General features: G+C 46.9%; 1 long non-coding RNA gene across 1 annotated transcript; it reads left to right on the top strand.

Annotated features, from left to right (window-relative positions):
- Window positions 1-28,912: 28,912 nt before the first annotated feature.
- On the top strand, window positions 28,913-37,710 carry LOC113884996. Its single transcript, XR_003509092.1, has 2 exons — window positions 28,913-29,131; window positions 37,465-37,710. It is a non-coding gene; the product is annotated as an uncharacterized LOC113884996 (long non-coding RNA).
- Window positions 37,711-64,985: the final 27,275 nt, after the last annotated feature.

The raw sequence follows: 64,985 nt of genomic DNA on the forward strand, positions 1-64,985 counted from the left end.
TGATTCCTGGTCCTGGAAGATCCCACATGCCTTGGTACCTAACCCCATGTGCCAAATGGCTGAGCCTGCGATGTAGAGTCCAGGACCCGCAACAGGGGAAGCCACTGCAATGAGAAGCCTGAGGAGCACAACTAGAGAGGAGCCCCCAGTCACCGCAGCTAGAGAAAGCTCAGGTTCAGCAGCAAAGACCCAGCAGCAAAGACCCAGTAAATTAAAAAAAAAAAAAAAAGGTTGCTTTTCCTGCCTCTTAGGAGGTGGGGGAGATAAGCAAGTGCCCCCCAAGGACCCTCTAAGTCCAGTGTGTCCACTCTGGGTCATTAGTAGAGGTCACCAGCTTTGGAGCCCAGGTTGAGTGGTCAGAGGGCTGGCTCTCATTGACTTTGGCCTGGGGGGTCAACGCCCTGTGGGGTCAATGCCAGGGCTGGCGGCACGGTCACACTCCCCACTCTGCTCACTCATGGACATCAACCTTGTTTCCACTTTCTTGAACTGCTCATTCTACCCACAGGCTGGAGGGAACGTGCTAGCACTTGGCTTCCAGCAGAGAGCTTGCTCATCACAGGTCCTCACACCTGCAGCTCTGTTCCACATCCTGGAGGCTGTCCTGATGCCCAACCACGCCACGCTTGGCTTCATCATGGCAGCTGTGACCCAGGAGCTCTGACCTCTGGACTGCCCATTGCTGGGACCCATCGATGTCCTAGCGCTGTGCCGAAAATCTCACATGAGGAGTTCTGCGGCTCTGTCTTCATTCTTACCCAGGACATCCCCTCAGAGCCCAGTGGAGGAAGGGAATATACACCCTCTTCTCTCTGATTGAAAGTTAGCCCAGTGGGGAAACTGACTTGGGGTCACTCATCTGTGAGGCCACAGAATCGCTGACTGTGTCCAGTGAGCCCACAGCAGAGATCAGCTTGTTGACCAGAGGCAGACAAAGGACAGGGTCTGGGGGTGGGCATCGGGGGAGCTACTGCATCCATCCAGCCCCTGCTCGCTTAGCTCATTATCTGTCAGGTTTTGTGAGCTAACACCCTGGGAAGCACGAGGAGCCCTGGGCAGTGAGACTTAGGAAAGGAATGATTGGTCAGATGAGTGTATTTACATTAGGTGGCTCAGGTGGTCCAGAATCTGCCTGCAATGTGGGAGATCTGGGATAGATCCCTGCGTCAGGAAGATCCCATGGAGGAGGGCATGGCTACCCGCTCCATTATTCTTGCCTGGAGAACCCCATGACAGCGGAGCCTGGCCAAACCATGGGGTCACCAAGAGTCGGACACGACTGAGCGACCACGTGGTGTGATGTGATGATTTTAGGAAGTGAGTGAGGGGAGACAGAGGACGAATGGTGCTGGGCACCAAGCTCAACATGGCGGAAAAAGACAAGACTCCCTGCAGGAGGTGAGGCGATGGCTCTCAGGGACCCTCCAGCGCCTCTCAGCCATACCAGCCACTCTCCTCCCACACATCAAAGTGATCTTACTGCCCTCTGAGCTGTCCCATGACATTCAGCACTTCTGTGATGCGGGGAGCAATCACACAGGGGCTCAGACCCCCACCTCCCCTTCTTTTCTCATCCCTGCCACCGCTTGCTCAAGATATGGAGCAGAATATACATCTGTGTTTTTTCCCAAAATGCCGTGGTTCTACCTATATGAATTATCTCCTAAAGAATACCTCTAAGCTTCCTCTTTTTTCATGCTCTGCAGCCAGGAACAAAATGCCTCTAGAATGAGGCAAATGGTAAACTTTAGGTACCGCTCTCAGCTCAGACACACGTCAGTAGGTGGAAGGTTTAAAAAAGGAGACTATGTATGTTATGACTATGTCATCATATTAGACTTTAAGGAAAGCAGATGATGGTTTGTTTTCATTCTTTCCCATTGATTTCAGGGTTTCTTCTCTATGCCTCCAGGCCAGATAGCCTTCTGCAAACCCGGCTGGGAAACTTCCCTTTTCTACTCTTCCCAGATTAGCATCCCTGAGGTGCTTTGGGGACACCAGGGTATCTCTCTGAAAGTGGAGCAGGTTGGAGAAACGAAATTGAACTCAGATATGACAGGGAAATGCCAGAGACCATTTTCCCGGGATCACATGAGAAAAGAAGACAACAAAGATGAGGAGGTAAGACAGCTTCAAGGCTGGTTCAGAAGAGACTCCTCACAAGTTCCTGGAAAGGAGAAAACAAACAGCACTTCAGCGGGTTGAATAAAAAGCAACCCAAACCTTCTTTTATAGGTCCAATCAGGGCGACTGCATGTGGAAGATAGTGTTCAATTCTGATCTGAGTGCTAACTAAAATATTCGCTGGACTTCGAAACCACGTGACATGAACAGGAGCAACGATTAACAATGTTCCGGGCAAAGCTGGAGGGGTTTCTTTTGTTAGCTCTTAATGGGTGCAGGACCAGAAGAGAACAACAATGATGATGATAGTAAAAATAAGAATGAATAGATGGGATGTCCCTTGCAGTCCAGTGGTTAAGACTTGCCCTTCCAGTGCAGGTGATGTGAGTTCCAACCTTGATTGGGGAGCCAAGATCCCACATGCCTTGTGGTCAGAAAGACAAAACTTAAAGCAGAAGCAATAGGTTAACAAATTCAATAAAGATTTTAAAACGGTCCACATCAAAAAAAATAAAAATCTAAAAGAATGATTAAAATTGATGGAGCACTTACTCTATGGGAACCTGTGAATAGTTCAGATGACGTTTTCCCATTTGCTTTCACGGAGTTAGTACCATCTGCTACTTCAACTCAGGCACAAGTACAGTCAAGATACAATCTTTTATTTTTCCGATAGTCACTCTTGCACTTAACCCAATGGGACTTCGAGAAGGAAAACTATCACAGGGTTTAGGACTCACTTCTCTTCAGATGCCGAGAGGTGTCTGAGATCTATTGTAGCATGTCACTTGGCTCAGTTTGTACAGAAGATGGTCCCCTGCATCTGACAACGGGCTTTATCTGTGCTCTAGGAACGACCCTGCTGATTCAGGGCCCTGTCCAGGCCATGGTCATGTCTAATGACCGATAAAGCCTCATGTTCTTGACTCTTGTGCTATAAAACACAGCATAGTTCCAGGGTAAGTGAAAGTCGAAGGGCTTTGCTCCTTAGCCAAAGCCTGAATCAAAGATGGCATCTTGAGATCAAAAAATGAGGAGGCTGCTGGGTATAATCAATAAGTCCGTTTTTTTACCAAGGTTGGGGGAGCACCTTACTTACTCACAGAGCAGGACTCCAAGGCTCCCTCTGAGGAGCCACTGGGGCTATTTTGTTGCTAACCTGGTGTATGTGGGTGGGGGCTTGGAAATAGGAATCTATTTTCCTAAGATTTGTGAAAGGGTAACTAGTCACATGGGAATACATCAGGGAAGGTATTCCTCATTGTTTGGGGACTAACAGAGCATAGAGGCTGCCTGGTCCTAATGGTTATTAAACAATATCTATTAACTACAAGACCCTGCCGACAGAGACGTGATTCATCACACAGGCCATTTCTGGGCAGGGTCAACAGAAGGACAGCAGGAGCTGCACGAGCCCAAGATGGCGTCAGTGATGCTAACAGACATCCAGGCACCCTCCTCCTGGTTTTCCTTAACCTGCTGTTTCTCTCCTCCGTCTCCGGGCTTTGGCAGAGCCTTCCCTAACGTAAGTCTCAGCAGCTGGGGGTGAGATTTCAGTTTTTTCTCACCCAGAAAATCTTGGGCTTCTCATAAGAAATGATCCCCCTTATTCTGAATGAAGCATTTTTCTGTAACAAATGTCTTCAGAGTGACTGACTCAAGAATTCTTTTATTTTCCTCTCATCTCAAGATGATGGCTGATTACTCATCCTACATTTATACAGTTAATCAGAACCCACCAAGTGAAGCGTATTGAAGGTGATTATGATGGCCTTCCTACAACCAGAAGTAAACTAGTCTTACATTATACCAATACTAATATCATCCCTAATGGTATCCATGGGGAAAAAATAAGACTAGAGATATTCAGTGTGGTGTTCGAGTTTGTCTGTGGTGAAATTAAAGTTGGAATCAGGAATCTGACTCTAGATACTGAATTCTTTATTACTGCAGGATGTTCTACTGGTCTCCTTCCTCAAGGATTAAGTATTAGAATCAAGTGAAAATTATTATACATTTTAAAAGAATGATAAATTGGCTCACGACTTTCCATACACTAGTGATAATCTAGAAATTAGGATTTAAAAATATTTTTATATTGACTAAGTTGATTTTAAAATACCCTGTAAAGGGAAAACTTGCAAGAATAAGCAGGATAATTTTTATAAAGAACAACGCAGTGACTTTCATTACCAGTTATTATAATTTATGATGATGCTGAGGCTTGAAATATGTTACTTTGGCTGAGGAATTAAAATAAAATAAAACCTGAGGCAAAACAAAGAAGCCAGAAACAGTACACTGGTTGTTTATCTGCTAACCTGTTCTGAATTTTCTTTAATTATTCATGATTGAAAGTCAAGTGAAAGTGTTAGTTGCTCAGTGGTGTCTGACTCTTCCTGACCCCATGAACTGTAGCCCACCAGGCTCCTCTGTCCATGGGATTTCCTAGGCAAGAATACTAGAGTGGATTGCTGTCTCCTCCTCCAGGGGTTCTGTCCAACCCAGAAATCTGCATAGCAGGCCGATTCTTTACCATCTGAGCCACCAGGGAAGCCCACTCATCACTGATTGGGACCCAGTTATAGAACTGGTCCTGGTCACACCACCGCAATGCCAGTCACACTCTTTGTTTCCTGTGAGATTGTTCAGGTTTTGGAAGAATGCTCGTGTCTCTTGTCCTTCCTCTTTGTCCCCCGCTTCCTGGGCACCTTGCGTCCTGTCTCCATCCTCCTGGCCTAAACCTGCTCTGTAAACTGCAGATAGCTGTGGTCCTGTCAAGGCCTGCTCCCTCCCCAGAGGGAGGAGAGTGACACCTGTATGGAGAGGCGGCCTACTCAGCAAACTACAGACGGGGCCACACCTTGGACAAGACACGTGAACAAGGAAGACACCGAATGATCGCACCTCTCTCAGGACTCCAGCCTGGGGCCAAAGTGGCTTAAGGGTCACATTTGCTCTGTGAATGAAAACACTGTTGCAACATTTGTGTTCAGTTGCTCAGTCCTGCCGAACTATTTGCAACCCCATGGACTGTAGCCTGTCAGGTTCCTCTGTCCATGGAATTTTCCAGGCAAGAATTTAAAGCATAATAACTGTCTCCCTCCCACTGCCTACCCTGCCATGGAAAACAACATCAGTCCTAATGATATAACATTCGATTGTGTAGATGTGAGAACTGTCTGCTTTTATTTGCACAAGAGGAGACCTGCTCAGGGTCTCTCTCTGGGTTCCTCAGCTGGGCTACCTCCATCAGCTCGGCTTTATTTTGCAGCAAACGGTGAATGCCCGGCAGGGTCCTCTGAAGGGCTCACAGCTCGGCGTCCCTTGCTTCAGGCAGATTCTACCCCGAAGATGGCAGGGTCTTTCAAAATTGAGCACCCTAATGCTGTTGGAAAAGGAAAAGACATTTATATGAAGCCTCGTGGAAGTCCCATGAGGAAATATGGGAGTCTCACCATCTGACTGGGATCCTCTTCTTTCCCAGCTAAACACCAATAGTAAACGTCCCCCTCATATCTCTCACTCTCTGTTCTGATGTAAGATGTCAGTGTTGTTGATGAACCTGGTTCGAGAAGATCCCACGTGTGGGAGCAACTAAGCCCCTTAGACACCACCGTGAACCTGTGCTCTGGAGCCTGGGCTCCACAATGAGAAGCCCCTGCAAGGAGAAACATGTGCCCTGCAACTGGAGAGTAGCCTGCGCTCTCCAAAACTAGAGAAAAGCCCGCGCAGCAACAAAGACCCAGCACAGCCAAAAGAAAAAAAAAATATATATATATATGTATATATATATATATATATATATATATATATACCCTTCTTGACACAGGAACACCTGGGTGTTAACCGCAGGGTCTGTAACCACTGCCCCGTGTGCCTCACCAGTCACCCCACCTCCCCATCATGCAAAACCCACCCAGCTCTCACAGGCTCGTTAGATGGAAGCCTTGTCCAGCAGAACTCAAGGTCACACCATGTCATGTGGAAAGAGGTCTCCGGTCCAGGCCTCATAAAGGAAGTTTGTCTCATACTGGGTTATACCAGTCAAGTGATTCAACTGATTTAGTTCACAAATCATCCAGCTCATTCCAGGGAAAGGAGAGGATGGAGAAAGTTACCACGAATAAGACATTTAAGGTCATGAAGACGCAACAATATGCTTTGGAAAGAATTCTCTAATCACTCAATGCCTACTTTTGGGTGTGGAAGTGACCTACTAGTAGCTCTGTCATGCTTTACTTTCTGATCATGGTTAACTTAGGGAAGGAAAAACCAAGTAATGATAAGAAAGGGCATCCTGGTTGGTATTTACTGGGCAGTACCTGGAAGAGGATCAAGAGAGCGGTGAGGAAGACACGGAGGAGCCTCATTGTCCTGGAACGGAGGTCCCGGAAGGTCTGGTGGGAAGGATCAAGGACACAGTCAGAAGTCCGAGGAGCTCAGGGCCTCTAGGACCAGAGCAGACACGACCTCCTGCCCCAGGGCCCTGCACCTGCCTCGGCAGGAGGATTGTGACTGCTCCATCCTTTCTGGCTCCCTGAGCCCCAGCTGTCGCTTGCCTTGGGTTCCCTCACACCTGGGGTTCAGATCTGGGGTTGAGGCCCTCCTGTGCCCACATCTATGGAGGTGGCGTCCCCATGAGGCAGAGGCTGGAGCATCCAAAGCCAGTGGTAGGGCGGGAGTCCGGCTGTCACAAAAGGAGGGTAAGGCCAGACCCTTGGGGGTGAAGAGGTTCATTAGAAAAGATTTAGAGCCCAGTTGATTGGATCTTCAGGGCTACTTGAAAGGAAGATCCAGAATGGTGGTGGGTTATAATCTTCCTGGAGAATCCACGTTAAAGGAAGAAAAAGTTTGTATTGGTTAAAAATTAGTGGAGAAATACACCCAATTATTTCTAGGATTTTAATTTTAATGTTTACTTTCATTTAAATCTATCACAGTTTTTCTCATTATAAAACATAATACACATCAGAAAGTTTCAACTAAAAACACCCAAAATTTTAAGTCATAAGTAAATGCAAAAATTAAATATTTTTTGAAAACCCATAGGCCCACCCTTCAGTTATAACTACTACCTACAATTCAGAATATTTCAGCTCTTTTCCTTTGCAAATGAAATTGTGTAAATATTTATTTTTAATTTAAAACATAGAATCTTACTTCACATTCAATGCCAATGTGTTTTTACCACTTAAATATTATCTTGGAAAAATTTTATATCTGTTCAAATGAATTTGCCTCATAAATTTGTAGGACTATATATATATATATATATATAGAGAGAGAGAGAGAGAGAGAGAGAGAGAGAAATTTATATAACACTTACTTTTGTATAAATTCCTACAAGTGGAATCTCTCTCTCTCTCTCTCTATATATATATATATGCATTTTTCAAGTTTTTTTTTGGGGGGGGTAAATTCTTAAACTATTTTATCCATTAATTGTGTATTTTATTAATCACAAATCAAAAGGTCTCATGCTGCAAAATTTTTGCAAAAATGACTAGTTTTTAAAAGCTTTATAAATAAAATCTCTCCCTACCAAAAAACTGAGTTAAATTCAATCATCTTTTTTTTTTCCAGTATGTTTTTAAATTTTTATTCCTTTATTTATATTTATATATAAATAAAGGAATTTTTCAAGTTTTAATGGGTTTTTCCCAGTTGCCCATGCTAGAAACTGTTGTACCACTTTATCCTCTTGCTGACAATATTAAAAAGTGTATTTGACAGTTAATATTCTCATTACTAGTGGTTTTAAGAATTTTTTCAATTTTTCCAAATTGAATGAGGGAATAATATTTTCTTTTTTGTTTTAATATATTAAAAAAATTGTTTCTGAGGTTGAACATTTTGAAAAATGTTTTTGGTTATTTTTATGTCTTACACTTTATCCACTGTTCTATTCATCTTTCCTTGCTGACTTCTCAGAATCCCATGTATATTTAAGGTCACTAATCCTATATTATATGTGTTGCAAAAATTGTTTCTGGCTTGCTTTTAGCTGTGTGCTTGCTCATCTAATAGATGAAATTTATAGCTACCCTTAGAGATTACATTTGGTTTTCTTCAAAGATATTTATTAGTATGTTTATCTACTTCTGTCTGTATTCCTGGTTAGTTTCATCCTTAATTCATTCAGTCCTTGAATGAAGGCTCTTCTGAAAACCTATGACAGACAAGTCCCCAGCAGTGACCTGAAAACTGTTGCTTGCACCATCCAGCACTATGAATTTCCTGAGCCCACAGACATGCCCTCACTCCCACATGTCTCATATGGAAGGCTGATGTCTGAGTTCCCATCTCTGTCCTCTTAGGAAATCTAATCTTGCATGGAAGAGAAACAAGCTCATACATGATTGGAAGGAATTGAAAATGATCAGGGCCACCCGGGTGAGCCAAGTACAGCAGGCCATCCGGGGGAGGACGGGGAAACACATTTTGTACACCCACCAGAGCACCTAAACCACACAGCCTGCCTGGCACCTACCTAGTCCTGGTCAGAGACAGTTCTGTTCCTTTTGCTCTTCTGTTTGTCTCTGCTGGAGGCAGCACTAAGTGATCTGAGCTATTAATAACACAGCTCCTCGAGTACAAGATAATCAAATCTCCCTCTTTAGTCTCTTTCAGAGGGCATGGCTACGCTCACTGATTCTCTATTACCAAATAACATTTAAATTATTCCATCAAGTTAAACACAATGTTATTGCTTCATTGAAATTACAGGATTTACTAAAGAAAAAAAAAATGATATGTGGGTGATTGAGTCTAAGAACTAGATTTCCCTTTAGATGTTTTTGCCTCCTCTTAGTACAACCTTTTGTACTAAGAAACTTACCTTCAGTAAGTTTCTTTCTGGGTACTTCAGATTGATTTTGTAACTGATTCCTAGATATTTCATGGTTTTTCTTTTTGAGCCACATTCTTCTTTCATTACATTTTATAACTGCTACTGTCTGCATAAGAAACGCTGTGGATCTGGAATAATAATGCATCACTAGCCCACAAGTTGAACTCTTATTCATTTAGATTTTTTGTGGTTACTTCTCAGTGGTTTTGCAGTTCTAAAATTATAGGTCTGTAAGAATTATCATTAACCTCCTGGGTTCTGAACTGTAGGATTCTTCCTTTCTGCTCTCAATGAAAGACATTGACTCACAATGCCTGGAACTGGCAGAGATCCTCAAAGCCAACTTCCTTACTTCACAGAAGAGGAAATTGTGGCCAAACAAGGTCAAAATCATGTCTAGGGTTTATCCTCTGGTAAATGTCTTTTATGCTGTAAAATCTTTCTCAGTTATGACAATGCAAACATTAACTTGTTTCTATCCATTTCCCCTGTTTTCCTGTTTCTTTTATCCCTTCTTTCTCCTGTCAAAGATCAACTTCCTCAATCTCCAAAAATGAAACAAGGTTTTTCAAAAACAGTTTTTAAAGACACTTGGTGTTTTTTAAATAGATGCTTCCACCTCTTTTTCTTTATGTGTAATTTCTTCTGTAAAAACCTTTGATTTTTCTTCCAGGGCTTGATGAAGAATTTCAACTCATGCATGAAGCACAAGTTGTAGTTTCAGCCAAGATGTCCTTGGGTGGTCAGAAATGACTGTGTCCAGTGAAGAAATGGAGGGAATTCTGATGACAACACCAACACTCAGTGCTTCTGGGACCCTGGGATTAAGTCTACCACTCTTGCAGGGTCAAAATGGAGATGACTGAGTTCATGTCAAGATTTGTTTGAAAAGTTAGAGTGAGATAAAAATCCATGTTGGGTCTAGTAATGTGAGCTAATTCTGATCATGGGCCCTGAGTGAAATCTCTGGAGGATGTATGAGCTGTGAGAGAAACTGTTCAAGGCAAGGACGGTTGCTACTTCAAAAGAGAGAAAATAGAAATGGAGGGAAGAAGGGAGGGAGAGAGAGCAGTCACAAGAATCTCATAAAATTCTTCTTCAGTTTTGGGGCCATAAAAGGCCCCAATCTGCTTCCCACGTGCTCCTCCAGCAGAACAGGCCAGGGAGCATGTGGCCCTGGGTTAGCATGTCTCTTCTTTGTCAGGTGCTGGCAGCTCTGTTCCCACCCGGCTCTGCTCTGAGGAGCTTACTGACTGCACTCTGACAGGACAGGCCTCACTCTGAGCCCTCGTTCTCTCCCTAGAGAAACAGAATGACGTCCTTGAGTCATGAATGAGTTGGGAGTCCTGTTACCTGTTGACCTTGTTTCACCTACAAGACTCCGAGGTCTTGAAAACCCAAGACTGAGTCTCCTCAGCATTGAGCCCTTAGGTGTGAACCAGACGGAGAATAACTCGAGCCTGGAAACAGGAAGCACCTTTGACAGAACCATAGGAATGTGGGATTCTTCTCCTTCTTCGCCTGTGCCCAGACTTCTCCCATCGGAGCCCGGGCTCCCACACCTTCGGCGCTGGACCCCGAGGGGCCTCACTCATTGCTCCTGAATCAGGGGCTCAGGACCCCTGACCCCAGCCTGCTCGCCTCTGCACACACTCCAGTCTCGGGGTCGTGCTTCCAGTGAGAACAAGAAGGGGCCCTTCAAGCCCCCAACACTCTGCCTCAGGTCGGTCTGGGGGAGGCACCATCCCACGTGCGCAGGGGCGGCTTTGGGTCTTGGGCCGGGGTCGGCCGCCATGAGCGTAGGTTGTGCCTGGAAGTGTGTCGGGCGTCGGGCGGCACCATGCCGGCTTCGTGTGGAGCGCCCCGACCCTCTCCGTAAGGAGTGAGATAGGACCCTCCCTGCAGCCCCTGGAGAGCGACCTCGAGTGGCCGTTCCCTCCGCGGGAGCAGGACCACACGGAGGTCAGGAGGACTGAGTCCCCGGAGGACACAGAGCCGGGCCCCACCACCGCGCGTGACTCGTCCTGCAGCCCCCTCGCTCCCTCAGAAGCTGCCTCAGACACCTCTGGGATGTCGTGTGGAAAGATGACACTGGACCTAGGCTTCGGACCCAGGCTCTGGTCCCGGCTCCGCCTCTGATTACAGGTCACATCCCTTCGTGGTGCCTCCAGTGCCCTCGTCACCGAGATGCCAGAGCTGGGTGAGCTGAGGCGTGGTTCTGAGGCCCGTGGCTCCAGGCGCTTCCAAGAGGCATGGGGGCCCGACACAGAGTGGGGACCGCGGGAGGATGGCCGCTCGCCTGGTCCTCGGGCTCCCGCCTGGGGTCCCCTGAGCTGAGACCCCGTCCGCCTGGGCCCTCAGCTTCGCTCACCCACCTTCTCTCCCTCCTGTGGGGCCTGAGGAGCCTCTCCTTCATCCTTCAGGGCCTGTTCCTGGAGGCGCCCTGACGGCCCGCAGTGTTCCCATCACCGGGCCCTAGTGAACCAGAGAAATCACTGAGTGGGCACCGGCAGAGGGGCGGTGCCTCCTGGCAGGGACCCAAGGGCTAGTGCCTGGCGCCCGGGGACTCTGTGCCCGGGACTGGCTCATCGTTAGAGACTGGAAGGGATGCGAGGCTGCAAAATGCGGGGGGCTAGTCACTGCCCCTGCCTCAGCAAGCTCAGGGCGCCAGTCACCAATGACCCCCGAGAGCTGAGCTGCTGGGCGAGTGGAGGGTGTTGGAGGGTTCGAGCGCTACTGCAGCGCCAGGAACACTGAGGACGGGAGGAGATAGAAGGAGGAGAACAGCTTTCTGTGACACCGTGGCACGGCCTTAGGGCTCAGATTTTCAGATCCCCCTGCAGAAGGGAGGAAATCAAGAGGAAATAGGGCGGCATGCCAGCAAGAAAAAGAAAACCTGTCTGGGGAGACAATGAGTAAATCATACCTAGATGTGCACTTTAACCATCGCATCAGCGGGGAAGTAGGGGGCAGGGGCAGGGAAGCAAGGAACTCAGCTGAAAGAGGCAGGAGTCTTGGGGTCTTCAGTACCTTGGTCTGTGGAGGGTGCTTCATCAGGTGCATTTGAAAAAGGGAGACAAAAAAATGGTTTAGGTTGAAAATGACAAAAATACTTTGACAATAATATTAAAAAGTGTCCATAAAAGGAAATAGCGCAACATTGCTTAATTTCACCTTTTTAATCTTCTTTAATTTTCTGATTTCTCTTCTGATTATTATTCAGAACTCTAGACATTTCCTTCATGAAAGAGTGTCATTACTGAGTCTTAGGATTAACTGACAAAACACCAATTTTAGAGTCAGGAAACCGGGGCTGTGACTCCAGAGATGCCACTTGCCTCTGGACCCCTGAGAAGTACCCACTCTCTTCTGGACCTTAGTTTTCTCATCTGGAAAATACGATGATCACTTAGGTCCCTCCAACTCTGAGATGCTATAGCATCAGAGCCCAGGGCTCGCACCTGTTGACACTAGGCTCTGATGGATGGTTTCTTAGCAAAAAGATACTTCCTGCACTAAGGAAAAGCCAAATTATCTGCCTCTGGGAAAAATATGTTTGTCCCTCCTGCTAAATAAAAGGAAGTAAGTTACTCAGAATGTAGACTTATCTTCCTGCTTAATGTTACACGAGTATAGTAATCTAACATCCTTGAAGTTTCTGGGCAAAGCGCTCAAGTGAGAGGAATTACACAAAGATAGGAAACAGTCAGATGGGTCCCTTTGGGCATCACCTGGTTCTTAGTTTCTAGCACTCTCCTGGCCCCCTTTCCAGGCACAGGGCAGCTTGGCTCAGCACCATTCTTCCTGAGACCCATTTCCTCTGCTCCCACGATTTCCAGATCCTAGGCAGAATCGGGTACAAAATGAACAAAGTGTGCTCCCAGAATGCCAGGGGATTTCAGCTGGATCAAACAGATCCACACTGTAACAGTTCATCACTATTCACTGCAGTGAGGAGGAGGGGTCTTAAAGGAAGGAAGGGCTGTTCCTGTTCCTATGGTGTGGGGGTGGGAGTAGGGGGAGAGGTTGAGAAAACTTTGCTGTGAGGTCAGTTTTTGATTTATGGTCTAAGGGATGAGTCAGTATTTATGAGGCAGACACACACACAGTGGTGAAGCCAGTCCTGGAAAAAGGAAGATCATAGGCAAAGATAGAAAGGTGTAGATTTCAATGTGAATTTGGGAAGTCATGTGTCCTTTGGCTAAAGAAAAAGGAAACACTGTAGGATATGTAGACTCAGGTTTGGATATTTGAATTTGTCTTGTAAGCAAAGAGAAGAAACTGAAGGACTTTAAATGAGAAAATAACACTGTCAAGTTTGTAATCTGGAAATAACTCGGTAGCTATATATAGACTGGATTCAGGAAGTGAAGGTAAAGGACTGTTATAAACCCACCATATATAAAACAGCTAGCTAGTGGGAAGCTGCTTTATAACACAGGAAGCTCAGCTTCAGGAAGGAGAAGAGATGTGCTAACTTAACCATCACATGAGGGACCACACTGGTAGGAAGCAGTCTGCTTAGGAGGCAGCAGTTGTGAATCCAGTTATGAGAATAGGGATGTTATTCTCATTGGTTACCCATTGAAAGAAGGTATTCATAGTAACAGACATGCATCATAGGGAGAAATCTCTGTAGCCTGGAACCCAATTCTGTCTACCCCCCTACAAATCCTCTTTAAAATAGATTGTACAGGGACAGCCCTGGTGGTCCAGTGGTTAAGACTCTGAGCTCCCAATGCTTCAGCACATGTTCGATCCCTGGTCAGGGAACTAGATCCCACATGCCTCAACTAAGAGTTCACGTGTCACAACTAAAGATTCTGCATGCAACAGCTAAGAGCCGGCACAAATTAAAAAACAAACAAAAAAGAATCAGTATAAAGCAAGCACTTAAATACAATAAATTAAGAAAAATAGGACAGGAATATTTCACCTGGACAAAGATGAGTCATCATCAAACAGAAACCACTCCGAATCTCTCAAAGATGCTGAAAGAAAAAGGAGATGGTGGGGACCGGGGAAGGGGGGGCAGGGAGAAGAGACAGGAAGGTGTGCAGGGAGCTTGGATAGAATCCCACGCCACATGTGGGCACAGACGTGGACACACCTGGGGGCCGCAACTGGGGAAATTCATTTCTGGTTGCTTTGGTTTTCTTTGAAAACCTGGGATGACGTCTCTCAGCTGAGAGTGGGCTTGGTGAGCTGACAGGAGCTTTGGAGGAGAAGATGCCACCTGAAGCAGTCGTGGGGAGTGAAGGCAAGCGGAGGGGAAGGAGGCGTCCAAGCAGGGCCAGTGGGGAGACAGGACCCGCTGTGCATGAGGCATCCTGAAAACAGGCTGAACCCGGGGGCATGCGAAGGGGATTAGCAGCATCAGGTCAAGGATTCTAGGTTCTTCATCTACAAAGGGTTGAGCCAGAAAGACAGGAGGTGGAAGTCGAGAGCAGTTGCTTAGCACTGAGATTACAGATGGTTTGCAGGTCCTGGCTGAGAGGGTTTTGTTTGTGTGTTTTCCCTTCTTGACACCAACTGTGTGTCCAGGGCTTCAGCTCAGTTCTGACACTAACCACCCCAGAAGGAGGGGCAGCCTCACAGGTAGGATCCCAGTTCCACAAGACTGTCCCCACCTCAGATGCCAACTCTTGGGTCCCCAGCTCCCCCACACTTCTGCCCGACTTGGGTGCAAACTCAGAGATCCCAGTACCTCCCCCTTCAGGTTGTATGATTTGCTAGACTGACTCACAGAACTCCAGAAAATGCCAGAGGAAGGGCCAGGCCACGGCTGCCTCCCCAGGCTCCTTTGTTTTACAAACCTTGGTTGATTTCTGTAACTGACCATTTGGGTCACTTGTTTGTTGGTTTCTCTTCCTACACTTTAAATTCTCCCTTGTATGTTTTCAATTCACCAATAGTGCATCCTTGAATGGAGAAGGCACTGGCAACCTACTCTAGTATTCTTTCCTGGAAAATCCCAGGGATGGGGGAGCCTGGTGGGCTGCCTTCTATGGGGTTGCACAGAGTCGGACATGGTTGATGTGACTTAGCAGCAGCAGCAGCAGCAGCATCCTTGAAAACACAGACCCCAACCCTATACCTGAACAAAAGCAAAAGCCTAGGCACCCCATGCATTCTCTCCCTACCTGACACCATGGTAGGGAGAGTATGCTGTTAAGTTTTAGGTCTCCTAAACAAAAAGCCTCTATTTTTTTTTTTCTGTTTTCAGAGCTTCCGGAGTGCATCAGACCCACAGGGGGCGGTGATTCACAGGCTGAGAATAGCAGAAAATAGTGCAGGACACCCTGGGCTCCCTTTGCCACCCCGGTGGTGCCTCCAGCTCCCTGCTGCATAGGCCACATGCATAATCTGAGCCCAGTAAACGACCAAGCCCTCCTCGGTTCTCAGTGTTGGCTCCACACTCACTGAGGCAACAGACTTCATGGAGTACCTGTCAGGAGCCAAACACAGACAAGTTCGTGGTCCCTTCCCCCTCCCAGAGGTCACTGTTGTTCTTGTTATTGTTCAGTTGCTTTCCCAGTCATGTCTAACTCTGTGACCCCACGGGATTGTAGCACTCCAGGTTCCTCTGTCCTTCACGATCTCCTGGAGTTTGCTCAAATTCATGTCCATGAGACTGTGATGCCATCCAACCATCTCATCCTCTGCCACCTTCTTCTCGTGCCCTCAGTCTTTCCAAGCATCACGGTCTTTTCCAATGTCTTGGCTCTTTGCATCAGGTGGCCAAAGCATCAGAGCTTCAGTATTAAGCTTCCAATGAATATTCTGGGTTGATTTCCCTTAGGATTGACTGGTTGGATCTCCTTGTAGTCCAAGGGACTAATGCCCACCATTCAGTGAAGATGAGGGTAAATGTTATTTAAAGGTAAACTACAATGAAAAACCATGTGAGTTGAGAACTACTGGCATTAAACTATGGGAACTTATCAGAACTACTGGAATACAAAGCCGGAGGTCCTTGCACTGCTGAGAATGTGTCCTGACCCCACCACCCAGATTCTACAGAGTTCTGCAGATGAGATGAGCAGGAGAGGGTCAGAGAGGAGGAGGGGAGGGGGTCAAGGTCACTTGGGGCTGGATGGGGCCGTCCTATAGTTTGACAGGGATGCGGGTTCCAGCTGGACACTCAGGATCTGTGCTCCTCACTCTATGCAAGCTCTGCATCAATTGAAAATTAGCAAAGACAAAATGCAGGGTTTGTAATAAAGAGCTCTTTAGGTATCATTTTAAAATGGGTAAATGGGCCGGACAGGAGGGACGGAGGACCACTCCCATGTGTCCTCTCACCTCTAAGGGACCACACATGCTGTCCATCTCAAAGCTCCTCACGGCTGGAAACCCACACTGTGAGGGAAAGGGAGACAAGACAGAGAAGAGCGAACCTGAGAACCTCCCTGTGATGTCTCATCTTACGTACAGACGCGGCTGGGCCTTGCTGCCTGGATATTTGGCCAAACGTCATTCTGGGTGTTCCTGTGAGGATGTTTGGAAATGAGACGTACATTTAAATCAGTGGACTTTGGTAAAGCAGGTTATTATTACCCCTGTGTGACATGGGTGGGCCTCATCCAATCAGTTGAAGGCCTGAACAAAGACTGACTTCCCCCCAAAGGGAAGGAATTCTGCAAGCAGCCAGGTTCAGATTTGAACTCCATCATCAGCTCCTCCCTGAGTCCTGCTGGTCTACCGAACTGGCACTGGATCTGTTTGTTTGTTTGTTTGGGGACTTGCCAAAACGTTTGTTTGTTTTGGGGCTTACTTTCATAATGGTGTGAGATGATTCCTTAAAGAAATGGGTTGTTTCTGTGGAGAACCCTGACTGACTCACAACCAAATGTGCACAAGTGAAGAGGAAAAAATGGGAGGCACTCCCAGAAAGCCCCTCAGGGATGGGCTGTGGGTGTCTACACTCTGAAGTAACTTTTCCTGGGTTGCAGAACCTTTGAGAACACACTTCCCCCCCTCAAACACCCCTGCCCCCAGGAAACAGACACAAGACAGTCTTGGAAAATTTCAGTTTCTTCACCAAAACTTGGCCACAGCATGCAGCTGAAGTTGCCTTAGCATGATGTGGACAACGTGTTTTTGCAACCCTGCAATAACTGACACAGAGACACAGCTGGTGGGAGAAATGAACAGAAGCTAAGAAACACAGAGCAAGAAGGGTGGCCTCAAATGCCAGAGCCGGGAAGCCGGGAGTGGGGGTTGGGAGTGGGCAGAGGACTGGGGAGCCGGGGAGGCTCAGGAGGCAGCCACTCCCGGGAGCACAGGGCTCAGGGAAGAGCTTCTGCAGAGACCCTGGGTGATGATGGCGGGTCTCTGGGAAGCCCTGCCAACCGGCGGCCACTTGGTTTCCATTGCTTCCTTCCTCCCATGGTCCATCAGAAGAAACCTCCACCCCCGATCCCCTCTGAGCAGAGTGGACAGAGCTCCCGTTTCTAAGGTCTTACCTCCCACCTGAAGCTGCTGGGTAAAATAAATGAGGTGGTACAGGTAGCTCACTGGAACCACCGTCTACACAAGCTTGGAGCTGGGTTACCTCTCCTTTAGCAGTTTTCCCTCCACAAAATGAGACAGGCTGAGGATATAGAAAGAGGGTGAGAAAGAGGAGGGGAGGGAAAGGGAGGGAAGCAAAAGGAGCCAGAGTGATGGAAACCTGCTCATAGAACCTGCATCACTGCCCCTGAAACATGCAGGAAAATTACAGGAAAGCTCAAAGGGGCTGGGATCTTCAGCAGCAACTAAAGCAAGGAGCATCATTCAGGAACATGCAGCTCCAGGAGAGAACAGGAATCTTGCCGAGGTGAGGGGAGTTGTTTACCTGAGTATATTCAGGGTTACAATATTATCTACATTTGACATATGGGGGGACAACTTTTATTTTTGTATTACAAGCTTCAAGAAAGATTGGACCAACTCCTAGCTGATGAACATATGTAGCAAGTTGAATGAATTCTTGGCAAGCATCCCCAGGAATCTTTGGGTGGAAAAGGGGAGGACTGTAAGTGTGGGGCTTTCTTGTTTATCGAAAGGAATGGAATCTAAGAAAGAGTACAAATGAACTAATTTACAAAACGGAAAGAGTCACAGATGTGGAAGATAGCCTTATGGTTACCAGGCTGTCGTGGGGGTGAGGGAGGGAAGGTCTAGGAGATTGGGACTAACATATACACACTACACACTACATATACAAACTACACACTACATGTACAAGCTACCCACTACGTATACATACTACATATACACACTGCACACTACATATACAAACTGCATACTACATATACAAGCTACACAGTACATATACATACTACACACTACATATACAAGCTACATATACACACTGCACACTACGTATACACACTACTTTATGGAAAATAGATAACGAATAAGAACCTGCTGCGCTGCACAGGGAACTCTATAGGCCAACTCTCCTCAATACTCTATGATGGCCTATAGAGGAAGGAATCTAAAAGAGAGTGGATATATGTATATGTATAACCGATTCACTTTGCTATCCTCCTGAGGCTAACACAACATTATAAATCAAGTATACTCCAAAAATAATTTAAAAACTAAAAACGTTAAAAAAAAAAAAAAAAAAAAAAAACGTTGTAAAATGAAGGGGGGCAGGCAGGAGTTTTCTTAGGAGAAAGGCTAACTCCGGGAGGTGAAGTGTTTCTGTCCGACCACTAGAGGGCGGCAGCTCGCCCCATCCTGCGCCTGGACTCCAGGCCCGGCAGCTCCTCGGCTTGTGCAAGTGGTCCTTCTAGGCACCCTGCCAGGGATCCCAGGTTGTTTTTGCTTTTGTTTTCTTAACCACTACACTCTTTTAAAAGAGAAAGTCGTTTCAGAGAAAACAAATAAATCTAAACCCCAGAAAGAAACCCAAGTTGGTCAAAATATGCACACGGAGCTGGCAACTCTCACCCCATCTCCCTTGTGGTCAGAACTGGGGTTCTGCCCATCACTCCTCCCCTCCCCTCCCCCCCCCCCCCCAACCACATCCTTCAGAGCAACGCTTCCCAAATGTTTCCTGGTGAAAACTTTTATTATGTTTGTGTATGCCAGCCTGTGCATTTTTAAAAGATGTACAAATTATTAGTCCTATGTTTTGTTATTAGATTCAACAAACATAACATTTCATTTCAATAAACATAGTCGGAACAAACCACACAGAATAAAAAGGGAAATGAACCGCATGCATTGTCCACTGGAGGTGCGCTTACAGGCACTGAACACAGACAATCGCTGTTCTGTTTGGTCTTTCTGTCCTTCCTTAATAACAGAAATTACATGCGTAACATGATTACCCCATTGGAGAGGCCTGTGACCATGCTGAGAGGACATGTCTCCTCAAGTTAGTTTGCCATTCGCTTGTTACCACCAAACCAGGGTGGTGACGCTGCCACCTGCAGGCAGTACTGTGTATAACATGTAAGCTATTTCTGTGCTTTGCTTCAGTGACTCTTAATGAGGCAAAACAGTCTCACCTGGATAGCCACAGAAAGGAAAGAAGAGTTTGTTAAAAGAAAAAACAACTCTTCAACTAACTCAGAATCTGTTCTTATCTTTTATTTAAAATGAAGGAAATGAGTCTATGTTTTTAGATTTTGTCTTCATCCCTTCCTCAGTTCCAACAAGCAATGGTTGCATGCAGATTATTCTTCCATGAAAGAAACAGACTCTGGGTCTGCACTTCCTACATGTGGACTTTCTTTGAAGGAATTTAGGATGTGAGCATTCTACCTCTATCAGAAGCTGTTCAGTGATCCCTGTTTGCTGCTGGGCAGGTAACTTGTGGCACATGCCGTCAGGGTCTGCAGAACTCTGTCCTGCAAGTGTGTAACTTTCCTCTCTGCCCTTTGGTCTCATGACTTTATCACCTGAAAGTGTTAAGGTCGTTGAGAACATTGCCTGAACCAGGAATAAGCAGCTCTGGCTGGTCAATGGGCAGTTGTAAAATACTGTGACTAAAATTGCTTTTTAACTCAGAGAAAAGTGAAGTGTCACTGATTAAACGTTTCCAACAGTACTTTCCCTGTGATTCACATGCAGTGACAGCTGTTCATGATCTTTGAGATTCTCAAATTGTAAAAATCATCATCTCAAATTTACCACACTGGTCTTGATGAGGCTGCATCTCTAGTAAAATAATGCAGATTTTCCTGAAGGGAGAGGGGACCCCACCTCCTTTCAGAGAGGAGGAAGGAGTGGGTCCTTCTGCCATTTCGGACAGGCCAGCATCACCTCTCAGGGAGCTGAAGGCGAGAGTGCAACTCTTGGCCATTGAGGAAAGAGGAATCGTTCATTTAATGTAAGAAAAATGCCATTATTAACTCTGGAAAGTGATGTCAGGTTGACTTGTTTCTCTGATCTGAGGACCATATACATAAGCAAACATACATGATTCCAGAGCACAAGGCAGATTTCTTCACTAAATAACCTGTCTTGAGAGTTTCTAGGCTTCTGCTCTTTTTACCTTCTTTAAAAAGAAAATTTCAAACTATGTCATCATTTTGCTTTTCCACCTGCCTGCATAAAATCCATAAGATGTGTTTTCTGGATTTGGCTTCTGTTGTTTTTTTTTTTTTTTTTTTTGGGTAAACAAAGTTTTCTAAATCACTTAGTTTATTTGACCTTGATGTGGCCTTTTAAGCCATCAGCAAACCTAAGGTCTGCTGGCAAGTCCTTCACCTGAAGACGGAGAAGAAGCAGAGCTGTTTCTGAAACCGCGTTCCTGCTCCTGAGACACTTTCGTTCAGTGACCAACTCTCAGGCGCACCACGGGAACTCAGAAAACACTGGCTGAATTGTACCAGAAAGAGTCAAGGGATAACAGTCTGGACAATTTTATTTCTACCTCTTGTAAAATGTGTGGTGCATGTCTGTGTGGTGTGTGTGTGTGCGTGTGCACATGCAGGCATGTGTGTGCACCTGTGTGTAACTCCCCCGGGGGAGGCACATACCTCACTGGGAACTAGTAAGCAGAGGACTCTTGTCCCCAGGTGCACGCACAGAGCTGCTGCCTCATCCTGTGCAGGCCTCAGGCTCCCTCCTCAGACACTTCCCCCCACCCTGCCCTCTGAACCAACCCCTTCATCCTTTCTGCTGCCTCCTTTTCCTCATGAGCTGATTGGTTCATACAAACACTCACACACGTGTGTGTACTGTTTGTATTTCTTGTCCATCTCCCCCTCATCCACTGAAGTAAAAGTTCTAGCATCAAGGACCCAGCAGTCCTTGAATCGTCTGAGTCGAATCAGAGAGACAGAGTCAGCACCTGTCCAAACAGCGGGCCCTGCAGGGGTGTCCCCAGCTAGGCTGTAGCCCACGACCCCAGCCTCAGCTCCTTTGCAAGCCTGGACTTGGGGGTGTGAGAGGCCTCATTCATGGGAGTCTGAGAAGGTCCCCCATCTTCCTAGAGTCACAGTCTCCAGAGTTCCAGCCCCAAGTCTCACACTAGCTCTCTAAGGTGGCAAGCTGACCTAGGCCCACGTGTGAAGGGACAGGGTGATGGTGCCCTTGGAGAGACCAGCAGGTCTAGCATGGCCGACCCCAGAGCAAGAGGGTCCCAGACACACAGCAGACAAGCAGTCACCCTGTGGGAGGAACGGAGCACCCCATAAGGGACCGGTGATATTTAGATCCAAGTGCACTGGGAAACTGAAACCTCCAACAACTCAAAATGGTGTTGGCTATTTAAGAGCAATTTAGGGCACATTTATTCTTAACAGAAAGCTTCTTGTGCCTGCCCTGGAGTGCCTCCCCCTGGGATTGCTTGTGAAACTGGTGATGACTCAGAACTTCGGAGCAGAGCAGGGCATCCCCGGCCCGTATCTCGCTCAGTCCTTCGCAGACCCTGATTTCCGCCCCCCCCACCCCCCTGTCACCCCCGCTCTCTGCTCACGGGTGTCAGACTGCAGGGCTGGATCACCGCACGGCCCCGCCCAGGACTAGAGGCTCTGCAGTTGTTGCCTGATGAGTAACCCGAGCGTGGTCCAGTCTCCTGCCAATTATCTTTGATAAGATCAAGCCCACAGCATACCAGTTTTTCCCACTGATTTCATGATAAATACTCGTTCCTGGAACCCAGGCCCACAGCAGGTGTTGTGGTCATAGCAACAACAGGATCAGGATGATAAGCAGTAGGGCAGAAAGGTCTGACCATCTCTCACCTAGGTTCTCAGCCTCGGCACCGCAGGACCTTTGGGAGGACAGTCCTTGGTCCAGAGGGCTGTTTCCTGGCCGAATGATACCCAGATGCTTAGCCATCCTCTCAGCCTCCATGTACCAGATGCCATGGCCACCTCACCTTGGTTAGGAAAAACACCAGAAATTTCCCCAGAAATTTCCGAACATCCCCCTGGTCAGGAATGGGGGGGTGGCAGGGGGATGCCAGGTCCAACCAGCCCATCGAGCTTTTCTGGAAACACAAGCTCTGAGGGGGGAGAGGAAACATCAGGGCTGCCTGGAGGAAAACCTCAGCGGACTCAGAATGCTGTGGTGCATCCACCCCAAGGGCGAGACTTCAGAAGGCAGTTTTGGGTGCTCCCAATTATAATCCCAGGCCTCCAACTGATACCATCATCAGTTTGCCCACAAAAATGCAGCTCTGGCTTAACTTTAACCTTTACAAGGCTGTTTGTTTCATCTTGTGAGTTTTTTTCTGGACCCTGCAGGGTGGACAGATCTCCAGGGGCTTGAGAAAATTCCAAGACCCACTCCCTCTCTTAGGGAACGTGCTTCTTGACTTGCTGATGACAACTGCTGTGTTTGCGAGCAGGCATGTAGTCCAGGCAGACCAGACATCAGTCAGAGGCCTGCTCTCCTGCTTCTGAAGCCCAAACAAGACTCTGTTTTCATTTCCCTAAAACAGCAGTGATTCCATTTTAAATGCTTGTGTGTGGGTGCACTGTGTGTGCTCACTCAGTTGTGTCCAACTCGGTGACCCCATGGACTGTGGCCCGCCAGGCTCCTCTGTCTGTGGGGTTCTCCAGGCAAGAGTACTGGAGTTGGTGGCTATTTCCTCCTCCAGGGGATCTTCCCGACCTAGGGATGGAAATGAGCTCTCCTGGGGCTATATTAGCAGGTGGATTCTTTACCACTGTGCCACCTGGGAAGCCCCATATGCATATGTATGTATATATTCTTTTTCAGATTCTTTTCCATTATAGGTTATTATAAGATATTGAACATAGTTTTCTGTCCTATACAGAAGGGCCTTGTTTATCTTATAAACCCATTCTTTTATTATCCTAAATAAATTCTTATTTATTTCAAAATGTTTATTGAAATATAGTTGATTGACAGTGTTGTGGTAGTTCCAGGTGAACAGTAAAGTGATTCAATTATATTTACATATGTAATTATATATAATCATTTTTTGGAGAAGGCAATGGCACCCCACTCCAGTACTCTTGCCTGGAAAATCCCATGGACGGAGCAGCCTGGTAGGCTGCAGTCCATGGGGTCGGTAGGAGTCGGACACGACTGAGCGACTTCACTTTCATTTTTCACTTTCATGCATTGGAGCAGGAAATGGCAACCCACTGCAGTGTTCTTGCCTGGAGAATCCCAGGGATGGGGGAGCCTGATGGGCTGCCATCTCTGGGGTTGCACAGAGTTGGACACGACTGAAGCAACTTAGCAGCAGCAGCAGCAACAGCAACAGCATAATCATTTTTTACATTCTCATAGCTTATTATATAATATTAAGTATAGTTCCTTGTACTGTACAGTAGGTCCTTGTTGGTTATCTATTATATATAGTAGTTTTTATATGTTAATTTCAAACTCTTAATTTATTCTTCCCTCCTTCCTCTTTGGTAACCATAAATTTGTTTTCTATTTTATAAACTCATTCTTAATAAGCAAGAAACCAAGGCCCAGGAAGGGATTTGCTGAGGACTCCTGTTGGGCCCCTGTTGTAGAGGCCTCTTGGTTTTCTAGAATGGCAGTGAGCACACAGCAGCATCTGTCTGGAGACAATACAAGCAGTTTCCCGTGATGAGAAAGTTCCTGGGTAACAAGCAGGTGGTGCACGAGGAATCTGGACATATATGTTCAAATAACAAGAATTTGGTCGTTTTTCCATCTCTGTCTACGGATGAGCAACACATAATATGAGGGCTGTCAGGACCAGCAAGGTGTTCCTTATGCTCAGGCATAATGTCTGGCACAGGCAGATATTGTGATATTTGTTAAATTAGGAGGAAAAAAAAAGTTTGGCTCAGAGCCAGGGCACTGACTGCGGGCATGTAATGATTTACACAGGACCCAGCACCCAGGGTTAATACCCACCCTGGCCTTCCATGGGCTTGATAAATGGGGAGGCAAGTGTGTGGGGATGGGGTGCTGGGGGGCAGTGCACCCCCTTTTCTCCTGCTAAGACAGCAGCTCCATTACCTTTCTGACACATTCATTGTCGATGCTGTTAAAAAATAAAACCTGCTTTAGTTCTGAGTACTTTGCAAGGAAGCTGGATGGTGACGTCTGCAGGTGGATCCTGGGTGGGGGCGGGGTGTGTGTGGGGGGGCCAGGCGACCCCCCTCCCATCCTGATGCCTGCACAGGGCCCTCACCTGTCCAGTAGCCAAACTGGAGGCCTGGTGAGTCCACAACTTTAGAGCAAATGCTGCCTTCACGCTGCCAGCCCGGCGGGAACTCTGGAGGCCACGAGACCTGCAGAAAGCTCTGCCTTCTGTGCACAGAGACACGGCATCACCTGAGTCTTTTTCGTGTTGAAAAGGCAGATTCCAGGGAATTCCTTGGCATCCAGTGGTTAGGACTCGGTGCTTTCATTGCCAAGGCAAGTGTTCCGCCCCTGGTCAGGGAATTATGATCCTTCAAAGCTGTGCAGCACAGCCCAAAATAAAAGACAGATTCTAGAGTTTCACTGCAGGCAATTTTCAAGCAGGAGCTTTTCGTGAAGGTGTCCCTGGTGATTCTGATGGGCTGCCTCGTTTGGAAACTGGCCACTAAAAAACACCATAGAATTCACCACCTTCTTTTGCTGGATGGGAACGTGAGGGTGGCAGGTGGCCTGGGACACCTGAGGTCATCTGCACCCAGCGGCACCTGAGCTCTGATTCAGGAGGGAGGTGTGATCAACACCTGATGCAAACAACTCCTGCCTCTGGGAAGTGGCTGGCCACGCGGCCCGTGAGGCAGACGTGCCCTGGAGAGCAGCAGACGAGGACAGGACCCAGCCAGCTGCAGCCAAGGTCAGGCACCAGGGAGAGAACAGGAGCAAGTGCAGGGAGTTCCGGGGCATGTGCCACCCCTGACCACCATGTGAGCTCCACTAACCGAATAATCAGGATGCAGACCTTCCATGGGAACACAGAGGGTCTCTCCCCAGCCTGTCCCTCCAAACCCCTGCCCCTTCTCAGAAGCAAATACTGCTTCCACTCGGTGACTTTCTGTTAGTCTCCAGGTTTCCCCTGTGTTTCAATATGTGGATGTGCACGCACGTATATTTTTTTTTCTTTTGCCCCACACAAATGTGCTTAAATCTGAAGTTTCTCCCTGAAAAGACCCTGACCCGAGCTTTCTCAGGCAAAGAGTGTTAATGATCTCCGCCCTCTGGAAAGCAGTGAGGGATGCAGGCCCTCCTGACGTGGCCCCAAACTATAAACAAGGCCTTGAGTCTGTTTTCAGACACAGCAGAGCGGAGTGGAAATAGCTACCATGGACCACGTGAAGAGGTAAACTGAGGTGAGCGCAAAATTGCCGAAAAGATGAGTTTATTCAGGAACAGCAGTAATTGCATCAGGGCACACAAACTGTAGAAGCCATAAGTGAGTCAGTCAAAGATGTGGAGTAGGCTATGTTTATGGCCAGGAAATGTAAAGAAGGGAGAGTCCAGTTAGTCTATTAAAATAAAAATCAGTTTAAAAAAGTACAAAGACCAGGCCTGAAAGTTCCCTGAGCAGACAAAACCAGCCCAGGCAGGCAAACAAAGCTCAGATGAGCCTAACCCAGGTCATTTCTTTTTCTCACCTCTGGAACCATAAGCAAACCCTCCAAGGCTGATATGAGGCAACCTATGACCAAGGCCCTCTCATTTAAGAAAACTGTAATATTATCACTTTTCTGTGAACCAAGCATTTACAGAAATTCTGTTTCTAGTCCTGAAGTTTTACTTTTCTGAGGGCACATGCATAAGATTTTCCATTTTATATCTTCTGGTTCCATTTCAGATTGAAATCCTTTCACAAACGTGGGCTGTGGCATTTAGAGAAGGGCCATCGCTGGGGTGTCAAGAGTTTGGGGAGCTCTCAGGAGTGGAGTACCGGGAGTTCTGAGGTCCTAGGAGACGGAGAGTTAACCGAGGTGCAGACACGTGTGTTAGTCGGGATGGCTGCTGTAACGAAACACACAGGCTGGGAGCCTGAAGGGCAGAAGCTCCTGTCTCGTGGTTCTGGAAGTGGCCTTCTCATCGTGTGCTCATGTGGCAAAGAGAGCAATGAATCTCTTCCTCTGCTTATAAGACTACCCGTCCTACAGGGATGGGGCCTTGTGACTTCTTTCAGCCTTAACTACCTCCTTAAAGGGCCCACCTCCAAACACAGGGCTTCAACATGGGCAACTGGGGGACACCATTCAGTCCATGGCAGCACTCACTTCATTCATTTCCTCCAGCGACTGGTCATCTATACCAACAGCAGACTCTCCTGGGAGGGGAGATGATGGGGGTCTCCATGCGGCCCCTCCCTCAGACCTCACTGATGTCAGGGGAAGCAGCCAGCATGCCAAGAACATGACAGGAAGGAGGCTGTAAAAGGGGCAGCCCAGAAGTACCAGGCACTTCTGGACAAGGGAAGGTCAGGGAGGACTTCTCAGAGGAGGTGGCTGGCAAACAAGAGAGAGGCTCACCCACAGGAGCCGCCAGCCCCCAGGAGCAGGGCGCCTTCTTCCCTCCTGCGGCGCTCAGCACATGGTGGTTATGTCATAAATATCGTTGAAATGCAGTCGAGTCCATCTCTGCTGCAGAGCGCTCCATGCTCAGTAGTCACGCAGGGCACGTGGGCTGGCCCGGGGCCCGTGAGCTGTCAGTGAAAGTGGCTGTTCTTACTCTAAGGAGCGCCGCACACAGGTGCCCCGCCAGTCCCTCCCCTGATCTGTGTAAACACCACACATTCCAGCTGTGCTGACCTGACGGGCTCTGTCTTGAATCTCCCTGGTTCACAGATGGGGCAAGTCCAGCCAAGAGGTTGTCCCAGCAGCTCCACAGGCCCGGCAGCTCCACAGAGAAAGCAGGAGCCTGGAGCCCTGCCACTGACGAGGAAGGGAACCTCAGGCTGGTGGCACACGTCTCTGTCTGCTTCCTTCTCGTCCAGTCACCTCTCCCCTCTCTTTACTCTCCCAGCTCTCCACCTTCAGTCACGTTCTGGGCTCACATTCTGCATCTCGGGAAACCCAAACCGAGACACTGCTTCTGCGGAAATGTCTATGCAACTCACCACCACTTCCCCAAATCACCTCCTCCTCCGGGTTATGCTACCTTGGTCCGGGGCATCACCTTTTTCCTAGACAGAGCCAGGAATCGAGCTCAGTCTGTCTCCAGTGTCTGCGAGACTTTTCCTTCTTAACATCCCTGAATCCATGTCTCCTTTCTTCCCCGCTCCACGACCTTAGTTAAGACCCTCATTGCTCCACCAGCTCCTCCCTTGGCCTCCCAAGTCCAGTCTTCTCTTTCTCCACCCACACTTCCCTGAGATGGTTTCTAAAATGGCAACTGGCTTGTGTATTTCTCCTGATTCAAATCTTCCAGACCTCCCTATTGCCTAAGGAAGAAACCAAAGCCAAACTCACACACTCTTCCTCAGATCCCCACCTTGTTCCGTGGTCCTCACTTGCTGCCAATCAGAGCACCTATCCAGTGCCATGGCAGCGGCCTGTCTGCTGGTCCATCTCCTCAACTAGACTTTTGCAGGAAACCAACATAAATCTTGGTCCTCACTGCACCCCAAGACCCTAAACACCACCCAGCACATAACAGAAACCACATATACACACCTGAGTCAGTGAGTGAAAGGAGAAATGTTTGAATACGACGAACTCTGTCCCTTCCCCTAAATTTTGCTGTGCACTTAAAACTGCTCCAAAAAATTTGTCTTGAGCAAAAAAAAAAAGTTTAAGTGACAGAAGAAGCTCATAGATTATAAAAGATTTGAGAGATATTTTGATTAAAAAAAGCAACACCAGCCAGAAACTAGAAAGACTAGTATTAGTCAACCTTGGGCAGGAAGAAAATCCTATCCCTAAAGGTTTGAGGAAAGGAAACAGCCCAGCTTTTGTGAGGGACTAGGGTGAAGTCCTGGAGAAGGTGGTGGCACCCTACTCCAGTACTTCTGCCTGGAGAATCCCATGGATGGAAGAGCCTGGTGGCCTGTAGTCCATGGGGTCGCTGGGAGTCGGACACGACTGAGAGACTTCACTTTCATTTTTCACTTTCATGCATTGGAGAAGGAAATGGCAACCCACTCCAGTGTTCTTGCCTGGAGAATCCCAGGGACAGGGGAGTCTGGTGGGCTGCCATCTCAGGGTCGCACAGAGTCAGACACGACTGAAGCGACTTAGCCGCAGCAGCAGCAGCAGAAGGGTGAAGTCTGGGGCACCGCATGGAGAGTGCAGCTCAGCTAAAGGCCTGATGCGGGCTGCCAGCCAGGTGGCCGCCTGACTCAGTGCCCCCGGGGCCACCTCTCCAGCTCCCTGAGCCTCTGGCAGGAAGGGTTCCAGCGTGCACTCCCGTCCCAGGAACTCCATCTGAGCGGCTCCTCGGGGACCCAGAGCAGAGCAGGCGCCGCCTCCAGGCCTGCAAGCCCAGCGCAGGATCCAGCTGCAGCCGAAGGGAGATGCGCGTCCACATGACTCCCTGACAACTCAGGGCTTGACGTGAAGGGTTATTTATTCGAATCTCTCCCTGGCCTTGGACGCCGCCCTTCACGTTGGTGTGTGCGGTTGTGCAATCCTCCAGCCCTATAAAGGCGGTAACCCTGCTGCCTCTGGAGCCTATGGAGCCCGGCCTCCCCTGAGCCTCCCTCCCTGGGCCTCTGGCCGCCGGCGGCCACCATGAGGGTCCTCCACCTGCTGCTGCTGGCCCTCGGCCTGCTTCTCTCCCAGCTGGGCCCAGGTGAGCCAGGACCCTGCAGCACCCGGGGCTGGAACTTGGGTACACATCTGAGGTTGACCTTCTCTGCAACCCAAACCCAAGGCAGCAGGAAGGCCTCTCCGGGGCTAAGCGGCCTGTCGGGGGCAGATGGCATGGGGTGGTCTGACCGAGGGGTCCAGGCCATCCTGAGTGCAAGGAGTGCACCTGCCTGCCTAGAGCCTCCCTGGGCTAGTTCTCCCAGGAGCCTGAGGGCAGCTGAGCAGCAGGAGAGCCCTCCTGTTTCTCTCTCATGTCTCCCTCAGGGCTCCCTTCCCTCTGCCTTTGGTGGGGATGTCAGGTGCCAGGCAGCCCCCACAACCCAAGCCCTGTCTCTGTCTTGGGATTCCATAAAGTATCCTCTGTGAAGGGGACCCCTACTCCATCTGCAAGATGCCCCCTTACCCCCGAGAGGCACAGTGTCCCAGCCAGCCCAGAGGTGCACCCCGTCTCTTGCCAGGGCCCAGGGTGGACGCTCCCAGATGTTCTCCTGCAAGCAGGTGCCACCTGCCCTGCCCACAAGACCAGTTCCACCGGAGTCTTTGACTCGTGTGCAGACACTCAGGGATCCACCTTCCTTGAGAAATCCTCTCACATCCTCCAGGGTGGCCCATTCCCCAGTGCACCGCAGGGGAGCTCTGTGTCAGGCCAGGGGATGCCAGTTCCTCAGGGTCAAAGCAGCAATGCCCCTGGTGTAAGAGAAGGCGAGCCCCTGCCTGCCAGAAGAATCAAGAACACAGTTTATCCCAGCCCTGCCACTCAATCCCAGGTCGTCTCCAGCCAGTCACCTCTTCTGGCTGTTAGTTTCCACGTTGGCAGAGTGAGTGGGCTGCGGCAGAGGGCTCTAAGAGCCTTAAGCTCTGGAATTCCCTGCAAGCCCCGCTGTGCTTTCCTCCAGGCCAGCACGTCGTTGTGCAGTTGTGCCTCACTTACTCCAGGGGTTCCTCAGAGCTCCCCTCGGACAGCTGGGTTCCGAAGTATTCCAATGCAGACTTTAATGTTTCCAGTCGGGACCCTTAAGAGACTCAGAGAAATCCATGCAGTGTCCTGCTGTTATCATACTCATCTCACAGCACGTGAGTTCATGAACAGCCGTGCAAAGTCTCTTACCGCAGCTCAGTTCACACTGAAAATGTTTGAAAGCCACTATATTAACATGAAGAGTTGTTTTCAGTCTGTGACATCTAAGTAGGATTACAGGCATCTCATCCAAAGCCTCGAAAAAACGTGTTCCTGGGGACACGCAGGAGGAATTGCGCTTACTAATCACTCCTTCCAGAAATGGCAGCTGATCTGATGGCATGCCCAGCGTAAACTGGACTGGCTTAGATACTGCCCTTGGACGACAGGCAAGCCCTGTCTGCACAGAAGCAGCAGCAAAGAGGGCCTCAGGATGGGGACCTTCAGGACTGCTCGCCGAGCCCAACTGCTCTTCTAGAAGGGGTGGAGTGAGGTCCTCCCCACCTCTGGGCTGGAGCTAGGGGGGCCTGAGCAGCAGGGTCCCTGCAGATGGAGCACCCCCTCTGAGCCCTGAGATGCTCACACCAGGAAAGGGGCTGCAGGGAAGGGCAAGCTCGATACCACATTTTCCGGGGGATGCGAAACTTCTGGAGGGGAGGAAGACCCCAGGTGTTTTCTGCATCAGAACACACCAGGGTCCCCAACCTGTGTCCCAGGGTTGAGGTGCCCCGTGCTCAGCTGCCAGCTGGGGTGTTTCCCCTCCTTGTGGTTGCGTGTTCGTTGCTTTGTGCTGGTTGTTGCAGCTGCTGCAGCCGCCCCTGCAATACCCGCCCTGCCAGCAGGCTGCCCCAATGCCAGAGGCCTGGGGCTAGTGCAGGGAGGGAGGCGGCACTGCTCAGCCACCCCGAACCCCTACAGGGTCGGTTCACTCCTTTTCTGGAAGAGCCCTCAGACCGGGTCGTTTCACAGGTAGGGAATCGAGGCCTGTGAGGCCCCGGGGAACCAGCGCTTTGTGGTCACTGCAGGAGATCCTAAGACTTGGTGTTCTTGGGCAGTTTTTATCCTGGTCAGAGAAAAAGGCCTGTGTCGCCCACTATTAGCTTACACGGATGGTCTTTGTGTGAACATGGAATAATGTCACAGTGGCAAGGCTACCCAGGTCCCTGCAGAAGCTGGACAGGAGCCCAACAGAGGTGCTGAGAAAGGCTGAGGCTGTGTCCTTGTTGTTCAAGGAGTATCCGGCGAAGAGCTGCTGCAGGCAGGCATTGCCCCAGGATGAGGGGATGCATTAGGGAACAGCCCCAGAATCCATGGTTGCACATTTGAGAAGCAGAGCACAAGCAAACCGATTACAGAATTCCTTAGCCAATGACAGTTGTGCTGTGAAATGCTGTTAAGAGCACAATACTAGGGGAACACGTGACGGTGAGAGCTGACAGGGTCTCGAGGAGCTGGGAAGGCTTTGTTGAGGATGCTGAGAAGTGAGGGAATGATGAAAGTCATTTTTGAGTTCATGGAATTTTCAAAATAATATTTAACTCTCTCCCAATTAAAAGTCAAGATATATCACAAAAGAATCAGATTTTTATCTTCTTTCCTTAAAAATGTTTTAAAATTTTATTTAACTTTTAATTTTATATTGGAGTATACTTGATGAAAAATGTGTTATGTTCAAGTGTACAGCAACATAATTCAGTTGTACGTATACATGTGTCTACTCTTTTTTCAAAATCTTTTCCAGTTTAGGTTGTTACATAATATTGAGCAGAGTTCCCTGTGCTATTTGGTAGGTCCTTTTGGCTGTGTTCTCAGTGGCTTCAGTCAATGTCTGTCTCTGTGATGCCATGGAGTGTAGCTCGCCAGGCTCCTCTGTCCATGGGATTCTCCAGGCAAGAACAATAGAGTGGGTTGCCATGCCCTCCTCAGGAGATCTTCTTGACCCAGGGGTTGAACCCAAGTTTCCTGTGTCTCCTGTATTGCAGGCAGATCCTTTACCTGCTGAGCCACCAGGGAAGCCCTTTGGTTATCCAAATCAAATATAGCAGTGTGTACATGTTGCTGCTGCTACTGCTGCTGCTGCTGCTAAGTCGATTCAGTCATGTCCAACTCCGTGCGACCCCATAGATGGCAGCCCACCAGGCTCCCTCGTCCCTGGAATTCTCCAGGCAAGAACACGGGAGTGGGTTTCCATTTCCTTCTCCAATGCATGAAAGTGAAAAGTGAAAGTGAAGTCGCTCAGTTGTGTCCGACTCTTCATGACCCCATGGACTGCAGCCCACGAGGCTCCTCCATCCATGGAATTCTCCAGGCAAGAGTACTGGAGTGGGGTGCCATCTTCTCCTAAAGACACAACAGATGTGGCAGATTCCTGCATGGCAGCAGTGAGCTGCGGCTCAAGAGTGGCTTTGCCTTCACACAGGATGCACTCCTCGGGACCCCAAACACCCCACCAGTCCCTACGGCCTCACCTCAGCCCATTTCACGGAGCTGTGTTATCTGCCTGGCCGAGGTGGGAATCTGGATTTTCAGCCCCAACTTAATTAAACCATTGAAAGTGAAACTGTTTGGAGTCATTTTTGGCCAGGGGTGTTTCTGAAGAGCTCTGGTACCAAAGTTCTTTATCTCTTAGCCCAGAAAAGAATTCAAGGACAGGCAAAGTGATGCTGCTGCTGCTGCTAAGTCGCTTCAGTCGTGTCTGACTCTGTGCGACCCCATAGATGGCAGCCCACCAGGCTCCACCATCCCTGGGATTCTCCAGGCAAGAACACTGGAGTTGGTTGCCATTTCCAAAGTGATAGAAGTGATTTATTAGACTATGACATTTGTGAGGTTTAAAAGTGGGCAGACAATGGGGTGCTGCACCCCAAAAACTTACTGCCTTTGTTTATAAGCAATGGAAAAGTGGGGAGGGGGAGAAGAACTTCTTTGACTTTCTTAGGTGGACATCATGCTTCCAGCATTGCTCTTCCTCCAGGTTGAACAGGGGCATTTTCTCATCCCTTCTTGGTCGAGCTAGGTCCACAAATTAATTTTACTATGTGTGCAGAGACCATGTCTGGGGATCATTGACTCACTGAGCTCACTGGGCAGACGTGGGTCTCATGCCACTGTTGTTTTACTGTTTTGAGCCATGCCTTGTGCCTATGCTGCATGGTTTTGTTGCTAAGCAAGCACCGAAGAATTGATGCTTATGACCTGTGGTGTTGGAGAAGACTCTTGAGAGTCCCTTGGACTGCAAGGAGATCCAACCAGTACATTCTGAAGGAGATCAGTCCTGGGATTTCTTTGGAAGGAATGATGCTGAAGCTGAAACTCCAGTACTTTGGCCACCTCACGTGAAGAGTTGACTCATTGGAAAAGACTCTGATGCTGGGAGGGATTGAGGGCAGGAGGAGAAGGGGACGACAGAGGATGAGATGGCTGGATGGCATCACTGACTCGATGGATGTGAGTCTGAGTGAACTCCAGGAGTTGGTGATGGACAGGAAGGCATGGCATGTTGCGATTTATGGGGTTGCAAAGAGTCAGACATGACTGAACGACTGAACTGAACTGAACTGAACTGAAGCCTGCTTGGTTTTATGGTTAAGCAAGCCTGCTCTCAAGTGATCATTAACTTACAGGGGTCTCCAATATTTTTCTGCTTTCAGTCCCCTAGTGGGATTAACTATTTAATCACCTATTTTGTCTCTTCACTCTGCCTCTGTCAAAATGAGAGAGGGCAAGGACAAACCACATGGGAAGGAGAGCTGGTATGAGAGCCCAGGAGGTAGGCGAGCCGCTCAGTCGTGTCCGACTCTTTGTGACCCCATGGACTGTAGCCTGCCAGGCTCCTCCATCCATAGGATTTCCCAGGCAAGAATACTGGAGTAGGGTGCCATTTCCTTCTCCAGGGAATCTTCCTCCACCCAGGGATTGAACCCTGGTCTCCTGCATTGAAGGAGGAAAAAAACAAAACAAAACAAAACAGAGCTCTTACCCTTACTCTAGTCCTCCCAGCTCCACTATGGGGAGGAAGAATCATTACCCCCATTCTGTGGTTTAATAACTTGGCTAAAGTCACATGATTGGTAACAGACAGAGCAGCGACTCTGTCAAACCCAGGCCATCAGCTCCAACTCTGCAGGGCTGTCCAGGCACAAAGCATGCTGGGACCAGGGTGAGGGCTCAGGAGAGGAGCCAGGGATGTAGGGAAGCACAGGTCAATAAGGCCTGAGGCAGCAGGAGACCCCATCAGTGTTCAGGTGGGCCCCAGAGGCTTTCAAACCAGAGAGTCACAGAATCAAACATGGCTTCTTCTTTGTAAGGATCTATTTCTTCATTCTGGCTGTGCTGGGTCTTCGTTGATGTGAGGACCTTCTCTAGCTATGCAGCAGGGGCTGCTCTTTGTTGCGTGTACAGGCTTCTTGTTGTAGTGGCTTCTCTTGTTGGGGATGAGCACGGGATTTCCAGAACGTGGGCTTCGGTAGTTGCGGATCCCACGCTCTAGAGCACAGGCTCAGTAGTGTGGCACATGGGGCTCAGTTGTTCTGAGGCATGTGGGATCTTCCTGGGCCAGGGATCAAACCCATGTCTCTTGCATTGCAAGGCAGATTCTTAGCCACTGGACCACCAGGGGTGCCCCAGACATGGCTCTTTTAAGTGATTGGTCTCCTGGGTGTGGAGGCTGGTCGGAGAAGAGGCCCTGTAATCTGGAGTAGTTTTTTATAGATTCTACATAGCAGCCCTGTCAGCTGTAAGCATGACAAATATCTTCCCTCACCTTGTGCCTTAGTTTTTCACTCTCAGAATTTTCCACATTATTTTAAGGTGGTTAAGGGTGTCATATTTTTTCCTTTAGTGTTAGTACTTTGGTGCCTTAAGAAATCTTTTTCTAGCCCAAAGGCATGAAGAATATTCAGTGTTGTCTTCTGAGGGCTTATTGATTTTCCTTTTACATCTAGGTTTATAATCATCTGGCAGTGATTTTTAATGTGCACGTATGGTGTGACTAAGGGTAAAGGGTTTATTTTTTCCATTATGAATATTTAATTGTTCCAGAACCAAGCACGGAGGAGACCATTTTCCTCCACTGTTATGCTGAGCCACTGTTGTTCAACTTTCAGTATCTGCATGGATCTCCTTGGGCATCTTCTGCTATTCTGTTTGTATATTCGTCTGCCCTGTTCAGTTGGTATGTTTGTATCCTCACCATCTGGTCTAATTACAGTGGCTCTATGCTGCTGCTGCTGCTGCTAAGTCACTTCAGTTGTGTCCGACTCTGCACAACCCCATAGACGGCAGCCCACTAGGCTCCTCTGTCCCTGGGATTCTCCAGGCAAGAATACTGGAGTGGGTTACCATTTCCTTCTCCAATGCATGAAAGGTGAAAGTGAAGTCGTTCAGTCGTGCCCGACTCTTAGCTACCCTGTGGACTGCAGCCTAACCAGGCTCTTCCATCTATGGGATTTTCCAGGCAAGAATACTGGAGTGGGTTGCCATTGCATTCTATAATTAGTCTCAAAATCCAGTAAAGCAAATTCTCCTGCCTTTTTTGCTAAGACTGCCTTAGCTATTCTTGGTCCTTTGAATTACCACAAAAATTTTAGAATCAGCTCTTCAAGTTTCACTGCAAGAATCTCCTGGGATTTTCATGGTTTTGGGCTAGCACTGCAGCTTGCTGCTGCTGCTGCTGCTAAGTTGCTTCAGTCATGTCCCACTCTGTGCGACCCCATAGATGACAGCCCACCAGGCTCCCCCGTCCCTGGGATTTTCCAGGCAAGAATACTGGAGTGGTTGCCATTTCTTTCTCCAATGCATGAAATTGAAAGTGAAGTCGCTTAATTGGGGGAAAATTAAAAGTTTAAAAATAATTAATCCTCCAATGTTTAAGCATAGCATTTCTACTTATTGAGGGCCTCTTTAAATTACAAAAAAAAATACTATATTCTTTACAGATAGAGATATTGCACATTATTTTTTAGATTTGTAACAAGGCATGTTTTATGCTCTTCTATAAGGTGTTTTTATTTCTTTCTTTTTTTTCCTGTTGATTGCAGAAGTAAAATTCTTTTTTTTCTTTCTGTATATTGATCTCATGGATAGCAAATTTGCTAAGCTTTCCTGTTAATTCCTTTTAGACTGCCTACATATAATCATAATATCTGCAAATAGAGACAGATTTTTATCTTCCTTTCCAACACTTCTACCTTTTGTTTCTTTCTTTCTTATCTTATTCCCCTAACTAGTGCCTCAAGTACAATGTGGAATGATAATGACTAGCAGTTACGCTCGTCTGATTGCCATCTCATGGAATGTTTCAGTGCTTGACCATTAAGTGTACAGTGTGCTGTAGGCTGCTGTAAGTACTCTTTATCAGGTTAAGGAAGTTTCCTCCAGGTCCTTATTTATTGGAGTTCTTTCTTTCTTTTTTTCAATCATGAATCAATGTTGAATTTTTTCCAATATTTTCCTGCATCTTTTAACATAATATAACCATTGACTGATTAGATAATGAGAACATTTAATCTCTATTCCTCTGTCAGTTAGTTAGGAAAAAGTGATACATTTCTTGGAGAATTAAATGCAGCCATAATAGGATGGACATGTACACACTGCTACATATAAAACGGTTTATATATGTATATATAAGTATTATATATATATATATATATATATATATAAAATGGTATATATAAGTACTATACGTCCAACAAGGACGTATTGTATAGCACATGGAACTCTGCCCAATGTTACATGCCAGCCTGGATGGGAGGAGCATTTGGGGGAGAATGGATACATGTACATGTATGGGTGTGTTCCTTTGCATCCGCCTGAAATTATCACAACATTGTTAATCAGCTATACTCCAATATAAAATAAAAAGTTTAAATTAAAAAAAAGTAACCATAAAAGTGCTATTTCCCAACCAAAAGAAAGATGACCAGCCTCAGAATCTTGAAAGTGATTGAGATCACATAATCTAGTCTCCTTAATTTTAAATTTGAGAACTGGGGTTCAGAATGTTTGAGTGCTTTGCTAAAAATCACACAGACTTATTCTATAATAAGGAACGTAACCAAAGCACTCTGATAAGATATGTTGCTATTCCTTTTTGGCCCTACAATGTACTGAATCTTCAAAGATAATGCCAAAAAATGAGGGCTCACTAAGTGTGGAGACACCATAACCCACCAGCATTGAGGGGGCTCTTCAGATGCCGTGTTTCACGAGTAGCTCCTCAGGTCATCTTGGTGTGAAGCTCTTGCAAGGGAAATCCCTGTGATGTGCTATGCAAAGGGCTGTCTGTCCTGCTTTATCCTGAAATCCCTGTGGCCGCAAGCCAGGAGTCTGACATGGTTGCTTTTCCCTTCTCTCAGGTGCTGGCCAGCTTATGGCTCTCGGCCAGCAGTCTGACAGCTACATATGTGCCAGGAAAGGGGGGACCTGCAACCTATCGCCCTGCCCCCTCTACAACAGGATCGAAGGCACCTGCTACAGGGGCAAAGCCAAGTGCTGCATCCGTTGACTCTGAGCTGGGAGCGATGGCAGAGGGCACTCAGGAGCCACGTGGAGTATTTGTAACCATTGTTTTAATAAAAGGATTTTGTGAGGAGGACGGCCTTTGAGACTAGAATGAGTCTTGTGTCTCCTTTTGGAAGAGATTAAGAAAGTTTGAAGTTCAAAAGGGCAGACATGCCAGGCTGCAAAGCCCACCGAGTATGGGACTGGGGGATGCTGACGAGGCCATAAGCCCTGCCACCTCCACTCTGATTCATCACCAGATCTACAGGTGAGCAATGCAGGGGGTCCAGGTGAGACCGAGAGCACGTGATAAATGACAGAGCCTCAGGCCCCCCTCATTCGTAGCAGAAGCCAATCCCCAGACCCAGCAATCTCAGCAGCCTGTCCATCTACTGAGCCCAGAACTGCTGCCCCTCCTCCTCCCTGGGTCGGGACCGTGGGCTATGGGTTTGTTAACCTTAGCATTTGAGAACTTTCATTAGGACCATAAAACTATCCTGAGTAAGGAGGCCTAATAGCTGGTTCCTGGAGGACCATTTCTAACTCCGGCACCGTCACATGATCTACTTACACATCACTCACAGAAGCATTCTCCAGGACCACTGCCCCTGCCTTTTGTCATCTCTGCACCACAAGGCCTGTAGACACCCACTGCTGGGAGAAAGAGGGTTGCCTTCCCTTTTCTGGCAAGAACAAGTCCACATTCCACTTTGATCAGTCACAAGCACACAAAAAAATCAAGCAGTATAAAAATGTGGGGGAATTCCCTGGTGGTGCAGTGGTTAGGGGAGTGGGTAGTATCAACTAAGTCCTTGTGGTTTATGAGACAACAGATGGTGTTTAAAGTTGATAAGTGAAAATAAGAGGGGTAAGCATGTCATTCAGAGAAGGAGCAGAGGTGAATGTGAAAAACATTGAAAGGCAGTGGCTTCCTGTTAAGTACTTTTGAAGAATTTTGTTTTCACAAAATACATGTATATTTGTGTAAAATGTATGCAGAGTTTGCATGGAGAACATATATTTTGAAGATGCAAAACATGACTGTTGTCCAGTGGAAAAGCCATGACCAGTGCCCCTCCTCAGAGCAGTATCTAAGAGATTTCCATCTGAGTTGTTTCCTGCACTGACATTTTGCTGCAGAATGGCCTGTTCCTAGGAGGTACGAGCTGAAGCATTTAGGGCTGGCTGAAATGTCACAAAGCTGGCAACTTCCTCTGTAATTGCTCAAAGCAAATTAAATTTGCAAAGTGATTACAAATGGTGGATCCGGAGGGAGGATGTACAGGTACACACTGTACTAATCTTGCCTGTGTGTCCATCTGAAGCTTCTCAAGATGAAAGTCAGGTTGGGGGGAGGATGAGAAACATCATCAGAACCAAGAGTTTTGACGTAAGAAAAGATTCATATAAAATTAAAAGGTTATATTAAAATCCTATAGCCTTAAATTTGAATTGGATGTATTAGTATAAAATCTGGACTTTCCCCCTCTTAACAAGTGTATATTTCTCAGCCCCACCCCTACAAATGCAGAGACAGTGAAGTAGCAATGAGCACCCCTAGCACACAGGCCATGGGTCGTTACCTTTGCCACTAGAAAGAACCAGGATGTCTTATAGAAGCGGCAGGTTCCAAGTACGGAGCATGAGATGGACAAGATGAGTCTGGAGTCTCATTGTGCTAGATAGTAGAGAAGCTACCAAAGGCTGGTGAATGTCCAGAGAACACTGGCTCCAATCTGAGAGGGACTCCCTAGGCTAGGATGGAGCATTTTCCATCCTGGCAGAGAATTATGACTATATCTGATTAAATATATAATATAGAAACACATTAAATACACAAAAATATAACAGTAAATTATATTTTAAACACCAAATATAGAAAAATCCACGAGGTCATACTGATACTTAAAAAACAATACTATTTACACTTGGAGTTTGTTACGGTGCCAACTTATCACTCTGGAAACTGGTATATAAGAGAAAAGATTAAGCATTTACTGTGCTCTTCTTGTAGAAACTGTATTTTAGGGTAAACAACCATTCAGTTCAGTTCAGTCACTCAGTCATGTCTCTTTGTGACTCCATGAACCACAGCATGCCAGACCTGCCTGTCCATCACCAACTCCCAGAGTTTACCCAAACTCATGTCCATTGAGTCGGTGATGCCATCCAACCATCTCATCCTCTGTCGTCCCCTTCTCCTCCTGCCCGCAATCTTTCCCAACATCAGGGTCTTTTCAAATGAGTCAGCTCTTTGCATCAGGTGGCCAAAATACTGGAGCTTGAGCTTCAACATCAGTCCTTCCAATGAACACCCAGGACCGATTTCCCTTAGGATGGCCTGGTTGGATCTCCTTGCAATCCAAGAGACTCTCAAGAGTCTTCTCCAACACCACAGTTCAAAAGCATCAATTCTTCAGCACTCAGCTTTCTTTATAGTTCAACTCTCACATCCATACATGACCACTGGAAAAACCATGGCCTTGACTAGACGGACCTTTGTTGGCAAAGTAATGTCTCTGGTTTTTAATATGCTGTCTAGGTTGGTCATAACTTTCCTTCCAAGGAGTAAGCATCTTTTAATTTCATGGCTGCAGTCAAAAAACAACCATTATATGAGTGAAATATTTATAGAAAGTTCCAGCTAATAAATGAAGAATGGATAATAGAATTGGAAAATCACCATTTTGCACCCCTGAATGAAATCATAGAACTAAAACAATGTCATTGGATGGCTTTAAAACATGCACTGGAAAGCCTGGCAGGGAATTTGATGATAGAAAATTAAGGCTGAGACCAACTCAATTCAATGATCAACCTTGTCCTCACTGTAAGCTTACAAGACTCTAAGTTCATGGACCTCCTACTCTGATTCAGAGGAGTGCACACCACCACCCAAGAAATATTCTGGCCAAAAGCATGTCCACTAAAAAAAAAAAATGCACAACCTAAAAGTTGAGAATTATGTTTATTCGGCTGGCAGTTTTAAGGAGAGAGCCTCTCAGATAAAACTTTGGAAAACGAAGTGGTGAACCCAGTATATATGCCAGGATATATAGGAATTTTTGCGACAACAACACAGTGAGAACAAAAGGTTACTGGTAATAAAAGAAAAACCGATATCCCCAGTTAAGGAATTTAGCACTTTTCTAGGTATGGGAAGATGCAAGAGTTTGGGCTCACTGAAATCATTCCTCGGCTCTCTGGGGCCAGGATCCTGTGTTTTCTCATCCTGAGTTTCCTCAAGCTGCACCATCAGGGGTGGCTGCAGTCTGATGGCTACTAGATAGTGGGTATTTCTTGTTTCCTTCCTGAGTTTCCTCCGGGTTCACCAGCAGTTGAACCTGAAACTAATCAAGTTTCTACATCTAACAATTTACAGGAAATGCAAAAGTTAGAGAAACAAGTAAAACAACTGCTCAAGAGCAGTAAGTTAAAGTCAGAACATGAGATGCTGCACAGGAAAAACAAACTATTTTTTGTTTACAAAAACAATGGCCTGAGGAGAAAGGATTAGAGAGAAAAGAGGCAAAACAACCAATGGGTGGGCTTTGTTTGGATTCTGTATCAAAGAGACCAGTTACAAGAAAACATTTTTGAGAGGGCCAGATAAGCTTGAATATGGACTGGGTAATATCAGAGGCTTCTTATTGACTTGATTAGGGTACCAGCAATGTGGCAGTTATGTTGGAAGAGAAAGGGCCTCATCAGCTAAAGAAGCTCACTGAAGGGCTGAGCAGTGAAATGACAGGGTACCCCGGATTTGCTTCAAAACAGTGTAGCAAAAAGAAAAAGAAAGGGAAAATGCTCTGTGGTGACCTCAGTAGGAAGGAAATCCAGGAAAGAAGGGATACATGTATTCATGCAGCTGATTCACTTTGCTGTACAGTAGAGACGGCTGCTGCTGCTAAGTCACTTCAGTCATGTCTGACTCTGTGCGACCCGAGATGGCAGCCCATCAGGCTCCACCATCCCTGGGATTCTCCAGGCAAGAACACTGGAGTGGGTTTCCATTTCCTTCTCCAATGCATGAAAGTGAAAAGTGAAAGTGAAGTCACTCAGTCGTGTCCGACTCTTAGCGACCCCATGGATTGCAGCCTACCAGGCTCCTCCGCCCATGAGATTTTCCAGGCAAGAGTACTGGAGTGGGGTGCCATCGCCTTCTCTGACAGTAGAGACTAACACCTGGAAAATCCCATGGATGGAAGAGCCTGGTAGGCTGCAGTCTATGGGGTCGCTCAGAGTCGGACACGACTGAGCGACTTCACTTTCACTTTTCACTTTCATGCACTGGAGAAGGAAATGGCAACCCACTCCAGTGTTCTTGCCTGGAGAATCCCAGGGACGGGGGAGCCTGGTGGGCTGCCATCTCAGGGGTTGCACAGAGTTGGACATGACTGAAGCAACTTAGCAGCAGCAGTAGCAGCAGAGACTAACATAACGTTGTAAAGCCACTACAGTCCAATTAAAAAATAAATGAATACATAAATGAAAATTAAAGAGTAAACACTTCCCATTTCAGTCAAAAAAAAGAAAAGGAAGACAGAGAGAAAGACGTGAAAAGCACAGAAGTGAAAAATTTGTAAAATGTTGAGAAATACCAAAGCTAGGAAATAGGAATATTGGGATTCCATATGTTTGTGTGTATTTGAAGCCCCTTCAGCCACAGGGTCACCTCCGCCCCCCAGCCCTGTCCCTCAGGCGCCTTCATGTGAGGAGGACGCCCTGAGCCCCAGGCCCCCCCAGGTCCGTCCGGGAGCAGGTCCGGGCGTGCCCATCTCACAAGAGCGGAGAGCAGGTCTGCTCACGGAGCCTGCTCCCTGGAGCCAAGTCGTCCCTGTGGGTTTGGATGTGAGTCTCCGAGTCCTCTCCTGCTCTCTGCTCTTCCCAGTGAACAGCCCGGCTCCACTGCACCAAGAAAAGGACGGGGGGAGCTGAGGGCTGCCGGAAAGCGCGCAGTGTGGGCCCCGCGTCCGGGGCGTCTGGCCGACCCCTCGGCTCTGCGCGCACCCCGTCTGGTCCCCCCGTGTACAGTTCCCGCCTCTCGCACTTCAAAAGAGGACCGCAGATCTGAAGTTCCGCCTGGCGCTCATTCCGCCGTGTCAGTGAGCACCTGCGTCTCTCCGTTAACAGTCCGTTTGTCCGGGCTCTTTGCAGACTCGCGTTCAAGAGCAGTCCGGTTCCGCCTGACGCCCGGAAGGTGGACCGCCCGGTCCCTTCTCCGGCGCCGCCTCGTGGCACGCAGGGCAGGGTGGGCTCCAGGGCCGCTGGCACCTTCCCGCGCAGGACCTTCTCAGTAGCTCAAAGCCAGCGCTCTGACTGTTCGAGTCTCCGTTTTCCAACTTGCCAAAACTTCTTGTAGTTCAGGACCTCGAGGAAACATATTTCAGACGACTGAGGGACTTCATGGATTCCCAGATGTCAGGTCTGAAGGCCACAGACTTGTCTGGACCGAGGTTGCGCAGTCAGGGAGGTCTCGCCGGGTCTGTTCTGCTCCAGCCTCCGGGGGTGTGGTCGTGGGCCGCGTTTTTGTTGAACAAGAGGAGATCTGAGCCTCCCTTCGTGGTGGACCTGCAGGGACCGGTCCCCTGGAACAAGGGCTGAGGGCTGGGGCTGCTCCGGGCGGGACAGTCTGCCTCTCTGGACAGAGCTGCGTTCAGAGATTAGACAGACCAGCAGAAATGCTGTATCCTGGTGGGAAGCCGCTCTCCCGCTGGCCCTTGGCAGCCCGTCACAGGGAGGAGTGAGACGCTGTAGGAGAAACAACAGGGCCTGAGGTTCGCAGCCTTAGGCAATTGGAGCCCACGATTTTCTTAGAGCTGCGTCCCAGCATTGATGTTGGCAGGAAGCTGAGTCCCGCCCCAGCTGGAGGTGACTCACTTTCCCTGGAGGAAACCTAGTGCCCCAAATATTCCTGTGCTCTGGGAAGAGCACAGACAGAGGCTCCTGTGACAGGTGACTAATACTTACTTTTATAAGTTAAACTGCCAAATAAACTAGCTGAATAAACTATGTCCTGTCCTTTCCCCCTACCGGAACAAAGACACATCCACAGCAACCTGGAGAGCCAGGTGGGACAGAGTCCTAGGACTCCTGAAAGTCCCTCTGGATGGGCCAGGACAGGAGTGCGGGTGTCTTGGCTGGCACCCCCTCCCTTTCGTCATACCCTCCAGACCACGCATCACCCCAAGGGTCTCCTGTGCTCCTTCACAGAGACAGTGTGCTTTCTTCTTGGTGATCAGTAACTCTGGGGTCACCAGGACCCAGAGAATGATCGACAGGGAAGAAGGGACACGGGTCTGGCCAGAGAGGAGACCCCCTTCCCCCGCCCCCGCAAACACAGGCCCTGGGAAGGACCCCCCTTGACTGCACAACTGAGACAGGCAAACTCAACTGAATCTAAAGGTTGAGTCCTGAAAGCTCCCTGGGTTGAGTGGTGGCTCAGAAAGTAGACTGCTGCTGCTGCTAAGTCGCTTCAGTCGTGTCTGACTCTGTGCGACCCCGTAGACGGCAGCCTACCAGGCTCCCCCATCCCTGAGATTCTCCAGGCAAGAATACTGGAGTGGGTTGCCATTTCCTTCTCCAATGTATGAAAGTGGAAAGTGAAAGTGAAGTTGCTCAGTCGTGTGCAACTCTTAGCGACCCTATGGACTGCAGCCCACCAGGCTCCTCTGTCCATGGGATTTTCCAGGCAAGAGTACTGGAGTGGGGTGCCATTGCCTTCTCCAGAAAGTAGACTAACCCTAATCCAGCTGGGTGGAAACAGATTCCCATGAGAGACGTCTCAGCCCTGCTACTATTCAACAGAAAAATGTAAGTTCAGGGTGTGTGCACACATGTGTGTGTGTGTGCATGTGGGTATACAGGCACGGATATCTGTGTGCTCCAGGTGTGTGTGTGTGCATGTGTTTGTGTGTGTGCATGTGTGTGTGTGTATGTACAGGCATGGGTATCTGTGTGCTCCAGGTGTGTGCGTGTGCCCGCGTGCGCACGCATGTGTGCACAGGTATGTGTGTGAGTGTGGGTATACATGCACAGATGTCTCTGTGTGCAGGACTGTGTGTGTGTGAATATGTACGTGTGTGTGTGTGATTTCCCCTCCCAATACCAGGCTTCTTTCCCCATGCTGAGTGTGTGTCACTGCCTGTCTATACTGGCCAAGGGGACACTAGGCACTGACCTCTTCAGTCGGCCTGCAGGCTGGTTCTGTGTGAGGCCTCGATCACGGCCACCTGCAGACTCTTAAAACAAGAGGTTGGCAGACATTTCTGTCCATTTTCTGGACCCTGCTGTCTGCAGTCTCTAGAGTGAGTTGAAAAACCTGTTAAACTGGATCTAGGGGCCTGCAGCAGCCCAGGTCTGTTATTTGAGTCTTTTTTTTTTATTCTATAGAAGGACTTTACAAAGGATTTTCACCCCTCACTTTTCCTGGTTTAATTTCCAAACCACACAGTGATATGAACCTAGTGTCCAGATGATTTCACCCGACGTGGGAGGGGAGGCCTCGGAGCGCAGAGATCCAGGGAAGGCCCCGGGGCCCAACCTAGCCCACCCGCAGCCATGCCCCACTGTGGTCCACACATCAGTTGACCAGAAACATGCTTTGCTGCTTAGAGGAAACTTATCTACAAATCTACATGCTCACTAAGAGACTTTCTAGCAGATTCCAGAAAGCCAGAGGCATGAACGCAGACATACCCAGACCTCTCCCTCCTGCACTGACCCTTCACCCTCACAGAGGTGAGCCGCTTTTCTCTGGACCCAGGGCCACCTGCTTCCTCGCACGTGGAGACGCCTGACCCGAGCCGGGTGAGGCCCCACAGACCTGCCCAAAAGGAAATGTCTTGGGCTCTTTGCCTGATGCAGCAGTTTTGAGCTGCTCCTCTTAGTGGGGAAAAGTGGCCCCATTCTTGCTAGGGTGGAGACTTCAGGGCAGAAACCCCAGGTGTGTGGATGACTGTCATTCCATACAGCAAGCCTGTGACCTTATTATATGAAACGCGAAATTGCAAAGAACGTAAAGATCGTGCCCTTGCCTTCGGTGACCTTGCTCTGCCCTTGACAGTATAATCCTCCTCTGTGAGCCTGGACTGAGATCACTTTTCACTTCACTTTAAAACTTGTGCTACCATAATTACCCACCCAAGAAACAGACCTTTCATTTACACATGGTCAAAGGGGGAAAAATACAGTTGCTGGTATTCCTGGAGGCTGTTTAACGATGAATGTAATACAGAGTTCACCTTCCTCCAGCTCTTTGAAGCTAATAGGTCTGTTTGGCTACTTGACTGTGGGAAAACCCGACTGTCAGCTCGAAGACCATGACAAACATGGGGCAGTCTCCTCTGTCACTGTTACCTGTGCATCCTTGGAACACAAGTTCTCCTGGGAAGGAGAAGCCAGTGAGAACCAGATCGTTCTGGGTCAGAGAAATGGAAAATATATCCTGAGGGGTTTGATGTGAAACTGCACTTTCCCCCAGGCTGAATTTAGAGGTGCACATTCTAGTTTGATCCTTGGGTTCAGAAGATCCCCTGGAGAAGGGCACGGCAACCCACTCCAGTGTTCTTGCCTGGAGAATCCCCATGGACAGAGGAGCCTGGCAGGTACAGTCCATGGGGTCCAAAAGAGTCGGACGTGACTGAAGCGACTTAGCACATAGCGTGAAATAGTTTCCAACTGCTGCCAGAGGCTCGGTCCTGGAGGCAGGAAGTTTCTAGATGAAGGTGTAGGTGGGTTTGTTTACTCCTGAGGCCGCCATCCTTAGAGTGTGGACACCACTCACCTACTGCGTCCTTCTTGGCCTGCCCCTCCTCAGGCTCTGGGGTCTCCTGCTTTTCTTCTAAGGGCACCAGTCTGCTGGGATGTGGGACCCACCTTCAGGGGATGACTTTAACCTAATCAGTGTTTTATCTGCCCCTTCCCCATAGACAGCCCCATTCTGGTCTCTTCAATCTTTATTTATTTATTTTTAATTTTTGGCCACACCCTGCAGCATGTGAGATCTTAGTTCCCTGACCAAGGATCAAACCTGCTGTCTCTGTATGGGAAAGTGAAGTCTTAACCACTAGATCCACCATCAGGGATGTCGCATTCTGGTCTCTTCAATGTGAGGGATTCAACATATGAATTTGGGGAAGGGGACACAATCCAGTTTATAAAGTTCATTCTTTTTTTTTTTGGTTTGTTTTTAAACCTCTTATTTTTTTACTGATTTTTTAAAAAGTAGAAGTACAATTGACCTACACTATATCACTTTCAGGTGCGCAATTTAGTACTTTGATATTTGGATGATGATAATGGGTCATGTTGTTGTTCAGTTGCCCAGTCATGTCCGACACTTTGTGACCCCATAGACTGCAGCACACCAGGCCTCTCTGTCCCTCACCATCTCCCCAAGTTGCTCAAGTTCAGGTCCATTGCATTGGTGATGCCATCCAGCCATTCCATCCTCTGACACCCTCTTTTCCTCCTGTCTTCAATCTTTCCCAGCATCAGGGACTTTTCCAATGAGTCAGCTGTTTGAATCTGGAGAAGGCAATGGCAACCCACTCCAGTACTCTTGCCTGGAAAATCCCTTGGACGGAGGGGCCTGGTGCGCTGCAGTTCATGGGGTCGCTAGGAGTTGGACACGACTGAGGACTTCCCTTTATTTTTTCACTTTCATGCATTGGAGAAGGAAATGGCAACCCACTCCAGTGTTCTTGCCTGGAGAATCCCAGGGATGGGGGAGCCTGGTGGGCTGCCATCTATGGGGTCCCACAGAGTCAGACAAGACTGAAGTGACTTAGCAGCAGCAACAGCAGCTGTTCGAATCAGATGACCAGAATACTGGAGTTGCACCTTCAGCATCAGTCCTTCCAACAAGTATTCAGGGTGATTTCCCTTGAATTTGACTGGTTTGATTTCCTTGCTATTCAAGGTACTCTGAGAGGTCCATAGTGGATCATACTCCATTTCTTCTAGGTCCTTGTTAAACCTTTCTTGCATCTTGTCAATCCTTGTCTCCAGGCTATTTATCTGTGATTCCATTTTAATTTCAAGATTTTGGATCAATTTCACTATCATTATTCGGAATTCTTTATCAAGTAGATTCCCTATCTCGTAGGCTTTTGTTTGGTTTGGTGGGCATTTATCCTGTTCCTTTACCTGCTGGGTATTCCTCTGTCTCTTCATCTTGTTTACATTGCTGAGTTTGGGGTGTCCTTTCTGTATTCTGGCAGTTTGTGGAATTCTCTTCATTGTGGAATTTCCTCACTGTGGGTGGGGTTGTACAGGTGGCTTGTCAAGGTTTCTTGGTTAGGGAAGCTTGTGTCGGTGTTCTGGTGGGTGGAGCTGGATTTCTTCTCTCTGGAGTGCAATGAAGTGTCCAGTAGTGAGTTATCAGATGTCTATGGTTTTGGGGTGACTTTGGGCAGCCTTTGTCTTGGAGCTCAGGGCTGTGTTCCTGTGTTGCTGGAGAATTTGCTTGGTATGTCTTGCCCTGGAACTTGTTGGCTCTTGTGTGGTGCTTGGTTTCAGTGTATGTATGGAGGCGTTTGATGAGCTCCTGTCAATTAATGATCCCTGGAGTCAGGAGTTCCCTGGAGTCAGGGTTTGGACTTAAGCCTCCTGCTTCCAGTTATCAGTCTTATATTTACAGTAGTTTCAAAACTTCTCCTTCTATACAGCACCATTGATAAAACATCTACGTTAAAGATGAAAAGTTTCTCCACCGTGAGGGTCACCCAGAGAGGTTCACAGTGTTACATGGAGAAGAGGGAGGAGGGAGTTAGAGGTGACCCAAATGAGATGAGGTAGAATCAATCGAGGAGAGAGTGGGCTAGCCAGTAATCACTTCCTTATGTGCACTCCACAACTGGACCACTCAGAGATGTTCACGGAGTTATACAGAGAAGAGAAGAAGGAGGAAGGAGACAGAGGTGGCCAGGAGGATAAAAGGGGGAAATGAAAAAGAGGGAGACAGATCCAGCCAGTAATCAGTTCCCTAAGTGTTCTCCACCGTCTGGAAAACACAGAAATTCACAGAGTTGGGTAGAGTAGAGAGGGATTAGGGAGGAGACACAGGCGACCTGGTGGAGAAAAAGGAGAGTCCAAAGGGAGTGAGAGCAGTCAAGCCAGTAATCTCACTCCCTAGTGAAAAATGGGTACTGAAGATTGGGTTCTTAAAGGTACAAAATTGGTAACAAATATATAAAGGCAAAAGTTAAAAATCTAGAGTAGAGTTTGGAATTTCAAAAATACAATGTTAAAGAAAAGAAGAAGGAAAAGAAAGAGAGAAAACAAACAAACAAAAACAAAGTCACAAAACTTATAAAGAAAATATAGGTACAAAATTAATAACAAATACCAAAAAGCTAAAATTAAAAATCTAGAGTAGAGATTGGAATTTCAAAAATACAATGTTAAAGAAAAGAAGAAAATAAAAAAAAAAACAAGGTCACAAAAATGATAAAAAATATATATATGAAGTTTGCTTTAAAAAAATAGGGTCTTTTTTTTTGCAAAGTAATAGTAGGTTATAAAAGTGAAAATTAAAGGAATAATAGAGGACTTAAATTTTTTTAATTAAAAAAAAAGAAAGAAAGAATGATCGTAAAAATAGTAAAAATGTATCTAGGACTTTCTCTGGTTTTGTTGTGAGTATTGTGGGGTCAGTTCACTTTCGGCTAGTTCCTTGGTCCGACTTATATTTCTCAAGATCTATAGGCCCCTTCCTATGTAGTCGGTACTAACCACAGGGTTTAATCTATGGCCTGTAACTTGCAAGGCGGTTCCCTCTGTTATAGCTTCTTCTGTTTGCTGGTCTCTTCAGTGTCTGGTTTCCACCCAGACACAAAGGGAACGGTGGTGGACACTTTTATTTTTTTAGGCTCACTTGTTCAGTCGAGCTGTGGGGAGGGAGGGACACTGCAAACAAATAACACTGGCGTGTGCTCGCAGTGCCTCGGCCACACTGGGTCTGCCCCCACTCATGGCGCGTGTAGCCTCCCTGCCCACACTGCTCAGGCTCTAGGTTGCTCTGCTGGAACCATCCGTGGCTGGCCCTGGGCTGCTTGCACCTCCCGGCTCCAAGCCGCTCAGGTTCAGGCACTCGGGTAGTCTTCAGAGGCGCAGACTCGGTTGGGCCTGCGTTTTGTGCCCTTCCCAGGCCTGAGCAGCTCAGGTGATGAGGTGTTTGGCGAGTGCGATTGCTGCAACTTATCGCCTCCCCGCCGCTTGGTTATCTAGGTGTACAATCGGCGCACCTTCTCAGGCAGATGTTGACCGTCCAGACCCCCAGGAAGTTTTAGTTAGCAAAAAAGCCTGCTTACAGTTTTATAGATAATGTCTCTCTGGGGCTGCGATTGCCCACTTCCGGCTCTGGCTGCCTGTCACCGGAGGGGGATGGTCTGCAGCCGGCTATCTCTGTTTAGTTCTTTGTTCCGTGTGCGGGCCTGGCAGTATCTTAAGTTAGGGCTGGCTTTTCGCGTGGTAGATATCCCACAGTCTGGTTTGCTAGCCTAAATTATTTCGCTCAGATAGCTCTCTGGGTATTCAGGCCAGATCCTTACTCTCATCGATGCAGCCCGCGCCACGCCTCCCTGCCCAGCCCCTGCTTTCATATCTTTATTGGTACTTAGTCTCAACATTCAGAACAGGACTGGGGATTCAATGGACATTTTAATGCATAAATAAAAGGATCACATATTTAAAATAATAATAATTCTGTTCGAATCACTCCATGAAGACTTACCGCCAGAGTCCTGTATATGACATAATTTCGATTTTTCCTGTAAGGTGAATCACACTACTGGATCCTGTTTGACAGGAATATTCAGCCCACTGTAGAGTCTTTTGATCTTTCCCATTTGGAAAAGAATGAGGATTCTGTGGCCTCTCTCTGAACTGGTGCACGGGCATCAGCCTTAGACAGCCTCACTGTTTTTGCTGCTGCTCTGGGTTTCCTCCTGGTCTGCTGAAGGACCTTCACTGTTCTGTCCAGTGAAGATGTTACCTGCACCGACCTTCAATTATCTCTTTATTGTCTTCACTACCTTACCCATGACTTGAGCACAGCAAAGGGTAATTAGTCCACACTCAAAATCCACATTTTTTAAAATCAAACAGGATATCAAATTAGCAAATCAGATGTGATTTCATAGCTGAAACAAGGAACAGAGCTGTGGACTGAAGGAGCAGGAGGCCTCCAAGGTCAGAGTCCAGGTGAGCGTCAGGGGCCTGGGCTTCAGGGCAAAACAGTTTCAGCCGGTGTGTTAAGTACTTAGAGATACCAGATGAAAGTCTGATGAAGGCAGGGATATATTCCAAAGTGGAAGTGAGGACATTGGGGCATATTCCTCGGGTTGTCATCATTCTGGGCCCCTATCATCACAATTCATATTACTTCCTGCCATTTTCTCGTATTTAAGGAAGAGGTTTCTTATGGAGTTATTGCACTTAAATTTTCACATAGTGATTCTTGTCTTGAACCTGCCATTTCATGTTTTTTCCACCATTTTCTGACCCAATGTCACCTGCCCACATTACATTGTTATATTTTCATTCTGTTTTTCTTTTCTAATAGATAATGACTTTTAAAATATTTCTTTCAAATACTACATTGAGTAATTCCTTGCTATATACAGTTTCTCCAACTGAGTGCCAATATTTGAAACATACTCAATGATCTTGGTGGTTGTCTACATTTTATTTCCCTAATGCCATTCTAAAATCTATATTTTTTTCCATTCTTTAGGCAGTGAACGATCCCTTAAACAACAAGAAATTATATTTATGTGAAGTGTCTACAGAAAGCACATATCCTCTACTATGTCAGTAGTAAGTTTCAGGGGTGGGAACCTCAGTCATCCAAATGAAAGACCCAGCAGTGTGACAAGTTGGTAATTGAGCACAGTTGCCTATGTGTAAGTTGAGATAAAGCTCTTTCAGAGCAAATTTTTGGATAGTCTGAAATTGGTTAACTGATTATGAGCTTAAAACTAATGTAAGGAAAAAAGTCAATAGCATGAACATTGTTCATCTCCTAGTCTTTAGAACACACTGAAGTTTTCAAAATTAATCTGATATCTGGGGTTTGGAAACTATAAAAGAGAATGTTTGTGCCTGAAGGGGAGTATCACAACATGTTTGCAACTAACACGGGAGACATTTTACCAGGAGACTATTCCTGGTTGATGCTCTAGGGTGAACATGTAGAAGAATAAGTGTCTGCCTAGACATGGGCAAACCAGCAACAGCCTCATATCTCCTTTCCCAAAACATGTTTCTCACCAGCAAGGGGATCCTGCTGCATGAACTAATTTGAGAGATGAATTAGCTTCTAGATCTTCACTTCAACATTCATCAATTCACTTAAGAAGGTAACATGTCAGCAAACAGTGTGGAAAATCATGTAGTCAAGGATCATTTCTTAATGCATAGGGTCCTATTCACACTAGAGGAAAATCATGTGAATGTCCTCTATGTAGAAAAGTCTTTAATAATTACTTTAACCTCAGATGACACAGGATGATTCACACGGGAGAGAACCCAAACAAATGCAGTCTCTGTGGAAACGGCTATTTTCTGAGAAACCACAACCGGGTCCAGATTGGAGAGAAATGATTCGAAGGCCACTTGTGTGGGAAACTCTTCAAAGTTCCTACCTGAAACATGAGAAAACACACAGGAGAGAAGCCCTATAAATGTCACCTGTGTGAGAAAACTTTTCATCAAATCTCTTACCTTAGAAAACATGAGACAAACAATCCCAAAGAGAAGCACTATGAATGTTGTCAGTGTGGGAGTCTTTAGCCAAAGCTCTGGCCTTAGTCAGCACAAGAGAATCCACGCTGGAGAGAAACCTCACGTGTGTCTTGTGTGTGGGAAGGCCTTCAGTCAGTGTTCTGGATTGACTCGGCACAAAATAACCCACACAGGAGAGAAACCCTATACATGTCAGCGGTGTGGGAGCACCTTCAGTCAATATGCAAACCTGAGAAGGCATGAGAGAACACACACGGGTGAGCAACCCTATGAGTGTCAGCTCTGTGGGAAACGCTTTAGTCATGGCTCTTTCCTTAGACAACATGAGGGAACCCAGCACCAGAGAGAAAACCAGGAAGGCTCTCAGTAGACTTTCTCACCTGAGGTGACATGCTGTTCCTTCCACATTCCACACATGAGGAATGTGGGAGGAACAGCAGCCATAGCGTTAGCATTTAAACTCACCAAGTTCACCCTCACTAAAGTACTTGTCTGTAATCAATATGGAGGCTCCTTCAGGCATCATACTCCCCGGTCCAGACAGGAATCAACTGTGGACATGGATCCACATGTGCGCTATCTCTGTGGCAAAGCCTTTAGTCATTGGCCTGACCTCAGGTAACTTAGCAGCTGCTGCTGCTGCTACTAAGTCACTTCAGTCCTGTCTGACTCTGTGCGACCCCATGGGCTGCAGCCTACCAGCCTCCTCCGTCCATGGGATTTTCCAGGCAAGAGTACTGGAGTGGGGTGCCATTGCCTTCTCCAACTTAGCAGAACTCCCTCTAAATACAATATGGGTGTTTTCAGCAACAACTCCCAACTCTTAAAGACCCTAGAGGATGTGAGCAGAGGATAAGAATGCCTAGTTTTTCTTTCATAATTATTGTTCAACGTGAGCCAACTCCATGGGAGGACCCCTAGGACTTTGAAAACTGTCAACAAACATTCAGCCAAGCCCAGGCTTCATGTGCACAAGAAATTCCGCGAAAAAAAATAAGCACTAAAACAAGGACAAAGATGAAGACCTTTGAGAAATACTAAGGTGTGTTGAGCAGCACCAAGGCATACTTCTGAACAATTTATCCTAGAGAAGTGATTTCACAGAAGGTTCTGAGAAATTCTGTCTCCATAGAGCAACCCCTCTGGTCCACATGTACTCAGACTATACAACATACTGTCAGTATCATGAAGGAAGGGAAGTCTTCGGTGATCACTTATTTCTCAGTCAACACAAACTTATCACACTGAGGATGCAGCAATCCTAAAATCACAGTGGAGTTACAGCTGGATTTCATATCAGAAAAAAAAAATTCTGTGTAGGAGGTGTAGTGTTAGTCACTCAGTCGTGTCAGACTCTTTGTGACCCCACGGACTGTAGCCCACCAGGTTCCTCTGTCCAAGGAATTCTGCAGGCAAGAATAGTGGAGTGGGTTGCCATTCCCTTCTTCAGAGATTCTTCCTAACCCAGGGATAGAACCCAGGTCTCCTGCATTACAAGCAGATTCTTTGTGTGGCAGGGAAAACCCCTGAAAGATCCTTTGTGCAAGCCCCTAAAAAATAATGTAACATACAATCAGGTCTCCCTGGTGGCTCAGTGGTGAAAAATCCACCTGCAATGCAGGAGACATGGGTTTTATCCCTGGGTCCAGATCCCTTGGAGAAGGAAATGGCAACCCACTCCAGCATTCTTGCCTAGAGAACCCCATGGAAAAAAGAGCCTGGGGGTACAGTCCATGGGGTTGCAGAGTTAGTCACAACCTAGCAGTTGGACAACAACAACAGCAAACAGTAGACTGTGATTTGGGGAGAGATCTATTCATGAAAACGTGGCATGAAATGGAGAATGAAGAGACCTGGCAACGTGGATGTAAAGTTTTGTAAGAAGTTAAAATTTGTGTGTACAATAAATAATGTAAACATTCAAACAATCGTTTGTGGCTAAAGGAGCTTAATATTGCTGTCTGGTTGCTTTGCCTGTGTTCATGCTAGTTGCTTCAGTCGTGTCCAGCTCTTTTTGATCCCATGGACCAGAGCCTGCCAGGCTCTTCTGTCCATAGGATTCTCTAGGCAAGAATACTGGATGGGTTCCCATGCCTTCCGTCAGGGGATCTTCCCAACTCAGGGATCAAATTCATGTCTGTTTATGTCTCCTGCATTGGCAGGTGGGTTCTTTATCAGTTGTGCCACCTGGGAAGTCTGGTTTCTTTGGGCCCCTGTAAACACAGGGACGCAGGTCTGCACTCTGGGAAAGTGGACAGAGACTCAGTCCCACTCTCTGAGTCCCCCTATCTCCACTGCTCTTTCCACACAACTCAGCTCCACTCATTTCAACATTTCCCCACCCTATCTACCCCTTCAGGCCCTGGGGGTGACACAGCTCTGATCTTCAGCTCCACTGGCCAGGTTTCCCAGAATGTCACGACCTGCTCAAGCAAGGACCTGGGGGGAGTCTCAGAGACATCTGGTCTTACATTATTTGAGGCCCTTCAACCTATGTCTGCAGATGGAAACCACCTGGGGCTCAAGAGACAGACATCTGATCTCTGCCCTCCAAGACCTCAGAAATCTTTGTTATTTTGTCCCAAATCTCTGAACTGAGCCAAGTGGATGAAGAGTTCCTTCCATGATTGTACTCTTTATCTTACTCAGCTGATTCCTGAATTATGCACACAGCAGTCTCGACAGAAACCCAGTCTTGTTACCCTCACATAAGCTCATGGGGTAAATCTGCAAGAATATAAAGAATATAAAATACCTAAAACTATCAGCCATCACAGAAGCAAGGTTTTAAAAGAATTAGTGCAATGTCCTTTTCCAAAGAAAGAAATGAATGTCATCACAAAGCAAATCGCCCCTCTTGTCTGTAGGACTTGGAAAGTTATCCTTTGACACACATCCATACTGAACCCATATCTCCAGGGAGAGTCTTCCTGGGATCCACTCGGATGAGGTGTGTTCCTGCCAAAGCAGCACAATTCCCCAAGAAGGCCCGAGTCCACTCACAGAAACACACAAAAGGATGGTACTTACTACTTTTCTTTTCTTTTTTTTTTTTCTTACTTACTTATTTATTTAATTTTAGCTATTACGGGTATTTTTGCTATGAGGGCTTTTTCTCTAGTTGCAGTGAGCCAAGGCTACTCTCTGGTTGCACTATGCAGGCTTCTGCTTGTAATCGCTTCTCTTACTGCAGAGCACAGGCTCTATGGTGCATGGACTCAATAGTTGTGTCTCCCGGGCGCTAGAACGCAGGCTCAATAGTGGCACATGGGCTTAGTTGCTATGTAGCATGTGTGATCTCCCCAGACCAGGGATCGAACCTATGTCTCCTGCACTTGCAGGTGGAGTCTTATCCACTAAACTACCAGGGAAACTCCATCATTAGCTTTCAAACTCTTCACGAGGAATTCTGGGGATAGTCAGGTGGTAAAACTGAGCAAGGGTAAGGGGCAACCAATTGTCTTGTCTGTCTATTGTCATTCATTTCATTCCTTTGGTACAAATGGCTCAACAAGGTCATATGACCTTGGAGTAGCATGAAGGTCAGTTTGCAAAGACAACTTTCCCCATGGACACATCCTCAGCCTCCTGAGTAGCTTCATGTCATCCAGTGAAGTTTGTCCAGCACCCATTTTTCTGAGATTCTACTGACAGATAGGAGGAGTGCAGCTGGATTTCAGGTTGGCTTGAAATATATGTGGTGTTTGGCTACACGCCCAGAGAAATGGAACAGCAATCAAAATATGTAGTGATGTGGCTTTAGACAATGGGGTGAAGATTCTTTAATTTTTTTAAATTTAAATTTTTATTTTTCTGAGGTATTCTGTTATAATATTAGATGAGTTTTAGGTTTACAACAATATATTTCAGCTCCTGCATACCGTGCACCTGCTCAGCACCAACACGTTATCTTTCCTCCTTTACTCTCCCTGACTGTGTTACCCTTGGGCCCTCCCGCCTGCCAATTCCCCGCTGCATCCACCACTCAGTTCCGAGTATCTGTGTATGTGTTCTTGTGTCATTTGTTTTGTTCCTTGATTTTTTTTTCACTTGATTTCTTTTTGTTTCTTGGTTTCTTCCTGCTTCACACATGAGTAGAGTCAATAGGTGTTTCTCTTCTCTTAATCTGTCTTCAGACATGTAAAGAACAAAGCTGATATATGACTTGGATTGGTCAGGAAAGTCTTAACAAGGTCACATGACCTTGGAGCAGTAACAAGTCAGCTAAGAAAGGGAAATTCCACCACGGACTCTCAGCCACCTCCGAGGCTGCATCTCCTCCAGTGGACAGAGTCCAGCTCCCACCATTATGAGCATCTACGGACAGATGGGAGGTACCCAGTTGGATTTCAGGATGTTTGTTCTTATTTGGCGTTCAGTGTACCCCCCAGAGAAACAAGACATAGATAAAATATGTACACAGGTGGCTTTATGCACTGTGAAAGTTGTTCAGTCTTTCCAGACTCTTTGCTATCACATGGACTGTATAGTCCATGGAATTCTCCAGGCCAGAATATTGGAGTGGGTAGCCTTTCTCTTCTCCAGGTAATCTTCCCAACCCAGGGATCAAACCCAGGTCTCCAGCATTGCAGGCAGATTCTTTACCTGCTGAGTCAAAAGGGATGCACTGAGGCATGGATAATGTAATTTTTAGGTATTTCTTTTTCTAGAGTACCTTTGGATTACAATAGTACCTGTTCTATTTGCATAAAAATAGATTTCAATTCTGGCATGCCATAAAACTGACCAGCACCAAAAGCTAGGTTTCGCTTTTGCCATCCTGTGGGCCTCTTTTACTGCCACCCCCTGACACCCACTGCTCTGTTCTGTGAATGTGTGTTTATTCTTGTGTCGTTTGCTGTCTCTTAATAATGTTTGGTAGTTATTCCCTCTTTTTCTTTGTATTTAGTGTTCCATATATGAGTGAATTTATAAGGTATTTCTCTTTAGGGAAAGTGTCTGCAAGATGTTGTTAGATCAAAGGTGATACTTAACCTTGATTGGATTAATACAACCTCGTCAAAGTCAGTAGAAGTGTGAACAGACTCAAGGGGCAGCAGGAAAGAGAAATGACCCCTCTGCCCATCCTTAGCCACCTTCAAATGTGCACAGAGTGTCCATCACCAACATTCTGAGCATTTACTGACAGGTAAGAGGTATGCAGCTGGGATTAAGGCTGATTTAAATTCGGTGGTGTGTGTACATAGGAGAAATGGGACAGTAGACAAAAGAGGTACGGATGTGGTCTAGGCGATGGGGTATGGATACTTTGATGTTTACATTTCATGATTTTTCTAGGGTGATTTTCTTGAAGAGATGTCTAGTCTTTCCCATTCTCTTGTTTTCCTCTCTTTCTTTGCATCGATCGCTGAGGAAGGCTTTCTTATCTCTCCTTGCTATTCTCTGGAACTCTGCATTCAGATGCTTATATCTTTCCTTTTCTCCTTTGCTTTTGGCTTCTCTTCTTTTCACAGCTATTCGGAAGGCTTCCTCCGACAGCCATTTTGCTTTTCTGCATTTCTTTTCCATGGGGATGGTCTTGATCCCTGTCTCCTGTACAGTGTCACAAACCTCTGTGCATAGTTCCTCAGGCACTCTGCCTATCAGATCTAGTCCCTGAAGTCTATTTCTCCCTTCCACTGTATAATCATAAGGGATTTTATTGAGGTCATACCTGAATGGTCTAGTGGTTTTGCCCTGTTTCTTCACCTTAAGTCTGAATTTGGCAATAAGAAGTTCATGATCTGAGTCACAGTCAGCTCCCAGTCTTATTTGCTGACTGTAAAGAGCGTCTCCATCTTTGGCTGCAAAGAATACAATCAATCTGATTTCGGTGTTGACCATCTGGTGATGTCCATGTGTCTTCTCTTGTGTTGTTGGAAGAGGGTGTTTGCTATGACCAGTGCATTCTCTTGGCAGAACTCTATTAGTGTTTGCCCTGCTTCATTCCGTACTCCAAGGTCAAATTTGCCTGTTACTCCAGGTGTTTCTTAACATCTTACTTTTGCATTCCAGTCCCCTACAATGAAAAGGACATGTTTTGGGGGTATTAGTTCTAAAAGGTCTTGTAGGTCTTCATAGAACCTTCAACTGCAGGTACCTCAGCATTACTGGTTGGGGCATAGTCTTGGATTACCATGATATTGAATGGTTTGCCTTGGAAATGAGCAGAGATCATTCTATGGTTTTTGAGATTGCATCCAAGTACTGCATTTCAGACGCTTTTGTTGACCATGATGGCTACTCCATTTCTTCTAAGGGATTCCTGCCCACAGGAGTAGATATAATGGTCATCTGAGTTAAATTCACCCATTGCAGTGCATTTTAGTTTGCTGATTCCTGGAATGTCAACGTTCACTCTTGCCATCTCCTGTTGGACCACTTCCTATTTGCCTTGATTCATGGACCTGACATTCCAGGTTCCTATGCAATATTGCTCTTTACAGCATTGGACCTTACTTCTATCACCAGTCACATCCACAACAGGGTATTATTTTTTGCTTTGGCTCCATCCCTTCCCTCTTTCTGGAGATATTTCTCCACGGATCTCCAGTAGCATATTGGGCACCTACCAGCCTGGGGAGTTCCCCTTTCAGTATCCTATCATTTTGCCTTTTCATACTGTTCACAGGTTCTCAAGGCAAGAATACTGAAGTAGTTTGCCATTCCCTTCTACAGTGGACCAAATTCTGTCAGACCTCTCCACCATGACCCTCCAGTCTTGAGCGGCCCCACACAGCATGGATTAGTTTCATTGAGTTAGACAAGTCTGTGGTCCGTGTGATCAGATTGGCTAGTTTTCCGTGATTGTGGTTTCCATGTGTCTGCCCTCTGATACTCTCTCGCAACACCTACCATCTTGCTTAGATTTCTCTTACCTTGGACGAGGGGTGTGTCTCCATGGCTGCTCCAGAAAGCGCAGCTGCTGCTCCTTACCTTGGATGAGGGCTATCTCCTCACAGTCGCCCCTCCTGACCTTGAAGGTGGAGTAGCTCCTCTCAGCCCTCCTGCACCCAAGCAGCCACCACTCCTTCAATTTGGGCTGGCTCCTCTGGAACACTGATGGTGTGAACACTCACCTAGAGCCAGATATCCTGGAATGTGAAGTCAAGTGGGCCTTAGAAAGCATCACTACAAACAAAGCTAGTGGAAGTAATGGATTTCCAGTTGAGCTGTTTCAAATCCCTAAAGATGATGCTGTGAAAGTGCTGCACTCAATATGCCAGCACATTTGGAAAACTCAGCAGTGGCCACAGGACTGGAAAAGGTCAGGTTTCATTCCAATCCCAAAGAAAGGCAATGCCAAAGAATGCTTAAACACAATTGCACTCATCTCACATGCCAGTAAAGTAATGCTCAAAATTCTCCAAGCCAGGCTTCAGCAGTACATGAACCGTCACCTTCCAGATGTTCAAGCTGGTTTTAGAAAAGGCAGAGGAACCAGAGATCAAATTGCCAACATCTGCTGGATCATAGCAAAAGCAAGAGAGTTCCAGAAAAACATCTATTTGGCTTTATTGACTATGCCAAAGCCTTTGACTGTGTGGGTCACGATAAAGTGTGGAAAATTCTGAAAGAGATGGGAATACCTGACCACTTGACCTGCCTCTTGAGAAACCTATATGCAGGTCACGGAGCAACAGTTAGAACTGGACATGGAACAACAGACTGGTTCCAAATAGGAAATGGAGTATGTCAAGGCTGGCTGTTTTCACCCTGCTTATTTAAGTTATATGCAGAGTACATCATGAGAGAAATGCTGGGCTGGAAGAAGTACAGGCTGGAGTCAAGATTGCCGGGAGAAATATCAATAACCTCAGATGTGCAGATGATACCAGCCTTATGGCAGAAAGTGAAGAGGAACTAAAAAGCCTCTTGATGAAAGTGAAAGCAGAGAGTGAAAAAGTTGGCTTAAACCTCTACATTCAGAAAACGAAGATCATGGCATCTGGTCCCATCACTTCATGGCAAATAGGTGGGGAAACAGTGGAAACAGTGGCAGACTTTAATTTTGAGGGCTCCAAAATCACTGCAGATGGTGACTGCAGACATGAAATTAAAAGATCCTTACTCCTTGGAAGGAAAGTTAAGACCCACCTAGATAGCGTATTGAAAAGCAGAGATATTACTTTGCCAAACAATGTTCATCTAGTCAAGGCTAGGTTTTTTCCAGTGGTCATGTCTGGATGTGAGAGTTGGACTGTGAAGAAAGCTGAGTGCTGAAGAATTGATGCTTTTGAACTTTGGTGTTGGAGAAGATTCCTGAGAGTCCCTTGAACTGCAAGGAGATCCAACCAGTCCATCCTAAAGGAGATCAGTCCTGGGTGTTCATTGAAAGGACTGATGCTGAGGCTGAAACTCCAAACATTTAGCCACGTCATGGGAAGAGTTGACTCATTGGAAAAGACCCTGATGCTGGGAGGGATTGGGGGTAGGAGGAGTAGGGTACGACAGAGAATGAGATGGCTGCATGGCTATCCCAACTCAATGGACATGAGCTTCAGTGAACTCCAAGAGTTGGTGATGGACAGGGAGGCCTGGCATGGTGCTGTGATTCATGGGGTTGCAAAGAGTCAGACTCCACTGTGTGACTGAACTGAACTGATTCAGTGAATTTGTTAGATTAAACGTTATGTGTACAAAAAATATATTTCAATTCCAGTAGATTATAAAATTGGTGAGCACCAACAACTTGGGTATTTTTGTAACCATCCTGTGGACCCGTTTCACTCCTCGGCCATCCCCTTGCCACTATCCTCTGACATGCCCTGCTCTGTTCTGTGAGAATGTTTGCTTTTGTGTCATTTGCTTTCCTTTCTTTTGGTTTTGACTTATTTGCTTTTGAAATTTGTGTTTAGTGTTCCAAATCGAAGTGAATTCACAACATATTTCTCTTTTCTAAATGGGTCTTCAAGGCACTGAGAGATACAGGGTGAGTTTTGCTGTTCAGATCGCTCAGTTGTGTCTGACTCCTTGTGACCCCCTGGACTGTAGCCTACGTAACGTTGATTGGTTAAGAAAACCTCATCCAAAAAAAAAAAAAAAAAAAAAGGAAAGAGAACATCATCAAGGTCATGTGAGCTTAGCAGAGTATCAAGTCAGAAGGAAAGGGAGATTTCCCCTCTGACCCTCCTCAGCCAACCTGGAAGCTGCATCTCCTCAGCTGCAGTGTCTAGCACTCCTGATTCTGAGCATCTTCTGACAGACTAGAGGTTCACAGCTGAATTTCAGGTTGTGTGGTTTAAATTTGGTGTTTGGCTAGTCCCTCAGGGAAATGGGACAAGAGTAAAATCATGTAGTGATGTGGCTTTAGGCAGCTGGGGATGGATTCTCGAATTTCTTTAGAATTTTATTTTAATTGTTTTAAGTTTTGGTATTATCACAATATAATTTTAGTGAAGTTTTATGTGCATCACCATACATTTCAGCTTCTGTGAACCACACACCTTCTCAGCACCAAAAACTGCGGTTTTCCTCTGTTACTATTTGCTGCCTCATTTTCTTTGAGGCTCCGCTTCTGATTTCCTTTACTCAGATCTGTGTATCTTTGTAGTTGCTATTATGTCCACGTTGTCTGCTTTAAAATTCTTTTTCCTTGTTTTGTTTTTGTTTGTCTTTTGTGTTCCACACATGAGGGAAATTGTGAATATTTCTTTCTCTTCACATGTCTTCAGATGTGGTTAGACCAAAGGGAATAGATGATGTCACTTGGCTCAGAAATTCTCGACAAGCTGATGCGACCTTGGAGCAGCCTCAGGTCAGCTGGGAAAGGGACATTCCTTCTTGACTGGTCCTCAGCCACCATCAAAGCTGCATTTCCCTCAGTGAGGGCATCCTCCCCACCTCTCTGATCATCTCCTACAGAGAAGAGGAGCACAGCTGGATTTTAGGATGGTTTGCTTTTTAAAGCTGATGTTCAGGATATCGCTTGAAAAAAAGTCCATAGTAAACTTATGTAGTGGTGTGGCCTGGCAATAGGAGAAGTTGTCTTGAACTTTATAATTTCATTTTTTAAATAGAGTAAACATTGATGTTAATAGTAGATGTCTCATTGTACTTTTTTTTTTTTTTGCAAGTACAAGCCAATTTTAAACTTTGGGGTGAATAAAAAAGACACAGGAATAAAAGACTGGAAAGGATAACCCCCTCACCCTCTGAGAGTGGCCGAAAGGGAGAGAGGCTACCTGAGGGGAAGGAAGCACAAAAGGGACCCACTGCAGACTCAGGGCAAAGCGAACGCCATCGGTCCTGAGGCCCGGAAGCCCTGTGGCAGGAAACCCCAGCGTGGGGGCACTGGCTTCAGGGACACAGGCCAAGGGCAAGAGGGTTGCACACGAATCCCCAAAGCTACTTGTCTTCCCCCTTCCCTTTTGCCTTTCTCAGCTTCTGCTGCGTGATCTGTATGTCCCTCTGCTTGGGGGACAATTGCCACAGCAGCTCAGTGCATTTCCTTAACCAAAGCTGCTCTGCCTTTTTCTTATTCTTCTTGCGGGCAAGCCTCCTGCTGGCTACCTCACGTCATGCTGACTGCAACGACTCTGCCCTTTTGTACATTATCACATTTCAGCTGTTTAACCTTATTCATGCTCACCACCCAGATTTTCCTCTCTCACTGGCACTACACATTTGGCCACCAGTACCATCCTGCCTTCTCCCCCGAAGCTCTCCTTCCTCAGTTCAGTTCAGTCACTCAGTCATGTCTGACTCTCTGCAACCCCATGGACTACAGCATGGCAGGCTTCCCAGTCCATCACCAACTCCTAGAGTTTCCTCAAACTCATGCCCATTGAGTTGGTGATGCCATCCAACCATTTCATCCTCTGTCATCCCCTTCTCCTCCTACTTCAATCTTGCCCCAGCATCGGGGTCTTTTCCAATGAGTCAACTCTTCGCATGAGGTGACTAGAGGATTGGAGTTTTAGCTTCAGCATCAGTCCTTCCAATGAAAACCCAGGACTGATCTCCTTTAGGATGGACTGGTTTGGATCGCCTTGCAGTCCAAGGGTCTCTCAAGAGTCTTTCTCCAATGCCACAGTTCAAAAGCATCAATTCTTCAGCACTTAGCTTTCTTCAGTCCAACTCTCACATCCATACTTGACCACTGGAAAAACCATAGCCTCGACTAGTCGGACTTTTGCTGGGAAAATGATATCTCTGCTTTTCAATATGCTATCTAGGTTGGGTCCTAACTTTCCTTCCAAGGAGTAAGCATCTTTTAATTTCATGGCTACAGTCACCATCTGCAGTGATTTTGGAGCCCCCCAAAATAACATCTGGCACTGTTTCCCACTGTTCCTTCCCCATCTATTGCCATGAAGTGATAGGACCAGATGCCATGATCTTCGTTTTCTGAATGTTGAGTTTAAGCCACTTTTTCATTCTTCTCTTTCACAATCATTAAGAGGCTCTTTAGTTCATCACTTTCTGCCATGAGGCTTGTGCCATCTGCATATCTGAGGTTATTAATATTTCTCCTGGCAATCTTCATTCCAGTTTGTTCTTTATCCAGCCCAGCGTTTCTCATGATGCACTCTGCATGTAAGTTAAATAAGCAGAGTGACAATAAACAGCCTTGAGGTACTCCTTTTCCTATTTGAAACCAGTCTGTTGTTCCATCTCCAGTTCTAACTGTTGCTGTCGTCTCCTGATCTGCATATAGATTTCTCAGGAGGCAGGACAGGTGTCCTGGTATTCCATCTCTTTAAGAATTTTCCAGAGTTTGTTGTGATCCACACAGTCAAAGGCTTTGGCATAGTCAATAAAGCAAAAGTGGATGTTTTTTCTGCAACCCTCTTGCTTTTATGGTGATCTAGTGGATGCTGGCAGCGTCCTCCCTACTGTGGGCTCTTGTTCTCGTATCTGTGTGTCGCCTCTGTCTCTGCTGTGTTTGTCACTGTTCTGGCTTGTTCCTTCTGTGTTGCTCTCACTCTCTACCCAGGAGGGAAGTCCTCTTGTCTTGCTTTCAGCCTCTGACTTAATTCATCAGCATCATAGCACTAAGGTCTCTCCATGTTCTGGAGAATAATAACATCTCAACTGTTTTTTTTCTGTTTTTTTTTTTTTTTCTCTCTGGCTGATTCGATTTCCATTGAATGTGCATACTATTGAAAGCAAAAACATTATTTGTTCATCCTTAGTTGAAACATGTATTTCACATGAGCTAGCTACAAATGAGACGCTGAGGATGAAAGTTCCAGAAAACAGACCCTCAGCCATGAATCATCTGAGCTAGTAGAGAGGAAGATAATTTGAAGTGAATTTGTACTTGAAAATTGCCTTCCCTGATGTCGAATGAGAGACTCCAGTTTTCAAAATTAATCGCACTTATTTTTGATTTTCAAATGCCAATTCCTCAATATTAAGTGTAGCTTCCCCCTAGCACAAATGTTTGTGTACATGTGGGGAGATCTTTTATCTCCTAGACTGTAATACATGTAACTCAAGTCTCTAAATTTAGTCTTCTGAGGATGCAAATTCAAATGAATGTAGTCTGGGTCCTAATCTGTGTTTTTGGAAATCAGGGGAGAATATAGAAATTGTCTGGGCAGTTCAGTTCAGTCTTTCAGTCATGTCTGAGTCTTTGGGACCCCATGGACTGCAGCACACCAGGCTTCCCTGTCCATCTTCA

This window comes from Bos indicus x Bos taurus, chromosome 27 (genome assembly GCF_003369695.1).
Source record: "Bos indicus x Bos taurus breed Angus x Brahman F1 hybrid chromosome 27, Bos_hybrid_MaternalHap_v2.0, whole genome shotgun sequence".
Taxonomy (NCBI): domain Eukaryota; kingdom Metazoa; phylum Chordata; class Mammalia; order Artiodactyla; family Bovidae; genus Bos; species Bos indicus x Bos taurus.